This window comes from Choloepus didactylus, chromosome 8, assembly GCF_015220235.1.
Source record: "Choloepus didactylus isolate mChoDid1 chromosome 8, mChoDid1.pri, whole genome shotgun sequence".
NCBI lineage: Eukaryota > Metazoa > Chordata > Mammalia > Pilosa > Megalonychidae > Choloepus > Choloepus didactylus.
Genome location: NC_051314.1, coordinates 16550843 through 16620384, shown reverse-complemented (window position 1 = coordinate 16620384; position 69542 = coordinate 16550843). Strand labels below are relative to the sequence as shown.

The 69542-nt window shown below is 51.2% G+C and overlaps 3 protein-coding genes across 7 annotated transcripts in view; all 3 read right to left on the bottom strand.

Moving 5' to 3' along the window:
• C1QTNF6 (C1q and TNF related 6) overlaps nucleotides 1-14231 on the bottom strand; it is a 20008-nt gene extending 5777 nt beyond the window's left edge. The window contains exons 1-2 of the mRNA XM_037847951.1: nucleotides 14104-14231; nucleotides 11382-11640 (exon numbers count right to left, since the gene is read on the bottom strand). Of these exons, the coding sequence (XP_037703879.1) occupies nucleotides 11382-11634 (253 nt within the window). The 5' untranslated portion in view covers nucleotides 11635-11640; nucleotides 14104-14231. The remainder of the gene's footprint in view (nucleotides 1-11381; nucleotides 11641-14103) is intronic.
• Nucleotides 14232-22750: 8519 nt separating this feature from the next.
• Nucleotides 22751-33657, bottom strand: SSTR3 (somatostatin receptor 3). 4 transcript variants are annotated; one of them, XR_005218388.1, is made up of 4 exons: nucleotides 30702-30787; nucleotides 29493-29638; nucleotides 24701-26650; nucleotides 22751-22949 (listed from the first exon to the last, which is right to left on the bottom strand). XR_005218388.1 is itself a non-coding variant. In XM_037846368.1 (3 exons), exon 3 carries the CDS (start codon nucleotides 26612-26614, stop codon nucleotides 25361-25363), a length of 1254 nt encoding a protein of 417 aa, XP_037702296.1. In that variant the 5' UTR covers nucleotides 26615-26650; nucleotides 32204-32531; nucleotides 33621-33657; the 3' UTR covers nucleotides 23087-25360. The 4 variants fall into 4 exon arrangements, 3 of the variants coding, with proteins under 3 accessions (XP_037702296.1, XP_037702295.1, XP_037702297.1); XM_037846368.1 differs by lacking the exons at nucleotides 22751-22949; nucleotides 29493-29638; nucleotides 30702-30787 and adding exons at nucleotides 32204-32531; nucleotides 33621-33657 and having other exon boundaries at nucleotides 23087-26650; XM_037846367.1 differs by lacking the exon at nucleotides 22751-22949 and having other exon boundaries at nucleotides 23087-26650.
• A 9164-nt stretch (nucleotides 33658-42821) lies between these two features.
• On the bottom strand, nucleotides 42822-58324 carry RAC2 (Rac family small GTPase 2). Of its 2 annotated transcripts, none has more exons than XM_037846370.1 (7): nucleotides 58151-58324; nucleotides 56211-56282; nucleotides 48824-48941; nucleotides 47962-48024; nucleotides 47403-47562; nucleotides 44083-44215; nucleotides 42822-43560 (listed from the first exon to the last, which is right to left on the bottom strand). In XM_037846370.1, exons 1-6 carry the CDS (start codon nucleotides 58183-58185, stop codon nucleotides 44085-44087), a joined length of 579 nt encoding a protein of 192 aa, XP_037702298.1. In that variant the 5' UTR covers nucleotides 58186-58324; the 3' UTR covers nucleotides 42822-43560; nucleotides 44083-44084. The 2 variants fall into 2 exon arrangements, with proteins under 2 accessions (XP_037702298.1, XP_037702299.1); XM_037846371.1 differs by having other exon boundaries at nucleotides 42822-43332.
• Between the last annotated feature and the right edge of the window lie 11218 nt (nucleotides 58325-69542).

Here is a 69542-nt window from a genome sequence, read left to right as displayed (position 1 = left end):
CAGACATAGTAGTGTTGATTAGATAGTAATTCTTTAATTTAGTGTTTCCATGGAGATGTGACTCACCCAACTGTGGGTGATAACTCTGACTGGATAATTTCCATGGAGGTGTGGCCCTGCCCATTCAGTGTGGGACTTGATTAGTTTACTAGAGCACTATATAAGCTCAGACAAAAGGAGCGAGCTTGCTACAGCCAAAAGGGACACTTTGAAGAATGCACAGGCGCTGAGAGAGGAGCTGCAGCTTACAGAGCAACATTTGGAGATGGCCTTTGAAAGCAGACTTTTGCTTCTGAGAAGCTAAGAGAGGATAAACACCCTAAGAGCAACTGAGAGTGACATTTTTGAGGAGCTGCAAGTGAGAGAGGAACATCCTGGAAGAAAGCACTCTGGAGCAGACAGCAGCCACATGCCTTCCCCACTAACAGTGGTTTTCCAGACACCATTGGCCATCCTCCAGTAAAGGTACCCCATTGTTGATGACTTGCTTCAGACACTTTATGGCCTTAAGACTGTAACTTTGTAACCAAATAAACCCCCTTTATAAAAGCCAATCCATTTCTGGTATTTTGTATAATGGCAGCATTAGCAAACTGGAACATGCACCATTTTATATCCCCACCAACAATGAATGAGTGTTCCTATTTTCTGCATCCTCAACAACACTAGTTAAATTCTGTTTTTGAAATAATAGTCATCCTAGTGGGTGTGAAATGGTATCTCATTAGAGTTTTGATTTGCATTTCCCTAATGGCTAATGATGCTGAGAATCTTTTCATATACTTATTGGCCATTTGTATTTCTTCTTTTGGAGAAATAGCTATACAAATCTTTTGCCCATTTTTAGTTGGGTTCTTTGTCTTTTTGTTGTTGCATTATAAAATTCCTAAATATTTTGAATGTTAAACCCTTATCAGATATATGTGTTCCAATTATTTTATCCAATTCTGTAGGCTGTCTTTTCACTATCTTGATAATATCCTTTGATGCACAAAAGTTTTTAATTTTGATGAAGCCCAATTTTTCTGTTTTTTTCTTTTGTTGCTTGTGCTATGGGTATAAAATCTGAAGAATACATAGTTTAATACAAGGTACTAAAGATATTCTATTATGTTTTCTTGTAAGACTTTTATGCTATTAGCTGTTATATTTAGGCCATTGATTCATTTCAGATATGGTGAAAGGCAGGGGTCCAAATTCAATCTTTTGCATATCAATGTTCAGTTTTACAAGTACCATTTGTTAAAAATACTTGTCTTTCCTCATTGAATGGACATGGTACCCTAATCAAAAATCAACTGGGCATGGCAAGATGGTGACATAGAAAGGTGTGGAATTTAGTTAATCCTCTAGAACAACTAGTAAATAGCCAGGAACAACTAGGAAATAGTCTGGAACAACTATTGGGGACATCCATGACCAGACAACATCATACACCAGTCAGGAATGGGTGGAATGACTGTGTTCGCAGCATTGAACTGTAAGTAAAGTTCCCCAAACTGTGGAGCTGGCACTCCTCCCCCACTAGCAAGGCAGGCTGAGTTTCAAAACTTTGTTGTGGGAAAAAGAAGCAGCCCCTGCTGGAAGCAAGGGAATGTAGCTCACCCAAGCTCCAACTGAAGTTTTAATTAACAAATCTGGACTACTGAATACATGCTCTGAGCACAAATAAACCCGGAGCAAGCAGGAAAGGAACCCGGAGGTTTATCCTGACAGAGAGGTGGCAGGGCTGACAGAAAACAAACAAACAAACAAACAAACAAACAAAAAAACCCTAATAAATAAAAACAGAGGCTTTTGGAGTCAACTGAGTTCAGAATACTGGAAAAGGGATGTGTCCCAAGAAAAGGAGCACAAAGAACCAGGTACCAACTCCAGTTTTTGCCTGGTGAACTAGAGGACTGGGGACTAGCTTTGAAAAGGGGACTTCTTGCTTTTTTCTCTTTGTTTTTTTGTCTCTCATTCTAAGTAGCTTATTAGAGAAAGCCTCAGGCAGTTTCCGTTGTCAGCACTGACTCAAGCAAGGGTGGAGTTAAGATAGTCAGAGAGTCAAAAGAAAAACTCAAGTGTAGGAGACAATTCCCTAAAGGGCTTATCTTCCCTAAGAAAAGGAGGGGGCAGGGCCCAGATCAAGTGGCAGCCCTCCCTCAGAGAACTCAGACCCCAGGGCCTGGGATGGGGGAAACAGAAACAGCCTAGGCTTGGCTTCTGACACCCTCAGTTTCCAGCCAAGACAGGGCCCAGTAAGAATTAAATATACTGCACCTCTTTACACCAGTGGGGAGCTGCGGGCTTACACATGCCACCTGCTGGGCAGGATAGGAAAAGCATGGAGTCTTGAGGCCTCTTGGGAAAGTGTGACAATCTTCTGGGTCTCACCCTTAGGGGAAACTGATACTGAAGACAGTCTCCTCCTGAGACCTGGGCACCTCTGGTCTAAGAAAATCTCTGGGTAATCAAGGAAGCCCAATGCCTAGACAACAAAAAATTACAAATCACACTAGAAAAAAATGAAGATATGGCCCAGTCAAAGGAACAAACTTACACTTCAACTGAGATACAGGAATTGAAACAACTAATTATTAATCAAACAAATCTCCTAAATCAATTCAAAAATCAAATAAATGAGTTGAGGGACAATATGGCAAAAGAGATGAAGAATATAAAGAAGACATTGGAAAAACATAAGGAAGAACTCAAAATTTGAAAAAAACAATTGGCAGAACTTATAGGAATGAAAGGCACAATAGAAGAAATGAAAAACACAATGAAGACATACAACAGCAGATTTGAGAAGGCAAAAGAAAGGATTCATGAACTGGAGGACAGAACAGCTGAAATTCTACACACAAATGAACAGATCAGGAAAAGAATGGAAAAATACGAGCAGGCTCTCAGGGAACTGAATGACAACATGAAGTGCACAAATATACATGTCATGTTATCCAAGAAGAGAAGAGGAGGGAAAACGGAGGAAATAAATACTGAAAATTTCTCAACTGTTATGGAAGACACAAAATTACAGATCCAAGAAGCTCTGCATACCCCAAACAGAATAAATTCAAGTAGACAACACCAAGACACTTAATAATCAGATTATCAAATGTCAAAGACAAAGAATTCTGAAAGCAGCAAAAGAAAAGTGATCCATCACATACAAAGGAAGCTCGATAAGACTATGTGTGGATTTATCAGTAGAAACTATGGAGGCAAGAAGGCAATGGTATGATATATTTAAGATACTGAAAGAGAAAAACTGCCAACCAAGAATTCTATGTCTGGCAAAACTGTCCTTCAAAAATGAGGAAGAGTTTAAAATATTTTCAGACAAACAGACACTGAGAGAGTTTGTGAACAAGATACTTGCTCTACAAGAAAAAACTAAAGGGAACACTATAGGCAGATAGGAAAAGACAGAAGAGAGAGGTTTGGAGACGACTGTAGAAATGAAGATTATCAGTAAGGGTAAAAAGAGAGAGAGCAGGAAAAAATAAAAATAAAATAAGATATGACATATAAAATCCAAAAGACAAAATGGTAGACCATAGACATTATGTTGAGTGAAATTAGCCAAAAACAAAAGTACGGATACTGGATGGTCTCACTAATATGGACTAACATTGATGAGCAAAATTTGATAGTTAAGAACACGGGTTATTAGGAGATAGAAGGAGGTAAGAGATCGAGCATTTGATGCTGAAGGAGTACAGAAGGTTCAACAGGATTGATTGTATAGATCCAGAAATGGAATGGATAGCATAGTAGTGTGCAATGGTAACACAATATTGTAAGTACTCTGAACAAAGATGAATGTGAGTACAGTTGAAAGAGGAAGGCTAAGGACAGCTATGACACCAGAAGGAAAGATAGAAGATAAAGACTTGGACTGTATAACAGCTAAACCTAGAGTGGTCAGTGATGGTGATTAAACATACAAATATAAGGATGTTTCTAATGAGGGAGAACAAATGAATGTTAACATTGCAAGATGTTGAAAATTAGACGGTATTGGGGAAAAAAATACAGTCAATGCAAACTAGAGTCTATAGTTAACGGTAACATTGTAAGATGCTTCCATTAATTGTAACAAAGGCAATAGGTGAAGTGTGGTATATACAATGGCATACCAAGCAGCGGCAAGAAGAAATGAAGTTGTGCGGTATGCACCTAGGTGAATGGACATTGAGGACAGTATATTGAGTGAAATAAGCCAGAATTGACAATATAAACATTATAATGCCTCACTAATATGGACACTATAATGCGCAGACTCTGAGAATTGAATTCTGAGAGCATAGGTTATCAGGGGAAGGTTTATGGTAAAGGTTCCTAGATTATAAGCTCCTACGGCAGTCACATCTATTCATGAGTTGTAATGGTTGTCTGAAAATTCTGAGATGCTGAGCTGGATGTTCCCTGTAACTTTGGGTATCTGTGTGATGTGTGAGACTCAGAGCCAGAGTTCGGCAGCTATGAATGTCTGCATTACCCCATACAACAAATGTTTAAAAAGCTGAAAAAGAGATCAGACTTCAATTAGAGACATGAATGAAATGGATTTGATTAGAACTAAGGTAAACCATACTAAAGGGAAAAGGATGATATTGACTGTGTTTTAAAACCTCAACTTCTGTGTCAGACCAAAGGAAGGGATGTTTATTTGATGGAAAATCTATGCTTTTTGTAGCATGCTATATAATTTAACTTGTATGGTCAGTTTATTCAAACACTGTAATTACATGGAACCTTGAATATTGGGTGAGATCTGGTTGGTTTGTACACATTAGCATGAAACCCTGATACATCCCAGAGTAATTTGGGCAGAGAATAAAAAACATTTGTAAGGCCCCTTTGAGGGTCTGGGGTAAAATGTGGAAATATTAAACTTTCCCACCTGGGGAATTCCTGATATTCTCGCAAGCACTGGGGACCACCATTGTAGTAGGCCAAATCACTGATCTTGGGACTTGCCCTTGTGGAGCTTGTTACTGCAAAGGAGAGGCTAAGCCTACTTATAATGGTGCCTAAGAGTCTCCCCCAGAGAACATCTTTTGTTGATCAGATGTGGTCTGTCTTTTCTAGACCCACCTGGCCGGTGAACTCACTACCCTCCTACATGGGACATGAATCCCAGGAGTGTAAATCTCTCTGACAATGAGGGACATGACTCCTGGGGATGAGCCTGGACCCGGCATCACGGGATTGAGAAAAACTTCCTGACCAAAAGTGGAGAGAGAAATTAAACAAAATAAAGTTTCAGTGGCTGAGAGATCTCAAATGGAGTTGAGAGGTCATTCTGGAGGTTATTCTTATGCATTATATAGATGTCTCTTTTTAGTTTTTAGTGTACTAGAATAGCTAGAAGGAAATACCTGAAACTGTTGAACTGCAATCCAGTATCCTTGATTCTTGGACAATCTTGTAACTATCGAGCCTACATGGTGTGACTGTGTGATTGTGAAAACCTTGTGGCTCCCACTCCCTTTATACAGTGTATGGATAAATAAGTAGAAAAAAGGGGAACAAAAAGTAAATGAATAATAGGCGGGGACGGGGGGAGTATGAGATCTTTTGGGTGTTGTTTTTTACTTTTATTTTTATTTTATTCTTATTCTTATTTTTTGGAGTAATGAAAATGTTCAAAAAAATTGATTGTGGTGATAAACACAACTATATAATGATACTGTGAACAACTAATTGTACACTTTGGATGATTGTATGGTGTGTGAATATATCTCAATAAAATTGCATTAAAAAAATCAACTGGCCATAGATGTGTGGGATTATTTCTGGACTCTCAATTCTATTCCATTGGTCTACATATCTATCCTAATCCAGTACCACACTGTTTTGATCACTGTAGCTTTGTAGTAAGTTTTGAAATCAGGAAGTGTGAACCTCCAAATTTGTTCTTTTTCAAGATTGTTTTGGCTTTGGGGATCCCCTTACAACTTCATATGAATTTGGGATTCAGTTTTTTGATTTCTGCGAAAACAACTGCTGGAATTTTGATAGGGATTACATTGAATTTGTAGATTGCTTTATGTAGTATCAGCATCTTAACAATATTAAGTCTTCCAATCTACAAACACAAGATGTCTTTCCATTTACTAGGTCTTTTTTAATTTCTTTCAGAAGTGCTGTAGTTTTCACCTCCTTGGTTAAATTCCTAGGGATTTTTTTTTCTATGCTAGTGTAAATGATATTGTTAACTTAATTTCCTTTTCAGAAAAAATTAAATAAATTACTGGTGTTTAGAAAGCAACTGATTTTTGCATGCATGTCTTGTCCCCTGTAACTTTGCTGACTGTGTTTGTTAGTTCTAGTACCTTTCTTCTGAATTCTTTGAGATTTTCAATATATAGGATCATGTCATCTCCAAATAGGGATAGTTTTACTTCTTCCTTTCCAATTTGGATGACTTTTCTTTTTCTTGTCTGATTGCTCTGACTAGAACCCCAGTACAATGTTGAATAGCAGTGTGGACAGTGGGCATCCTTGTCTTGTTCTTGATCTTAGGGGGAAAGCTTTCAGTCTTAAGCCATTTAATATGATGTTTGGTGGGGGGTTTTCACAAATGCCCTTTATCATGTTGAAAAAGTTCCCCTCTGTTCTTAGTTTTATGAGTGTTTTTATCATGAAATGATGTAGGATTTTGTCAAATGCCTTCTCTGCATCAATTGATATGATCATATGGAGTTTTCCCCCTTCAATCTATTAATGTGTTGTATTACATTTATTTATTTTCTTATGTTGAACTATCCTTGCATTCCTAGAACAACTTCCACTTGGTCATAGTGTTTAATCCTTTCAGTATACTGTTGGATTCAGTCTGCCAGTAATCGGGGGGCAGGGGGGGGGGAATCTATACTCATTAGGGATAATTATCTGTAATTTTCTTTTCTTGTGCTGCCTTTATCTGGCTTTGGTGTCAGAGTAATGCTAGCCTCATAGGATAAGTTAGGAAGTGTTCCTTCCTCTTATATTTTTTGGAAGAGTCTGAGAAGGACTGGTTTTAATTCTTCTTTAAGTGTTTGCTAGAATTCAGTAGTGAAACTATCTGGTCCTGGATTTTTCTTTGTTGGGAAGTTTTAGATTATTGATTCAATCTCTTTACTTGTTATAAGTCTATGAGATTTTCTATTTCATCTTGTGTAGCATAGGTAATTTGCATGTGTCTACATGTTTGTCCATTTCATCTAGGTTTTCTAATTTGCTATGTAATTATTCATAATACCCTTTTATAATCCTCTTTATTTTAGTAGTAATGCCCCCACTTTTACATCTGTTAGTTATTTGTGTTCCCTCTATTTTTTTCTTTGTTATTCTGGCTAAAGGCTTGTCAGTTTTGTTGATCTTTTTTTAAAAACCAACTTTTGGTTTTGTCGACTCCCTCTGTGTTTCTATTCTCTATTTCATTTATCTTTGCTGTAACCTTTACTATTTCCTTCTTTCTGCTAACTGTGGATTTAGTTTGCTCTCTTATAATAGTTCCTTTGAGTGTGAAGTTAAGTTACTGATTTGTGGTCTTTCTTCTTTTTTTAATGCAGGCATTTAGTGATATAAATTTCCCTCTGAGCATGCCTTCACTGCATATGAGTTTTGCTATGTTGTGTTTTTGTTTTCATTCATCCTTAAGTATTTTCTAATTTCCCCCTGATTCTTTCGTTTGTTTGTTTGATCCACTGGTTATTTAATTGTGTGTTGTTTAATTTCCACATTTTAGTAAATTTTCCAGGTTTCTTTCAATTATTGATATCTAACCTCATTCCATTGTGGTCAAAGAAGTTACTTTATATGATATCAATATTTATAAATTTATAAAGACTTGATTTGTGGCCTAATATATGGTATATCCTGGAGAATAATTCATGTGCACTTGAGAAGAATGTGTATTTTGCTGTTGCTGGGTAGAGTTCTATATATGTCCATCAAGTCTAATTGGTTTATGGTATTATTCAAGTCCTCTGTTTCCTTATTGATCTTCTGTTTAGATACTCTACCAATTATTGAGAGTGTTGCATTGAAGTATCCAACTAATATTGTAGAAATATCAATTTCTCCCTTCAATTCTGCCAATTTTTCCTCCATATATTTTGCATATGTGTTTATATTTGCTATATCTTATTGTTGCATTGACCCTTTCATTGATATATAATGTCCTCCTTCGAATCTTGTAACCTACTTTGCTTAAAGTCTATTTTGTCTCACAATAATATAGTTGCTCTAGCTCTCTTTTTATTACTATTTGCAGGGAATATCTTCATCTGTCCCTTTACCTTCAACCTCTTTGGTCTTTAGATCTGAAGTGATAATGGATAACACAGAGAAGAATGATATTTTTTCATTCAATCTGTCAATCTCTGCCTTTTAATAGGAGAGTTTAATCCATTTACATTTAAGGTAATAACTGATAAGGAAAGACTTACTTCTGCCATTTAGCTATTGTTTTCTATATGGCTCGCATGTGTTTTTTTTTCCCTCAACTACTGTATTAATGCCTTTTTTGTAGTATACCATTCTGATACCCTTCTCTCCTTTTCTCTATGTTTTAAAGTTATTTTCTTAGTGGTTGCCTTTGTAATTACAATTAATATCTCAGATTACCTCTCTATACATTGCATGCCCTTTAACATAATTTTAATTATTATCTTACACATTTACCTTTTAAGTTATATGGGAGTGGGGGGAAGCAGTTGCAAACCAAAAGTACAACAATACAGAATTTTATGTTTACCTATGTAGTTAACTTTACTAATATTCTTCATTTCTTCTTATGGCTGCAAGTTACTGTCTAGTGTCCTTTTATTTCAGCCTGAAGGACTACCTTTAGCATTTTTTATAGGGCAGATCTTCTAGTAACAAACTCCTTCAGCTTTATGTTATCTGTAAAAGTCTTAATTTCTCCTTCATTTCTGAGGGATAATTGTGCTGGATATAAGAATTCTTGGTTGACAGATTTTTCTCTTTAAGAACAATATGTGATCCTACTGTCATGGCCCCTGTGGTTTCTGATGAGAAACCCACTGCTAGTCCTATTGAGGATCCCTTGTACGTGACATGACAAGGTGCTTCTCTCTTTCTGCTTTCAAAATTCTCTCTCTGTCTTTGGATTTTGACATTTTCACTATAATGTGTCCTGGTTTAGATCTCTTTGAGTCTGTCCTTCTTGAAAGTTACGGAGATTCCTGAATGTGTATTTCATATCTTTCAACAGACTTGGGAAGTTTTTGGGTTATTATTTCCTCAAATATTTTTTCCTTCCTCTTTCTCTCCGTCTTGTCCTTCTGGGTCTTCAATGATGTATAGGTGGTATGCTTGATGATGTCCCATAGGCCTTTCAGGTTCTGTTCATTTTTCTTTATTCCTTTGTCTTTCTCCTCCTCACACTGGTTTATTTTAATGGTCTTTTCTCAAGTTCACTGATCCCTTCTGCTGCCTGCTCAAATCTGTCACTGAATCTCTGCAGTAAGTTTTTTGTTTCAATTATTTCAATTATTCAATTATTGTTGCTCTTTATTTTGTTTAGAAAATGTTTTGCTTATTTCCTGTAGTTCTTTGTCTATGGATTCCTTGAACTCATTGGACATATTTAAGATTATAGATTTAATGTCTTTGACTAATAATTCCAATGTTTGTGCTTAGGAGTAGTTTCTGTCAAGTTCTTTTTATTTCTGTGAATGGGCCATACTTTCCTGTTTCTTAGTGTGTTTTGTAACTATTTGTTGATAACTGGGCATTCTTAGTATTATGTTGTTGCAATTCTGAAAATCTCATTCTTCCACTCCTCTGGGATTGCTGGGGTTTTTCTGGCTGAGGGCTGGAGTCATCAGTTTGTGACTATTCTAATTTGCTAGAGCTGCCATTATGCAAAGTGCTAGAAATGGATTGGCTTTTATAAAGGGGATTTATTAGGTCACAAATTTATAGTTCCAGGGCCATAAAAGTGTCCCAAACTAAGGCATCAACATGAGGATATCTTCAATGAAAGAAGGCCAATGGTGTCCAGAACACCTCTGTCAGCTGGGAAGGCACATGGCTGATGTCTGCTGGTCCTTATGCTCCTGGGTTGTGTTTCAAAATGGCTTTCTCCAAAATGTCTCTGGGCAGCTTTCTTACCTCCTCTCTCTCAGCTCCTGTGTGCTCTTGCTTTTTTCTCCCAGGGCATTTCTCTCTGAGCATCTGGGGGTTCCCTTTTAGCTTCTCTGGAGCAAACCCTGGGCTTCATCTCTTAGCATTTCCAAACTTCTTCTATCTGCATCTCTAAGTATCTCCAAGTGTCAGCATCTGTGTCAGCTCTTAGCTCTCTTAAATACTCCAGTGAACTAATCAAGCCCCACCCTGAATGGGCAGAGTCCACATCTCCATGGAAATAACATAATCAGAGTTCTCACCCACAGTTGAGTGGGTCACATCTCCATGGAAACATTCAGTCAAACATTTCTACCCAAGAAGATTGGGTTAAAAGATCATGGCTTTTCTAGGGGACGTAAGATATCCAAACCAACACAGTGACTTTTCCAAATTATTTTTGCTCTCAGATGGGGAATGAAAAAACAACAAAGAAAGAAAAAAGATGTACTGCCTCTTTTAGGACGCCTCTACCACTTTTGCCTGAGGGGGTTGAAACAATGGCTGCCTTTCCTGCTATTCCCCACCCCCAATTTAAAATAATGGATCAAAAGCAGTGATGAGAAGTCAGAGCACGTACACCCAGATTTTGGAGGACTAGGACCTTAAAGCTCACCCTGGTATCAGCAAGCTGCACCAGGAACCCAGGTTGCAGTTTCAACTGTTGTCTGTCATGGGGCAATAGGGAATGGTTGCTGCTACAGGAAGGTGAAATTCATTGAAATTTACTGCAGTTTACGAGCCTCTTCATCCAGCTCTTCCCTGGATTCTGCAAGTGTCCACTAGACCCCAGAGTTCCAAAATGGTTGATTCAGACAGTTCCTATCAGTTCAATATTTTTTTGGTGAAGGGACTGATTCGGAGTTTCTTACTCTATCTTCCCACAGACCTCCATGCTGTACCTTTTCATTTTCCATAGCATTTATCACCATCTAATATTCTATTTTATTAACTTATTTAATATACTTATTGTTCATTTCTGCCTCCGCAACTAGAATGGAAGCTCTACAGTGGGAATCTTTGTCTGGTTTGCTTACTGTTTTATTCGAGTGTTTAGAACAGCTCTGGCACATAGTAGGTGCTCATTAAATGTGTGCCTGCAAAAAAGGGTCTGAGACAGTTTTCTGTAGTGTTTTCTCCTGCTCCCTCCACCTCATCTACCCCAGCCCATGCAGAGCCCCCATGGCCACCCTGCTCTGACCAGGCCAGTCCAGTGCAGGCCCTAGGCTGGGCCGTGTGTAGGTACTTACCCTTCAGGATGGTGATGTTAATGTAGGGCCTGACCTCAGGCAGGATGTATGGGAGGGCAGACGGAGAGGCCACAACCTCATCTGCAGCATCAGCTGGGGCCAAGGAGTCCTCGGAATCACAGCACTGTCGGCAACCCCCAGGGGAGCTGGAGGCCACAGCTCCCCCAGTGGTGGGCTCCTCAGTGGGGACCCCAAACACCAAGAGAGGGAACAGGAGCACTGCCCAGTGGGGACCCAGGGCAACTGTCCCCATGGTGACCTGGAACATGGAAGAAGGGAGAGAAACTATACTTAAACTAACATCTATAACGTGCTAACGCCCAGTGTGGGTGCTGTCACCCATAGCAAGTCCACTCCTGACATAACTTGGTGAAGAATTACTGCCTCCATTTAACTTGAGAAGACCAAGTCCTTTTCAGGGAATCAAGTTCCAAAGGTTACAAAGCAGACATGTGGCAGGGCAGGGCCTGGAGGCTGAGTCCTCCAGCAGCTAGGCCTTGGAGGTTTCTGCCACACATGGGCCTGGAAAGGAAGAAGCTCTCTAAAGACAGCCACAACCAAGAGGACAGGGGTCCCAGGAGGCCTTCGCTGAGGAGGGTGAGGAAGATGCTGGAGTTGCAAACAGTGAGACTAAACTGCTTTCCTACCCTCCCACCGCCCTTTGGTTTGTTTTCTTGCCATTGCCTCTGCCATCTACAGCAAGCACGGGCCACTAGGACAGCATGAGGTAGGTTTGTGGACACTTAGGACAAAGACCAAGGATTCTCTAGGGGAGGGGACACATGGCTGAGCCCATGCATGTGAGCAACCTGTTCCTGAAAAGGAGATAGGATGTTTCATTTTTTCTAGCAGACAGGAAGCAGCATCCATGAAAAAAAACATACGGGGATACTGCATGATGATGACACTATTTTATCATTAAGAAGTCAAATGTGATTGCGTTGAGTTGTGGCTGCAAGCCCTGCTAGCCTATATAGGGCCTCTGTGCATAGTGACGAAGGCACACCTCTAGATAGACAAGTTAGAAAAAAGAGAACAGTCTCTCTGGAGGAAGGCACTTAAGGCTGGCGTCTGCCCACTTCACCCTCTTTGCACCTTTGCGCTGTGAACAACCTACCCAACCCAAACTTATACAGAGGCCTTGCAGGGAAGGCTCCCGAGGGAGAGTTAATTCACTGGGAGGGGTTGTGTCAATCATCATAGACCTGCCAATAAGCTGCCACAGTGGGAAACTGGAATAAAGGGGCAGGACTAGGAGGTCTGGAAAATTCAAAAGTATCAGAGAAGTCCAAGGGTTTTCAAGGATGTATCTTTGGCCTTGGCCAAGAAGGCATCCAGAGTTCCAGGAGAGGGACACGGAAAAGCCTGGACACCAGCTGCAGGAGTCAGGCCTGGCGCTGGGCAGACAGGAAGCTGGGCAAGGAGCCTTTGAGGTGGTGGCAGCCTCTGGGGGCTGCACCAAGTTATCGTAGGATCAGAAACTCGACTTCTGAAACCAGACTGGTTTTTACACTTCTTGTGTTTCTTTATTTCCTCTTTGTTCTCCTTTAACATTTAGTACGATTCAAAAATATTTTTCTGTGGTTAATATGTGTAGAGAAGGTTAAAAAAAAAAAAAATGTTTAAATGCCAACCCTATCTCAGCTGGATGTCGCTGAACACTGGAGTAGGAGCTAGATTTTAAAGGGGCAGAAGGGCCCCCCTCCCCAGGGCTGGGTGGCAGCTGCAGGAGAAGGGGGGAAGCAGACAGTCTCTGGAGTCATTTGCCCCCTTCTCCTGAGATGACCCTACCCAAGTCAGGTTTACCCCTCTGTTCACCAAGGCAGGCCACGTCCCCAGAGGTCAGCATTCTCCCTGTCAAATTATCATCCTCATGTCCTCATCTTTTCTTTGTAAACTACACATTCCAGTGGCTTTGAGAAGGACAGAATTCCCCTTTTTTCCCCTAGCCATAGAAGTGACCTCATGGGAAAAGCTTAAGCCTGAGCTCCCAGAGCAGCTTACAAGCTGGGTGACCTCGGCTTCTCTAGTAGCTTGACTGCTCAGGGCTTCCTGCTCCTTGGCACTCACAAGGAGAAGTGTCTAACTGTAAAAGTCCCCTAATAAAAGTGTCTTCCTCCCTCCACCCAACACAGACCTCTCCCCCAGCCTGCCCGGGGCAGGAAGCAGCAGAACTTCTCCCAGGGGACTGGCCGGGTCTGGGGACATCTCTGTTCATTTCCCAACTGACTCTGGCCAGACAGGAGTCGAAAGCTCTGAGACACAGAACTGAGCCTTTGGGGGCAGGAGGCAGCTCGGCTAGTAGCAGCCTTTGGACATAACCACAGCTGTGATCCTTAATGGCCCCGGGGAGGAACCAGGTGTGGGGGACCATGCCGCTATCTGGGGTGACTTTTGGAGTCCCTGCTGCCTCCACTCCGGAGCTGGGACCACTGTAGGGGCCAGGGGGCCACGACGAGCCATCTCTGCCCAGGTAGGCCCAGCTGAGCTGAGCTGCTGTCGGTCCAGGCAGGGGCGGGCTCGGGCCAGGAGCCGCCCTGGGGCAGCCCTGAGTCACAACCCTGTCTCTGCCAGCAGCAGCGGTGGGGAGGGGAGAGTGTGGAGGGGCTGCCTGAGTCCAGAGTCAGGGAGAGAGAGAGCAGGGCCCGAGAGGAGACAAGGAGGAGGGGAGGGAGATGAGGAATGCCCAGCTCTGCCCACCCTGGGAGCTCCCATCACTCACCGGGTGTCCTGCAGCCTTGCCCAGTGGTTCACGGTCCCCGGGCCTCCGGGCCGCCTCTGGCTCCCAGGTCCATGTCTGCGGTAATAACTTGTTGCTGGTCCAGACCCCTGGGCCCAAGCAAGGAGGGAGGGAAGAGGGCGGAGGGAAGGCAGGAGGAGGGCGGAGGGAGCGGGCTTCCCATGTCCCCTCCTCCCTGCTCTCTCCTCTCCAGCCTGCAGAACTGGGAGATAAAGGGAGCCCTGGGCATTTCCTCTGCTTAACTCTTTGGTGGCCCAGTGGAGTCTTGTTGGATTCAAAGGCCTGATATAGTCGGACTGGAAGGGCATCTGAGGCCCTTGATGTGCAGACGGGGAAGCTGAGGCCCTGGAGGGGGAGGGGCAGGAGACCCTAAAGTTGCTCAGCAAGGAAGAGGCAGCCTGGAACTCCCTCTGGCGGGGCCCTCCTCTCCTGCTGAAGGGCTCCTTTGTTCTGAGTCACAGAGGTAGGGTCAGGAGTAGAGAGGGCTTGGGCGCGGGGTCCTACAGTCCAGGTTCAAATCCTGGCACAGCCACCCACTGTGGAGTGATGGGCAAGTCACTTCGCCTCTGGGTCCCTAGATGTCTGTAAAACTCCAGCCCGAGGTACACAGGAGGGCTCCGTAGATGTTGAGTGAATGAGCAGGTATCACTTCCTCAGGTGTCACCTGAGGGGGACAGCCGGGTCAATGCACCCACCCCCTCTCTCCCCCAAAGTCCTCCTGCTCTGCCTGGAATTCCACCGTTATGGATTCATCCTCCTAGTCTTCTCGGGCCAATCCTCTGTGGAAATGCCATCCGGAGAAGTTCACAGGAGAGCAGCATGTGTGCCCCTGGATCTGCGTAGGGTCCTGCCTCAGTTTCCCTCTGGTTAGGCCACAGCCCTGGCTCTCTGCGGTATGGCCTGGCTCCCTGGTGTCTCCGCCCACCCTCTCATTCTACATTGGGACTGGAAGATCCATTATTTTGACTAATCCTGCCCCAGCCTGGAGAAAGGGAGATGAAGTGACAGAGCCCAAGGTCACACAGCTAATGAAGGGGAGCCCATCTCTTGCAGAACAAAGGCTCTCTCTGCCCCACTGGAGTTCCCAGGATGGCACAATTGGGTGTGGGGCCAAGACTGCAGTTCAGGGTTCTGTCCCCTGGGAAGAGGGAGGTGGTGACATCACTGCCCTTGGGAAGTACAGAGACCTGGAGGGAGCCGTATATTTTAGTCTGGGGATCTGGGAACTACACCCCAACCCCCACTTCTCATGGCTGGGCAAAGTGTGGAGGATGGAGTCTACTTGGCAGTGTGTCCTGGGCTGTGTGTCCTCGGCAGGCCTTGTCTCTCGGCCTCAGTTTTCCTGTTTGTTTGGGTGATAATCAAAGAGCAGAGCATCAGGCCGGGAAGGACCCTTAGAGATAATCTAATCCGATTCCTTAATTTGACTGACAGTGTGGCCCGGGGAGAGCAAGCCTGTGGTTCAGGGTCACACAGTAGACTGGAGTCCAAGCTGGGATGACAGCCAGATTCTCTCAACTTCCAGCCTTGAGCTCTTGTTCCCCAACAACCCCCACCCCCACCCCAAGACCACTTCGAGCCCCCCAGGCCTATTCAGGGGTCCAGCAGATACCCAAAGGAAAGCAGGCTGAAGGACTCTGGCCGCTGGGAACACAGCAGGCCCACGCTGGCTGTGCCCTCTACGTGGCCTGCCCTGGGCAGTGTTCCCAGGGTGCAGAGCCAGGGCTGCAGAGATGGGGAGCCAAGGGGAACCATCATCCCCATGCTGCCACCACCCATGGAAATGGGCTGAGTCAGCAGCACTGGGGGGAGACTCCCAAGACAGGGGCTCCTGGCCGTCTCTAAGCCTCTGGCTTCAAAAGCCTGAATGTCTGAGAAAAGATTCTGCGGTAGAAGCGGTGCAGGGGGAAAGTGGGGGGATGGGGGGCATGGTGGCAGAAAGGATGGATGGGGATTGGAAAAAGTAGTGTGGGGGCGGCACAAGAGTGGTTTGTCAAGGGCCGACAGGGTGCACCATGCTGTACTCAGCAACCCCTCAGCCCACTTTACAGATGAGGAGGCTGAGGTCTGGAGGGGCATGTGGCTCACCCAGGGTCTAAGGCAAGCTTCTTTAGCTCCAAGCCATGCTGACACCCTAGAGAAGGGTCCCTGGTCCCCCTTGGTCCAGCGCAACTGGCTAGGGACAGGGCAGATGTGAGAATATTGTATTTCATTATTTTCTCTCCCACTGTCTTTCATCATGCCTGAAGTTCCTCCATTTTTCAGTCATTCCTTGGCTCGCCCACCCATTCTGAAGACCTCCCTAGCTGGCCTGGAGACAGAGCCCCAGCCCTGGGTGTGTTTCAGCTCCTCCTCCTCCTTGCTTTGTGACCTCAGGCAAGGCTCCCAACCTCTCTGAGCCTTGGCGTTCCTGGGCTGCATGGACATGAGAAGAGCAAGCCATCTGAGCAGCCTGGTGGGACACCCGATGGGCGTGCTCCACCCTGACCGCCCACCCACACGTCACCCTGGTTAACCCTGCCTATGGTGAGGGCATGTACCCATTCTGATGCACCCTGTCTGGAAGCCCTCCCTGGGACCCAGGGTGACAGCAGGGCCAGCAGGGGGAGCTGGCTGCTCCTCAGCACCCCGCAGTAACTCCCATCACTAAAGGTGTCACCCCAAAGCAGAAGGGCTGGGCTTGTGCCACCAAGGCCAGAATTTCAGGACACGAGGCATGTGTTTCCCCAGCCACCCCCTGCCCCCTCACCCTGCTGACAAATGACAGCTTTTACCCTGTACGGGCTCTGTACCCAGGGCTTAACATGCATTAACTGATCTACTCCTCCACGACCCCTCCGCGGTAGGGACTATTTTTACCCTCATTCTAGAGGAGGAAAATGGGGCAGAGACTCAATGACAAGATCGTATACTGCCTCCCCCACATGATATCCCAGGGTTGGGGGGGAGGTGTACAAATAGTGACATTTAGTCAGCGTTTAGCGCCAGGAACCATTCTATGTGCTTCACGTAGTCATTCATTTAAAGAAAGAAAATGTGTTCCTGTCAAAAAAAAAAAAAAAAAGTGTCAGAACAGATACCAATGATTCCTGGAAACAGCTAAAGGAATTGTGAATCATAAGTCGCAGAACTAATTGTTCTGTTCAAGGGCAGTAACCAATTATGAAACTAAACATAGGAAAACTTGAGCGCCACCTCCTGCCTGGGGGAAACCAGCCAGCCCAGGGGGCCTGAGATGCTCCCATCCCACCCCATCCCACCCAGGGCCTGAGATGCCCCTCAGCCACCCCACTCCATTCTTAGGGAGATACGGGGCGGGGGGCGGGGGGGGGAGGAAGATGAAGGGCCCACTGAGATCTAGGTCTGGCTGGAGCTCTCATCCCCTCAGGTCCTGCTCTAAACCACAACGCTCCCTGCAAAGCGAGCAGAGGGTCCCGTGGAACACTCCCTCTCTCAAACCAGTCCCACCGCCACCCCTCCCTCCTGCTGGGAGAACCCCGGGGCTGGTTCCACCCACTCCCTCCACCAACTAGCTGCCTGGCCCTGGCTGAACTTCACTCTCTGAGCTGTTTCTCCGAACTTGTCTGAAAAACATCTGATCCCAACCAAAGGTGTTCGTCCGAGTTGGATGAGTTTGATCCCCTTTTACAGAAGAGGAAACCGAGTCCCCAAGAGGCCCAGTGGAGGAAAGAGTCAGCACCGTTCGTTCCAGGCCCTCTGTACCCCGACAGTCCCCTGTTCTTGCAGAGGGAAAAAAAGACGCAGGGGAACTGAGGGACAGCAACCGGCTCCTGCCCCACAGCCGGCTAGCGGCAGAGCCAGGACGATGGGGTGGCCTTTGCGCGTGTGACGCCAGCGCCAACCTCTCCCCTTCCCCAAAACCTAAGGGGACCGACGCCTCCTCTCCATGACCGGGGAGCCCCCTCTACTCTTCCCCCACGCTCGCGGTACCCCCGACACAGCCCATGGTGCATCCAACCCGACCCCCGCCGCGGAGAGACAGGTCAGCGTGAGGGATGCGGGGGGGGAGGCTCAGGTCCGGCCTCCCCCGCCTCCATCAGGAAGTCGAAAGCGGGAAGGGAGGCAGGAGTCTCTAGGCGATGCGGGGGAGGGATCTTTGCGCGTCCAGAGCCGAGCGGAGCCGAGCAGAACCGAAGAAGGCCGAGCATGAACGAGCGGAGCCGAATCCGGCCAACCAGAGCCGAGACCTGCCGAGTGTAGCCGAGTATGGCCGAAAGCCGTCAATTAGGGCCGAGCCCAGACGTGTCGGGACGACCAGAGCCGAATCCGACCGAGTGTATCCGAGTTTGGCCGAATAGAGCCGAGTTCGGCTGAGCGGAGCTTGGGACGGGCGCCACGAAGCAAGGAATTGAGGCGTGAGGTCCGCGGGCGCCCCCTGCTGGAGAAAGCCTACCTCGCTGGCCTAGGCCGGAGGCCCCGTCCTCTCGTCCAGAGCCAAATGGGAGCTGCGGGTGATGATGAGGAAACTGAGGCTCCGAGAGGTTCTGCGGCTAACTCAAGGGTATGAAGAGCTAAAAAGTGGTGGAGCTGGAGTTCGATGCTTCTTGTGTGGCCGGGAACTCACCTGCCATTGCCGCCCGCGTCAGCGGGCGTGGTGTGTTTGCTTCCTTCTCCCCAGAAGAGCCGCCATTTGTTGTGGCCAGAGGGAGGAGGACGCGCCCTGTCGGACGAGCCAGCAGAAGGCCAGGGGGCCGGAGCCCATAAACACCCCTTTGTCTTACCGAAGTAGAGACTCCGTGGCCTCTGCAGCCTCTGCAATGGGGCAGCGAGCGTCAGGGCCTCGCGGTGTTGACAGAGTGCTGGGGGCCAGCTCTTCCCAAGAGCAAATATTGACAAATTTTCTGGCCATCAAAGCAGATAGCAGCGCTGGGAGGCCCCGTCCTGCTCCTAACCCCACCTGGGCCGGCCCCAACTGCCTGGCTCTGGTACACACCCTCAAGACAGGCCTCAGTTTCCCAGGCTGTAACAAGATGGTGGTGGAGGACATGGCGCCTGGCTGCCGACAGGGTATGTCCCAGGGTTGTGTGAACCAGGACCCGAGGTGTCTGAGGCCCTGGAGGATACCTAGTGTGGCGTAGGCACTTGTGAGCCTGTGAAAGGGTGAAGACAGCCTTGCCCTCTGCGCATGCGTGTACACCTGTTGTTCACCGGTGTGTGCACACCTCCCTGGAGCTGCGGGGCACGCTGGAGGGTGGCTGTCCCTCACGCCTCTCATGTCTCACTGGAGGGCATCATCTGCCATGGCCCAGACCTACCAGGGTGTCTCCCCACCCCCAGGATTGCTTCTGTCCGCCCAGGCCTCCAAGCACACTTCACGTTTTCATAGTTATTTTCTGGAACTGTGGGCACTGGAGTAGGGGCTGGGAAACCAGGGTTCTTGGTCCTGCCCCTGAAGTGGTGACCCTGGGCAAGGCGTATGACTGTGCCAGACCTCACTGTCCTCAGCTGGAAAATGGATATCAGAGCTGTTCCTTGGAGCTGGAAGTTTCTCCACCCCTCCTTCCCTGTGGACGCTCTTGGCTTCTCCCACAACAGTCAGCTGGGCTGAAACCTTTCTTGGGAAGCCTTCCACCCCATCTGATTCTGGCATCTGCCAAAGCGCTTTTCCTGTTTATTTAACACTTACTCAGCACCTACCATGAGCTGGGGGCTGTTAATAAAGGGGACATTTGCTGTCATCCTCACCTTAGAGAAGAGGAAACTGAGGCCCAGAGAGGTTAATTAACTGACTCGAAGTCAAACAGCTAGCGAGGGTATAAGCTGGGATTCAAATCCAGAAAGTCCCAGAGCCCATCTGTGTGCTTCAGAACTACCCTATCTTTGCTGTGACTTCCTTTGTTCTGGAAGACAGGCCTTGATCTTCTCTGCCCTCAGCTTTCTGAGTTAGCAGCCACCCGATAAACACTTGAGTGAATGAATGAACCGGTTAGTCCAACAGGAGACCCAGAAGGGGAGGGGCCGTTAGCTTCATTAATTCACTGGGGAGCGCCGTCTGCAGCCTCTGCCCCATCCTGACCTCTGCCTGTCTCCCCTTCAGTCCCTGCATTCCTCCAGCCTCGAGGCCTTTGCACGGGCACGTCCTTCTGCCTGCACACTCACACTCAACCTTCTGCTCTCAGTGCAGCCCCCACCTGGCTCCTGCACCCACCCACCCACTGTGCTCTCCCAGAGCACAGTGCACATTATACTTCTCCTTCCCCTCTCAGTTCTTAATTACTGTCTTAGTTTGCTGGGGCTGCTAAGGCAAGTACCACACAACAGGGGTTGGCTTGAACAGTGGGAATTTTTTTGGCTGACAGTTTCAGAGACTAGAAGCCTTCCTTCCCTCCAGGGTCAGTGGCTTTCTGGTACCAGCTGGACACAAGCCTTGGGATCCCCTGGCTTTCCTGTCACATGGCGATGTCCTTTCCTTTCTCTTCCAGGTTCCTGCTGACTTCCTGCTTCTCCCTGAGGCCTTCTCTGACCCCAGCTTCCAGTTTCTTTTCTTTATAAGGCATCTGCTAATCAGATTAAGGCCTACTGCTTCAATTGGCCATCCTTTAACTAAAAACTGACATCTCCAAATGATCTGATTTACAGTGGGTTCACACCCACAGGGACATGGATTGAGTTTAAGAGCATGCATCTTCTGGAATGCCTAACTCAATCCGCCACAGAGGCATTTCCGTAGAAGACGGCGGGAGCTCTGTCCGTTTGCCTCCACAGTGCCCCAGCCCAGTGTCAGAGCCTTGCATACAGTCGGTGTGTAGAAAATCCTTGTCACCTAATGCTCTGTGCTCAGGGAGGGCAAGGAGATACCCAAGGTCACACGGTTAATGATGACATGTGGGGCCCGGGGCCCAGGCCTACTGACTTTGGGTCCCATGACTTTTAGGGGATGATTTCCCCCACAGCCTTCTCTTGGCCTCCCTGAGAGTCTCACCAGGGCCTGCCAGTGACAGGGAGCACCCTGAGCCCCTGATGGGACTGTGGCCTTGCACAAATCCAAGGGGCGTTCTCTCATCACAGCCTGGTATAATCACCTCCTTTAGAGTGTTTCCTTCTGTTTCTGAAGTCCCATGGAGCCCAAGGGACAGTGGCCACCATCTCCCCCAACCCTTCCAGCTGAGGAGGGGCCCGTGATTATTAGGTTCATGTGTCAACTTGGCCAGATGATGTCTGGTCAAGCAAGCACTGGCCCAACTGTTACTGCAAGGACATTTGTGGCTGGTAATAAACTAGAAGCCCGGTTTATTAAATCATCGGTCAATCAATTGCATCTGTGGCTGATTACATCAGTGAAAGGAGTGTCTTCAGCAATGGAAGAATTCAATCAGCTGGATTTAACCCAGTCAGTTGAAGACTTTTAAGGGAGAAGAGAGAGAACTTTCACTTCTTCAGCTAGCCAGCCTCCCCTGGGGCGTTCATTGAAGACCTTCATTGCAGTTGCCAGCTCACTGCCTGCCCTATGGAATTTGGACTTGTGCATCCTGCTCTACAGAATTTGGACTTATGCACCCCCACAGTTGCGTGAGACTCTTATAAAATCTCGTATTTACAGATATCTCCTGTTGAGAACCCTAACTATTACAGGGCCCAAAGCCCTCGTTGATTGCCCTGCAGACTCCCAGCTTGTCTCCCCGGATGCTGACGCATGAAGACCTGGTCCAGAGCCTGGTGGCCATGGGCTGTTGCCTGGCAACTGCCTCTGAGAGACAAGTTCAAGGTAAGGCTTTGGGTCTGAGCAGCACTGATGGCTGGAGACAGGAGTCAGGCAGGGAGAGTCCTTGCTACCCTCTCTCCCTGCTCTGGCTAGAAAATCCAGAGCCTCCCCTCACCCATAGCCCCTGCAGGCTCAATAAACCGAAGGTTCCAGCCCCAAACCCCTTATAAGTACCTTCTGCACCCTTCCCCCGCCTCCCCATTGCACAACCCCAAGGGGCTAGAGTCCCAATGTGAATAGGGCCCCTCAGAGTTGTGAAATGTGACGGCCCCTATCCATTAATTTATTCAAAATACTCAGATGAAGGGCCCAAAGTGCTGCCAGGCTGTGGGAACACAGATGGGTCAGGCACAGTCCCTGCCCTGGGAGGGACGAGGCTGGTGGGCACCCACCCACACACACGTGTGAGCGTGCATGGGTACTGACACCCCCAGGGGTGGGGAAGCTTGGGGTCTGTAGGAGCCAGAGCAGGGACCCTGGCCCGGCGGCCACTCCCACGCAACTCCTAGCTCCCAGAGGTCCCTCTGCCCCCCGCACCCTGGGCACCAACTTGCCACCCACCCAGAGGGCACATTCACTCCTGGGCATAGCTGAGATGCCCTGAGCACCTACTATGAGCCCTGCACTGTGCTCACCCAAACCTACATACACACACACATGCACACACACACACACACACACATACAGAGTCACACCCAGCCTAAGCAGCTGCACACAGTGAACCTTGCACACCCACACACCCAGACAGCTGTTGCTGCTGCCTGGCCTGCCTTCCCCTGCCTTGGGTAATGGGTCCCTGCTCCACCCCTGCCCCATTGGTGGGGCCAGAGTCTCCATCTCAATGGCCCACCCTCCCCCTGGCCAATCACAGCCCCCTCTCACCTTATCCTTGGGGATTGGCCTGAGAGACAGTCACATGACCAAGCTGGAAGCCAATCAGCTTCCTTCCATGAGATTTGGTATTTGGACACGGGGAGAGAGGAAGTCTGCTTTGGGGATTCAAGATGCATCAGGATGTGGGCCAAGGGCTGCCAGAGGAGACTCCTGTCCCACGGAGGACCCAGCCTCCGGGAGGCCCCACACCCAGAGGCCAGGGTACACGGACCTGAGAGAAGGACAGAGGGGGAGCATCACACCCATGCACCCCTACGCATGCCCATGCACCCCTGACACCCCCACATTCTCCTATCCAGACACACAGAGTCCCACAGATGAGTTGTCCCAGGCCACAGCTGTGTTGCCATGTGTCACCATCTTTATTGACAGAAGCGGCAAGGATTTCTGTTCCCCGGCTCCCCTTGCAGAACATTGTTCACCTGCCACAGGGGCAGGGAAGGCAGGGGGCTGGGCCACAGGCTGGGGGCTGGGTCGTCCCCTCTCCCTGGCCCCCGCAGCTCCTCCCTGAGTAATCCAAGATCAAGTCCCATGGATGGGTTTCTCCTGCAACCTTCATACAAGGGTTGGTGTTATGAACTTCCTTTTAGCCCTGCCTCCCTGTTCCTTGACCTCTGACCCCCAACTTCTCGTTTCTCCCCGCCTGCAGTGTCCTCATGCCTGGGCACCCAAGGTACAGAAGCCCGCTTGATGAAGGAGGAGGGTGGGGATGTTGCACCTCCACTTTATAATTTGATACACCCCTCCCACCCTCTACAGAGAGCTTGGCTGCTCACCCAGCATGACTCAGTCCATTTGCACCCCCAAATTCCAGGAGGCAAGGCAGGCAAGCTGGGAAAACCCACCTCCATTTTCTCACGGGAAACTGAGGCCCAGAGGGGTCAAGGCTAGCCAAGGACCATGAGGTAGATGGAAGAGCCAGGTCTCCCAGCTTCTCGTCCCCTTGCTTTCTCTGAGGACCCTCTGCCCTCTTTGAAGGGGGCTGGGGAGTGGGGTGCAGAGGAATTTAGCCAGAAGCTCCCCCTTCCCCAGGGCTGGCCTCACAGCAGCTTCCAGGGTTTATCTCTGGGGAGCGAGGCCAGGCTGGGCCAGCAGCCTCTCCCCTGGTCCCACTCAGACCTCCTCTTGCCTTGGCTTCCTGGGCCTCCCCGGCCCGTAGCCCCCCAGCAATACAGAGGACAGAGGCTCACCACTCCTCCCACCCTCTGGACCTCTCCGGGAGCCAGGCCTGGCTTCTCAGCTCCGCCGCCCGGGCCTCCGTCGGGGCTGTGCCCTCCTCACCAGCCCTGACCAGCCCCGCCTGGGGCCCGGCCTTGCACGTTTCAGAGCATTTGCTTTTCCACCCTAGAGCACATCCTTCCCTCCAGACTAGCCTGGCCAGGCCTCGGCACCCCTGTTTCACAGACGCTGCCGCTGAGCTCAGCCCTGAGAGGCCAAGGGCAGCGCCAAGGTCACAGAGCAGATGCTGCCACCTCGTCTCCTTTTCTCTTCCTTCTCCCTCCTTCTCCTACCTCTTCTTCCTCCTCCTGCTTTTCTTGCTCTTTCTCTTCTTCCTCCTCCCTCCTCTTCTTCTTTCTCTCCCTCTTCCTCCCTCCTCCTCACCCTCCTTCCTCCTCCTTTTCTTCCTCCTCTTCCTCCCAGTGCTGTTTAGACACTTCGGCCTCTCCAGGGTGTAGCATCCACCCTGCAGCCTGCGTGGACCGGGTTCCTGCCTTGGTCTCCAGTGGGGGCGGGGGCGGGGGTGGTCACAGAGGGTGGGGGACCTCCTATGAGGAGACTCCTAGAACCCTCAAAGACTTGGGGACCCCTGCTCCTTTCCCCAAACGAGCTTCTTTAGGGGATTGAGCAGCTGGTTTCATCAGGGCCTGAGCTAGGCTTCGTGTGGCCTGATCTTACTCAATACAGGGTCCCTCTTTAAGAAAAGGAATACAAAATTATGAGAAAAAAATTAGACGTAATTACCCATTTTCAGAGGTCCTGAGGCTCAGCTAATTAGTTTCCTGGACAATCCACCTCTGGGCGCCACGTCCAGGAGCACTGGCTCCACAGCACCAATGGTCCGGGCCGGGGACTGGGAGGTTATGGGGTGGTCCGGCAGGCCCAGAAAGGGGCAGAGCTGGCACGAGGCCACATAGAGAGTTGGGCAGAGCGGTTCCATCCCCTCCTCCTCAATAGATAAGACTTCTTTCCATTTTGGCCCTTGTCCAGCCCCCAGCTCCTGACTCTGAGCCCAGGAAATCCAAGCCTTGGTTTATCCCTCTGAGGGCCAAGATTCAGGTCAATCCCCCAGGCTGCTCGAAGTCTCTGAGAGCAGGGGAGGCCAGTCTGTGCCCGTCCCCTTCACCTGGGCCCCACTCAGGAAGGTCAGCCCAGCAATGACACCACCCCACTCCCCCGTGAAGACCTCCTCTCATCAGAGCTCATCTAGGCCAGTTACCCCATCCCTGAGTCACATTGGAGGAAACAAGGCCCAGAGAGGAAAAGCAACCCATCCAAGGTCACACGGTGAGTCCCGGCAACAGTGGGATCAGAGCCCAGGCCTCTGGCCCCTCGGGTGGCCTGCCCTGGGCACCCCCACTGCTGCTGTGCCTTCCTGGGGCCATGCTCGCCCTCCCCAGGCCCCTACAGATAGCTGATGTGCAGCGTGCTGGATTTCTCCCCTGCCGAGGGCTCCTGGGGCAGGAACTGCTGCTCCTTCCCCGCCGCACTGCTGAGCGGCTGCTCCTGCCCACTGGTGCCAGGATGTGTGATCTGACTGACCCGGCCATTCATCTTCTTGCCCTCCTCCCCAGCCTCCTCCCCATCCTCCTCCTCGTCCTCCTCCTCCTCCGTCTTCTCTGCAGGCCCCACCGTGGGCTCCTGGCTGCACACGCGGCGGGAAGGCCTCAGCAGGACCCTGCGGAAGCCCTGCTTGAAGCGGTAGGAGAGGAAGCCATAGAGGATGGGGTTGGCGCAGCTGTTGGCATAGGGCAGTGCCACCACCAGGAAGTAGAGGCCAAAGAAGGCAGGCTCCTCAGGCAGCGGGCACACCACATTGACAATGTTGAGCACATAGAAGGGCATCCAGCAGAGGACAAAGAGCGCCACCACGGCCACCACCATGCGCGTGACCCTGCGCTCAGAACGCCGCCGCCGCTGGCACGAGGGTGCCCGCACCCGCCGCCCGGCTGAGCGCACCTTGACCAGGATGAGCAGGTAGCACAGGCAGATGACGAGCAGGGGCCCAAAGAAACCCAAGGCAGCCGTGTAGATGATGAAGCCGGCCCGCCAGGCCGCCGCCGGCTCGGGCCACTGCATGTGGCAGGTACTCATGCCACGGGGCACCCCTGAGAAAACCACCACGGGAAGCACCACCACGGCCGAGGCCACCCAGACGGCCGCGCTGACCGTGCGGGCGACGGGCGCCGTGCGCCAGCGGGCCGAGCGGGTGGGGTGCACCACCGCCAGGTAGCGGTCCACACTCATGACGGTGAGGCAGAAGATGCTGGTGAACTGGTTGATGCCGTCCACAGCCATGACCAGGCGGCACATGAGGGAGCCGAAGGGCCAGTAGGACAGGGCGTTCTGGGCAGCCAGGAAGGGCAGCCCCAGCATGAAGAGCTCGTCGGCCAGCGCCAGGTTGAGGATGTAGACGTTGGTGACCGACGGGCTGCCCGCATGCCGCAGGACCACATAGATGACCAGCGAGTTGCCCAGCAGGCCCACCACGCACACCACCAGGTAGACCAGCGGGATCAGCACGCCGCTGACCACCAGCCCGGCTGGGCTTGGGCCGGCCGTCGCGTTCCCCAGGGCGGCAGCTGGGGGCCAGGCCGAGGAGGTGTTCCCGGGTCCCGAGGTCGTGGGAGCCAGTGCAGGGTCGCCGGGAATGTCCATGGCTGAGCGGAGGGCGGCCAGCCGTCAGCTATCGGCCTGGGGAAGGGAAGACAGGGCCGGTCATGGCAGAGGATGTCCCCCAGCCCTCTGCTGCCCCCACCCCCGTGCACTGAACTTGGAGAGCCTGACATGCACTGTGTCAATCACTCTGCCCAGCCCAGACAGGCGGCTAGCGATCTCCCCATTTCCCAGATGAGGAAACCGAGTCTCTGAGAGGTGATGTGACCCCCCCTCTATGGCACAGCATGGGTGTGGAGCGGAATGCAGGCCTGCCTGGCTCCAAGAGGCGGGCACCAGCACTGCCTCGTCACCCCTGTGTCCTCTAGCCTGGAAATGAGCAAGGTGTGCAACCAATCAATGATGACTTATGCCCTTTTCTCTGCACCAGTGTTTTTCAGATCTCTTTTTTTACCCCAATGCCCAATGTAAGAAATGCATTTTATGTTGCAGTCTGATGAAGTCAGATTGTTTCAAAAAACAATACTTGTCCCTTTTACATATGATGCCCCAGCTGGCAATGACCCGTGACACAACTGCATTACCCACCAACAGGTCTCAACCCTCAAATTTGGAAAACATGGCTTCATATCACAGATCCTTAACCTTGAAGCAGGACCCTAGATGAACGTCAGAGGATCCACAAATCCCTGAAATTATTGGGAACAGTTAACATGCCTGTGTTTTCCAGGCAGAGTCCCAAACTTTCAACAGACTCCTTAGATTCCCAGTGGAGTTAAGAATCACAAGCTCCGGGATGTTGCTTCTCCTGGGAGTCAGAGCCCTTGGGCAGCCCCTCACCCCAGCCCATGCCACCATCCCCCCTTCCATCGGAGGCAAAGGTCCTGCTGAGGTCGCTATGAATCTATTGGGGTGTGGCTCAGGCCCCCTCTCCCACAGAAGCTGACTTGTGATGGAGGGATTTCTAGTACACTTGACAGGCTGCAGTGAAAGCAAACCCAAGGATAGCTGCCACCCTTTGGGCCCAGGGGGAAGGTTTCCCAGAGAAGAGGACATTTCAGATGGGTCTTGACCCATGAGTAAGAGCTCACCCTTTGGATACAGTGGAAACCAGCATTTCCATTTACTCTGTTAGCCTCTCTCTCATCACAGCTGTCCTGAATTATAAGTAACTGGGACTCTTCCTGGCTTCCCTGCTAAACTCTAAGCTCCTTAAGTATGGAGACCCTCTCTTTTTCAGTTTTGAACCTTTTCCCCATCTCCCACCCATTACTTCACACACAGCACAAACTCTGTGTAGGTGGGTTTGTGGCATCCACTGAAACAAAGAGGAACTAGAGAGGACACTGCTTAACCCAAAGGAGGACTGAATTGCTACTAGTGGAACTTCAGTCACCTCTGAAAAAGGCCACATCCTGGAGTATTTGCTAAGCTCCTTCAACAGGACTTTGGAGTCCCAATCAGAGGCCAAGGCTGAGAGCTGCAGCCTCCTCTGGGTCCACGACCTTCTCCTCCAGCCCTTCGTCCTAATGACCCCACCACCACCACCAGAGCCCCCTCTTGAGCAAGAATCTTTGAGGGAGAAAAAACCCAGAGAAGCCCCTGCTCCAGTATCCTCCCTGTGCTCCAGCTGGGCCTGCACATCCTCCAGCAGGATTTGGAGGTCACATCACCCACTCAGGGCTCTGCTCTTACAGTGCCGAGCTCCTGGGAAGGTGAGGAGCACCAACTCCCAGCAGATGCCTCGGGGTGGGTGAGCTCACAGGGAACTGGGGCTGCCGAGGGCTCGAGGGCCTGGCCTGGTGAGGCTGAGGAGGCTGATGGGTCCTCCTGATGACATCCCAGCTGGCAGGACCCAGTGCACCCCTCCCTGCTCTGGGGCTGGGAGAGGAGATGAGGCTGCATGCCCAGGGAGGCCCCTAACTTCACCCCAGTCCCTCGCGATCTATCCTGAGCCTGGGGCAGCAGCATAAGGCAGGGGATATCTGGCCAGCAGGCTCAGAGGCGCCTAATAAAAGCCAAAAGCTCCTCTTTGCTGAGCCCCGGAGCAAGGCTAAGCCAGAGACGTGCAGTGTCCTATGAGGAGGGCAGGCAGGGAACGACAGTAAGGCCATGGGCTCTGGGCACCCAGCTAGGAAGGGGCAGAGCTAGGGGGACCCTTGGCATCCATCCCATGGCCTCCCACTGACCACCTCCATTTCACAGACCGGCAGACTGAGGCCAGGCCTGGGGAGGACACTGGCCTAGGTGTCAGAGCTGCCAGCTTTTCCCTGCTCTCCTCACTGCCCTTTGGGGTCCTGAACTGTTAGAATTGTGGCCTCAAACCCCTAGACCCTCAGAGGCCTGGAAATAGACATCAGAGTCTCAGAAGAGTTGTGGAAACTTAGAGACCTAGGTTTTTGGACTCAGTGACGTTGTATCAGGGAACGTCAGAATTCCAGAATGCCGGACTCGGACAGGCGTCCTCAGCTGGGAGGGCCTTACATCACCCATCCCTCTGGCCACCTTGTACCCCCACCCTTGTTACAGCACCCCTGAGGGGCGGCTGTGGCAACCCAGGACTGGGGGAGGGGAGCACCAGGCTCTGGAGAGGAGCAGTGAGCTGGGAAATCTCCCAGCTTCAGGGCCGATGCTCCTGGGGAAGCCAGCTCCCCCTGCCCCCCACTCCTGCCGGGCACACATTTTTGGCCCCACGTGCAAAAGTACACACACTAGCACACGCACAGCCTGGCCTGGCCGGCACACATTGTGCCCAGCCAGACCCTCCCTCTGCACCAGGAGGTGAAATGCCCTCCTCCCCCCAAACCCCGGGCCCCCTCAGAGACTCCCTGCCTCCACCCTCTTCTCTGTCAAAGTGGAACAGGTCAGCCCCCGAAGCAGGGAAATCACAGGTTTCCACACACACACACGTAAGCCAGACCTGCAATTTAGGTGCCGCCTCTTCTTTAAGGAGCTGGAATCCTGTGCCTGATCCAGTTTCTTCCCGGGGAGGAGGGATCTGCCTCTGTGTCTGGTTTATCTTTGGCACCAGCTTGCCAGAGAGCTGGGGGCGGACTCCAGTGAGGACTGTTCCGGGGGAGACGGGAGCCCAGAGAGGGTGAGAGGCGGCCCCAAGCCCCACAGCAATTCCGGATGGCCCCCCAGGGTGGCCAGATGCCCCAGGCCATCTCCATTTGAGTCTGATCACTTCACTGCCACCCTCCTAGACTGCAGGCTCTTGGGTGCAGGGACCCCGAATGATTTATTTACTTAACCCAAACACCTAGCACAGCATCTAGCACATCTGCAAACGCAGAGACAAGAGGTTCAGCAAGTGGAGCTCTGAGGTGGGACGGGGTTCCTGGGCAGAGACCTCAAACTCACATCAAGAAATCCCCACGGAGCCAGGAGGGAGATTTTTAGGAGGAAGTCGAGGCTTGGAAAAGTGAAGTGAGGCTTGCACAAGGTTACCCAGCTAGAGAGTGGGAAGCCAGAATTCGAGCCCTAGTCTGTCTGTTCCTCAGCCCTCAGTACCTCCTGGCCATGCTAGCACCTCTGATGGCCTCAGGCTGAGAGAATCGAGGACTGCGACAGCCCCAGACAGTGCCTGGCAGTCCCCGCAGTATGCTTGCCCTCTGCACCCCTGGGCCTTCCCCAGTCAGTGCCAATGGGCTGACTCCCACCCCAGGCCTGGGATCAGACCCCTACGAACACACCCGACAGGCTCCAGGCTAGGGGCTTGGGCTCTGCCACACATATTGCTGTGTGACCTTGGGCAAGTCACTTCCCCTCTCTGGACCTCCGTTGTCTATTAACCTGAGGACAACCCGCCTCCCAGGATTGTTGTAAGGATTAAATGGGAGTGTGCTGAGGACAGTGCCCAGCAGGGCTGGGGGACAAACAACATGTTGGGTCTGGTTTCTTCCAGCTCTGACATTCTGCTGTTATGGAATTCCAAGATTCTAGAGTTGTGGCACGAGATCCTCAGATTAATGTCCCCATCCTTGCAACTCACCGAGAGTCATAGGAAGGCCTCCCTCCTTCCTCCCTGGGCCTCCCCACCCTCTAGCGTCCCCCAGCTCCATCTTGGGCAGAGGACAGCTCCAGCACCCCACCCTCCAGGCCTCCTCCCGGGCCCCAGCCTCCTTACCTGCCCATGGGGTGAGGGCTGCCCTCCTTGCCGCCAGGCTGGTTCTCATTCTGCTGCCCCCCTCCCTGCCCAGGCCCCGGGTGCGCCCACAGCTCCCCTTAGCCGTGGTCGCCCCACAGCTCCCACTCCTAGATCACTTGTGGGCCTGGCCCCCTCCTAGGCCAGCAGCGGCCACATCTGCCCACAGAGCCTCTCCCATCTGTCTCTGGCCTGACTTCCCACCGGTGCCCAGTGCGTCATCCCACCATCTCCAGGACACATCCTGAGGGGGGCAGGGGCACAGATGGGGGGAAAGCAGGCAAGAGTCAGGGTGGGGGTGGAGGGAGACGCTTCCTAAGGTGAAGAAGAGAAAAGGGGAGCAGGAGACTGTCAGAAATATACGGAAAGGGGGAGGGTCAGCTGGCGGTGGAGGGAGAGAGAGGGAGAGAGCCAGTGAGGAGGTGGAAAGCCAGAATGAGGGGGAGCGATGAGGGAATAGGAAAGGAGGAGGAAAGAGGAGAGCAAGAGAAGGGGCGAGAGGGAGCAATGCAGAGAGGCAGGGATAGAGAGTGAGGAAGGAGGAAGGAGAATGAGGGGGTGGCAGGGAGAGCGACAGAGAGGGATGGTGCCACAGATGGTGACATGGAGCGCCCGCGAAGGAGGGAGCAGGAGTGGGGGGTCGGGAGGGGCCGGGAGGAGGGGCCGAGGGGCTGCAGAGCAGGTGCCGGGGGAGGAGGGACAGCAGGTTAGGGGAGGAGGCCGGAAGAGGGAGGAGGAGGGGGGCAGACCCTGTTACCGGGGAGATTTCAGCCACCCACGCTGGCCTTGGCTCCCGCAAGGAGTCCAGAGGAGAGTGGGGCTCAGGGTGGGGGCCGAGAGCTGCGGAGGGCTCCCCCCAGGCCATGGTGGCTGCTGGCACAGGTCCCCTGGGGCGACAGCTGTGTCCTGAGGCAAGGCCCGGAGTGGGGTCGACTGGCACTGGGCCGGGTGCCTGCAGCATGTGGCCCGGCCAGGCTGGGGGAGGGGGGTGGGGGGGTGGATGGGGTTGGGGGTTCATTAGTCCCAGGATTTCAAGCCCAGAGGAGGCTGAATCTGGGGAGCCCTGGGCAGGGTGAGGAGTGGAAGGACAAGGTCAAAAAGAAATATTTTAGGCTTTGAGAGTCAAGAAGCTAAATCAAGGATATCATGTAGAGAGAAAACAAACCCCTGCAGTTTTTTAACTGTTGAAATTCAAAATATAGTAATAATAATGAGAACAATTTTTTAGAACACAGATCTACTAAAAAGAGTGGAAGTCTTTGGGTTGGGGGAGAGAATACTTTGCTTAATTGGGGTTTGAAATCAGTGTCTCTTATCAAGTGCATCACAAATGTTCACTGTAAAAGCCACTCCTACTCACAGGCCCTGCAGAAGCAGGCAGTGGGCAGTATCCGGCCCGCAGGCCCTAGTTTGCCGACCCCTGGTCTACGATTCTCTGCCCTGGGGCCTGAGCCTCTGTGTGCACTGTCCCAGCTTGCACTGACCAGCAGAGTGACCATGGAAGAGTCGTCCTCAGTTTCCTCATCTGAAGGGTGGGGAGGTTGGACTAGATCATCTCTAAGCTCCTCTTTCCACACAAGCGTGAACGAGCGCCCGAGGTTCAGTTCATCACGAATGACAGCCATCTCCTGTGACGCCCTCCCCATGGGCCGGTTTCTTTGCACCCATCAGCTTCTGAGATCCCAGGCCCAGAGAGGGAAGCTGTTTACTCAGATGGCACAGCCAGCAAGTGGAGAAGCTGCACAACCTCTGTTCAAAGACGGGCTCTCACCTGCACTATGAGAGGGCTGCCCCCGCCTGGGGAGGGCAATGCTAGTAAAGAGAAGAAAGGGAGGGAAAGAAGAAGGAAATGAGTCTCGATTGAGCACCTACTATGTGCCTGGTACATCCAGGCCTCTTTCCATAGTGGCCTATTCTTGGACCAGGGCTGGGCCTACTTCATCCCTGGGTCCCTGGGACTGGCACACAGTAGGCCCACAGAGATCCAGGTTCAGATGCTTTCAGAGGTGCAGTTCTGGCTGCTGCAGCACACAGTAGGACCAAGGACACATCCACTTCCTCCTGGAGCCGCATGGCCTCTTGATGCTGTCCCTCCACTTGCCACGTGCCCCGGGCAGGCCCTTCCTCCAGGCCTCAGTCTCGGCACACGTACGTGGCAGGACGTCTAGGTGGGCTCCGAGGCAGCTCCAATATGCTGGGCTCTGGGAGCTGGTCCTCAGGGTTGGGGGAGGGGCTTATGGCACTGTCCCCCCACTCCCACCCCTCCCCCAGGGCCCTTCCATGGCTTTTCATCATGCTCAGCCCCAGCAGGCTTTGCACCATTTGAGTCCTGCCTCTTGCCCCAGCTGATTTCCCCCACTTACCCATGCTCCAGGCACACCCAGGCTCATTCAGTCACCCATTCACCCACCCACCCATCCATCCATCCATCCATCCATCCACTCATCCATCCACTCATCCATTAATTTGTGCTAGTCTAGGCTCTGGGAATAAAGTGGTGAACTGCTTCTTGGGACTCATACTGGGGGAGACAGGCAATAAACTAACATGCAAAAAATACATAACACAATCTCAGAGCCAGGAAAGGAGGTAAAAACAGGGAAAGAGAGAGGGATGGGAGCCATTTTAGATGGGCAATCAAGGAAAGCCTCTCTAAGGAGATGAGAGAACCATGCAAATACGTCACCCCATGTGTGTGACAAAGTCCTCCTTCAGGTCTCTGCCAAGCAGCTGACTCCTCCTGGAAGCCTTCCTGGCCCTGAATCAGGTAGGTCCCTTCCCGAGAATTCCCAGAGCCCCCCACCCTGGCCTCCAGTCCCAGCACTCATCAAGACTCGGCTCAGGAGCAGTGTTTGTCTTCAGTGAGCTCCAAAGGGCAGACGCTGCCCCAGGTCCACTCACCACGGGGTCCCCAGGCCTGGCACACAGTAGGTGCTTGATGCACGTTTGAGGATAAGAGGATAGATGGGTGGTTAGCAGCCGGGTGGTGGCAGGAGGCAGGAGGTGCAGTCTGTTGAACATCAGCTGTGTCACCTGAGACAGAGACTCACCCACCAGGGCCTTTCCCCAAGCAGAAGTGACTCTGGGGCCCCTGTCTGGCCCCTCCCCATGGGGGTGGCAGTGCAGAGAGAAGAAGCGCAACTCCACACCTGGGCGATCTGGGGAGGGGGGATGCTGGTCTCAGGGGTGTCTGGGAGCTGTGGGGCGGCCCCCTCCCACCTGGCATCGATGATCCTCAAAGCCTCTGATTCGGAGCACCAGAGCCCTTGACCTCAGGCGTGAACTTGGCACCTCATTGCTGTCATATTTGCTTGTTATTCTGGAGGGGGCTGCCCAGTCCACCTCCCTGCTAGACAGGGCAATGCTGTGAATGTCCCCATAGACCCGGCCACCTCAAGACTAGGGCCCTGTCTCCACTCTCATACTGGAGGGTTCACGGAGACCAATGGCTTTCCAAGAGCAGGGATCCGGGCTCCTGCTACAAGACCAATAGCCGGGACAGAGCCCCCTCCTCTCGCCTCTTCTACAACGCCTAATCCAGAGACGGTGCAGGGTGGGGTGGGGACCCCAGTGACTGATGCTGGAGTCTGCCCTCTAAAATAAGATGAGCTGAGCTGAGCCAAAATGTTTTCCTAGCCTAGCACCTGGGGCTTTGTCACTGGAGTCCCCATCAAGGACTTGCCCTTGGTTCATCAGCCTCTGCTGGCTCCTGCTGTGTTTGAATCTCCACTTTGCTACGTGCTGGCTGTGTGACCTTGGGTAAATGAATTAACATCTCTGAGCCTCAATCTCTCATCTCCAGCATCTACTTCTTAGGGATGCTGTGATGATGGAATGAGTTAAAGCATTTACACAGCAGCAGTTCCCAGAGACACAGAGGCGCTATATGTAAGCATGATCCTCGCCACACCTCAGCTTCTGCAGGTGAGAGGAAATGGGTTGGGAGACGAGGCATCTGAGTTAGAACCCCAGCTCTGCACTAATAAAGCAGTGTGGCCTCTTGAAGCCCCTCTGCCACTCTGAACTTCAGTTTCTTCCTCCACAGAACATGTTCCACTTTCCAATCTAGAGCACCTCCAGCACCAAGGCTTATTGCCCCAGCTCTGAACTCTCCTCTCTCTAGCCCAGCCACTGCTCTCCAACCCCACAGTCTCCCTCCTGGGCATTCTGCTTCTGTCCTCATCCCCTGCTCAGCATCAGGAGTGAGACTGTTAAAAATATGTCATGCTTGAAACCCTCCAATGACCACCTTGTTCACAGAATGAAATCCATGGTCCCTACCATGGCCTAAGGGCCCCATGTAATTTGCCTTCTACCTGCTTCTCCTCCCATTCACCCCTCCTCTCGTTCTAATGCATCGCAGCCTTCACTCTGAACCTTACACACCGCCTCAGGCCCTTTGCACAGGCTGCTCCCGTGGTCCCTGTGTTCACCTTTCAACAGGTTTAGGCAACACCTGCTCTGGAAAGCCTTCCCTGATGCTCTCCCATTCCCAGGAGCTCCCTCCTTTGGGCTTCCCTTTTATTTGCAATGCAACTATTTTACATTTTCTTTTATTTTTATAAAAGCACTGTTTGCAAACAAATTGAAAATTCTAAAAAAGACTCATAACAGGAAAAAAAAAAATAAAAGTCAGTCCCTGGCCCATCCCTTGTCCCAGAGGCAATTCGACCCTCTTAGTTCTTTCTCCTTATATCCACCTTCATCTTTCTAAATACCATGTTTATCTTTCTATCTCCGGATTCCCTAATTTGCACATTATCTACTGACTTCCTGTTATGGTAGATGAGGGAGATGAGGGTTTTAGATTTCATACATACCCTCATCCCTTCTCCCCATCCTCTCAACAGAATGTAATTTTCTGTTAAATGCATTTTCAGTGTTTTCATTATGAGGCAATGCAAATATTATTTCCTGCTCAGCCAGGAATTAATAATTGCCTCATGTTTTCTTTTGCTTAGTTTTCTTTGAATATCTTAGTTTGCTTGTGTGCCTCTCACACATCCTACAGCTTCACAAAAACCTCACAGTGGGATTTCCAGAGTCCAGCTGTGGTGACAATTTTTTCTTGGAGACTCCTGAAATCCTCCCCCAATCTGGACCGGCTGCTCGCTAGCTCTGAGCACAGCTGACATTTGGGATGCTCTGTTCACCACTGTACCTGGGATTCCCTTCAGTTTTTTCTTGTGTTAGATTGTTTCTTGGATCCCATGTCTTGCCCTTTGATGGTTTACTCTCTAATTTTGTGTGGAGTGCATGCTCCAGGAGCTTCCCAAGAAACCATGAACATTTAAAAGTAAGTCTTCTCACACTGTTGATAGCCTGGCTGGGTATAGAATTCTAGGTTGAGAATCCCTTTGACTCAGTTTCCAGGCTTCTGCTAGGAGGTCCAATGTTATTTTTATTCCCAATCCATTGTGAGTAACTTTTCTTAATTTTTGAAGCTTCTAGGATATTTAGTTTACCCCTGAATTTCTGATGTTTCACAACGATGTGCTTTGGTTGGGTCTTTTTTCATTTGTTGTTTTGGGCACTCAGTGGACTGTTTTAAACTGGAGATTTCTTTTCATCCATTCTGGAAAAGATTTTTCTATTATTTCCTCCTGGAACGCCTATTAGTTGAATGTCAGGCCTCCTGGATTCATCCTTAAATTTTCTTGTTGTTCACCTTTATTGTTCTATCTCCTGGGAACTTAATGTTTCATTTTTTGTTTGTTTGTTTATTTTTTACTTTATTTTTATCTTCCACACACCCCCCTTAAGTATTTTTAAAAATTTTGGTCAACCTATTTTTAAATTCCAAGACCTCATTTCTGTTTTCTAATGTGCTCCTTTGCTATGAAATGCTGTACTCATTTGGGGATAGGATATATTTCCTTCTCTCTCATAGGATAGCAATGATGGTTTCCTTAAAGTTTTCTTCTGTTCACTGTTTGTCTCTATTTCTTGGTAGTTCCTTTTTTCTATTCGATGTGTCTCCTTTATGTTAGAGCTTTCCTTGACTGTCTACTCATCCTCTGTTACATATTTCAGAATGAGGCATTAAAAATCTCACCTGCAGCTCCATGTAGGAGGGCAGGGACATGCACAACAGTGAGCATCTCTGCAGGGACAGCTAGATCTTTTGTCAAGGACATCCAGATGTCAGCATCTGTAAGATGTTTCTCTGGGGTGGTCAGATCCTCCAGTTTCTTGTCTGGGCTGAGTGACCACCTGGGTGTCAGGACTCTTGAACTGGGCCAGGGGAACGGGGCTGGGGTCTCCCTGTTTAGTATTCAGACTTTCACTTGATCCCCTGTATCAGTCAGATATTGCTGTGTAACAAACAAACACAAAAAATTCTCTGTGGCACACAACAATACATTTATTTCATGCCCGTGCCTTTGGGTCAGCTAGGAAGGGTTGATCTGGCCAGGCATGGGCGGACAGATCTGCTTTAAGCTGAAGATCTGCTCTGTGTCTCTTATACTCCTGGAACCAGCAGGCTCCCTAGGGCATGTTCTTATTTTGGTGGCACAAGAGAGCATGCCCAACGGTGCAAGCACATTCATGTCTGTCCTTGTGGCTAAGACCAGCATCAGGGGAGGAGGAGCAAAATCAAATCTACCCCCACCCCCAATCAGTCTAGTGTCTCATTCCCACCTAATTCTGTACCTGGCGTTCTTGGGTCCAGAGCTCTCTGGTTGAATTTCTCCTGCCCAAGTTAGGGGGGCGTGGTTGCCCAGCCATACAGTGCAGGGGAGAGGATCTGGGGGCCTAATTGCTCCTTAAATAGACCTCTAAACCATCCCCCTGTTTTCAGCCTCCAGCCTCACCATCTGTGGTGTCTGGGTCCCTTAATTCTGAGCCTCTCTGGGGTTTTGCAAAGCCATTTGCATCGCCAACCCCCCCACCCCTACCCCACCATGCCGTTTGACAGCAGGCACTTCAGTTTGCCTACCCCGGACTCCATTTAATCATTTACCACCCCTCCATCTGCTCTCGGTCCTGGTCCTCCGGCAGTGTGGTTTGGGGTTACAGGTGTCTCCTGGTTTCTTTGAAGATGCGAGTTTGTGTTTCTGTTTCTTGTTCTCCTTATTGTGGGCTGCTTCTCACTCTGGGGCAGGGAGCGGAAACTTCTCTCCCCTGGCGCCTTGGGGCCGGAAGTCTCTACCTTTCTGTACCAAACACGCTTTTGCAATATGTGGATCGAACCACAGGGCAGCTGTTTATTTACATGTCTGTCTCTCCCACTACCTGTAAGGCCCTGGTGAGCGCAGGGCTAGACCTCACCTCTCTGCACCTCTGGCTCCTGTTGCAGGTCAGCGTGGAGCACATGGTTCATGGATGGAGCTGAATTAAACCGAACTTTGGGTCATTTGGATAATTGCTCGTTTCACCTTTCCCGAGGTCCTCTTCAGAAGCCTCCTGGAGCCACCCCAGATCTGCATCTCCTTCCCCAGGGCCTGCAGAACCTTGACTCCCATGTCCCATGGGGCCTGGATGGAGTCAGATTTCCCTAGAGGTGAATGTTTCTTTGGGAGTGTGGAGGGTAGAGAGGAGAGGTAAAAGATCAAAGGAGCAGATGGCAGGGACCCCAGACCCAGAACTCATTGTTTCAGGATCCATGGCTGTCTAATAAACCACCCCAAAACACAGTGGCTTAGACAACAGCCATTTTATTCTCTCTCGATGCGGTGCGTCTTCTGTCCCATGTGACATTGCCGGGGCTGCTGCCCCCCGCAGGCAGAGGGGTGGCTGGACGGTTGGAGCTCTCTCTCTCCATCAGTCTAGTCTTTCAGCTGCTAAGTCACTTGTACAAATGGCAAGCATTTATTCAGCACCTGCTAGGTGCCAGGCACCCGCTGGGGTCTTGGTGTGAAACTGTGGAACAAGCCCCCTGCTCTTGGGGGCTTACCGTCTAGACAGGAAGCGCTTGGGAAACAAAAAACCCATAAAAGAAATGCTTAATTACAGACACCGATAAGGACTGTTCCTTGCTAGAAGCACAGAGAGACACAGAAGGAGACACAGGACAGGGGCTTTTGTTCCAAGTGGAGGGGACAGTTTGAGAAAATGTCCTGAGGTGGAAAAGGGCTTGAGATTTCATGAAGATGCTGGAAGCAGCTCTTGTCGCAGGAGCTTTGCAAAGAAAGGGGAAAATGGCACAAAATGAGCTCAGCAGGTAGGCCGTGGCAAGGCCATGCAGGGCCTGCAAGTAAGGTTGGGGTTTCCTTCTAAATGTCCTGCAATGCCATTGGAGGGTGTTAAACATGGGAGTGGTTTAATGTGATTTGTGTTTTAGCTTGATCACTCTGGCTGCTCCGTGGAGAGGGCAGAGGGCAAGAGCAGAAGTGAGGAGGCCAGTCAGGAAGGGCCAGAGCTTGGATTATTGTTCAGCAAATATCCCTCTCCCCGTGCCATGGGTGGTGCTGACTTCTCTGTCCCAGCTATTTAGAATGTGAGCAGGGGCCTTCCATTGCTTGCATGTGTGGCTGGGCCTCCTGTGTTCCTGTGATCCTCCTGAGAAGAACATGCTGGTCTAAGGAGGCAAAAAAACATGTGGAGCAAACCTGGTCATAGCCTGTAGCGAGGAGCAAGCCTGCCTGCCCTCCAGCCTGCAGTCACCCAGCCAAACCCTTCCTCAATCATCTGAACCACTATCAACCTGCAGCTCCATGAGCATGAGAATAAAGGCTTGCTGCTATTTGCCTAGGAATGTTGGGGTGATTTGTTACACAGCATTATCGTGGCAATAGCTAGCTGTGACAGGAGGCCATTGCAGTAATCCAGGAAAGAAACAATGAAGGTACGGACAAGGCTGGGAGTGGGGGCAGTGGAGAGGAGGGGAGAGTTAGGGAGATGTATTTGGTTTTGAGTTGGAAGTAGAAGACGAGGGCAGAGAATATCAAGAATGACTCTCAAATTCTTGGTTTGAGAGACAGGGTGCATTTCCTGAGAGATTAAGGCTGGCCAGGCCCTGTGAGTTTGAGACACTCAGGAGACATCTGGGCAGACAGGTCCTATTTCCTTGGGCTCTCTCTGCTGAGGCAGCAACCTCTGCACTGGGCTGTGGGCTCCCTTAGAGCAGGCCCATGCCTGATGTCCCCCTCCAACACTGCGTTGGCACACAGTCTGAATCACCGTTTGTTGAAATGATTCAATGACTAAATGAACCAAGGGTTGCATCAGCGTTCTTGAATTCAACAGGAGTAGGCCATGGCATCTGAGCCGCACGACTGTGTTTGTAGCTGAGAAAGCTCCCCCAGCTGCCCGGTGGAGGATGGACCATCAGCAGAGGCAGTGGCGGCAGGGAGACTGGGGAGGAGGCTGCAGCTGCTGTCCAGGGAGGGAGGCCAAGGCTGAGGCCAGGGGCTGCAGTGGCTAGATAAGGGGAAGATTTAACAGATCCTGGGAGACTGAATTGTCCAGGCTTACTGACAAGTTGAATGCTGGGGCTAAGGGGATGGGAGAAGCCTGGGGGGTTCCTGGGTCTCTGGCACAGAGGAAGGAAAAAAGAGCAGTCATGTCCGAGATGGAGAGCCCCGAATGAAGTGGTCTGGTCTGGCAGGTGCTTTCCTTGCTCACCAGGAGGTGATTTCATCGCAAGAAGGGGCTGAGTCTGACGCATCACAGCCCTGATGCCCAGCCCCAGCCTGGTACTAGGTGGGCACTGGAGAGCGGTTGTTGTAGAATGAGTGAGCATCACCAAGCTGTTGGCTCCTGCCCACAACCAACACTTCCTACCTGTTTCAAAATAGTCTCCCTCACAGACTTCTCTCAAGGTTTCACTTTCCTATCTGAGGGGCCTCTAGTTCTCAGCTGATGTGCAGAAATCAGTGACTCACCCCATATTCAGTGACTGCCGGGCACAATGATGTGGTAGAAAGAACACTGGTCCAGGACCCCCAAGGCCTCAATTACAAACACTGTCAGCTCAGAGGAACAGAAAGCTTAATCAACTGGGGTATAAATAAATAGGGGATCACATTTTTGTTTTGTTCCCATAACAAGGCAGCCCTTGGCACTGGCTCAGCTGCCAGCCAATGCTGGTAGGGACCCAGGCTTTTTCTATCTTTCTGCTCCCCCGTTCTTAGCACGTTAGCTTGTATCTTCATGCTTGGGGCTTCAGGGTCTCAAGATGGCTGCTGCAGCTCCAGACATCACATCAGTATTCATAGCAAGGGAGGGGACAGGACAAAGGGCAGGGTCAGTTGGATCTGACATTTTTCATGGGAAGAAAACAAAAACTTCCACAGAAGCCACCTCTCCAGTTGACTTTCACTTATGTCTTGTTGGCAGAACTGCCCAACCTGGGAACCCCAGCCACAAAACAGGCTGGGCAAAGGAGTATTTCATTGGGATTCTGTTAACAAGGAGGATGGGAGTAGTGGTAAGGGCTGAGCAAGGGCAGTGTCTGCCTGATCGGTTTGAGCACAAATTCGTGTGCCCTCCTATACCTCCATTTCCTTCTCTGCAAAACAGGGGCTGTTAGTCTCGACCTTAGAAAGGTGGTGTGAGAATTCAATGAGATAATATGTGCAAAGTAAGACATAACATTGAATGAGAATTTATCTGCTGAGGTTACTAATGGTGTAGAAAAGCAAGAACTGTCTCCACTGGGATAGGCTCAGTGGGTGGAATACCCACAGAAAGAGCCAGCTCACCTGTGGCAGGCAGCAAGTTCAAGGAGGGGCAGAGGAAAGAGCAGTGAGGGTTTGAGGGACCGGCAGGCACAAAGGCCTTGGGGTGAAAGAAGCATGAGGGAAGGCTCTGGAATTTCTCCTGAAGCCCCTGTGAGAGCCGGGAGCAGGGTTGGAATGCGTGGAGCAGGCACTGGCAGACTAGAAGGGGCGCCAAACTTATTTGAGGATACAGGTTGAATCCCCCAGGTCTGTTTGTGTTATGTATGTAGGTTTTAATGTTTTCTTTTTGTTTCAGAGAAGTAATTTGAAAGACGCAACGACTTTTGAGCTGAAGCTAAGAAAAGCAAAGGAACCCCCACCCACGCCCACACCCAGTCCCTCTCAGGAGGGTGGGGCTCTGGGGGGTGCGAGTGGGCTGGGGGCCCTGCCTTGGAACTTCAGGACGTATGGGGTGGTTGGGCAGTGGGGTGGCCAGGGGCCCTGAGGAATCAGAAAGTGGAAACCCAGAGCATTGCCTTAGCTGGGAATTGGAGGTCTGCTGTATCTCCAGGATGGGCCCTTGTATTCTTTTTTATTCCTTTATTTGGGCTGTTCTAGAATGTCAGTCCCTGAGGGCAGGCACTCTCATGCACCCCTGGACCCCTGGCACCTTGAACAGTGCCGAGCACAGAGTAGGTGCTCAATAAATATGTGTAGGGTGAATGAATGAAAAGCGCAGGTAGAGAGGAGCAATTTCCAGAGCGGCCAGCCTGGCATTTGGTGACGCCAACTCTGTGCCTGGCACTGTGGCTTTACATGTCAGTTTCTTTTATTCTTACCAATCCCTGACTCTATAGATAGGGAAACTGAGGCCCCAGGAGGTTAAAGGTCACACAGAAGCAGAGAGAAGACTCAAATCTGGACAGCCTGGCTGCATTGTCCACCCTCTGACCACAGGTCCCACCACTTAGAAAACCACTCACCTCCCTTCTAAAGAAACTCGGCTTTGCTTAGTGCCTGGCAGGACCGACGCTCCTTACATCTTCAGAACATCTTCCATAAGCTCCAACAATGGAGGATGAGGTTTCTGGCTATCCAACACCCATATTCCCAACTTCCAGCAAGGTTCTCAGTTTCAATCAACCTCTCCACCCTAGTGAAATCCGAGTTGCCTCCACTCCTTGTTCTAGAGTGGCATGTGGCCTGGCCAATCAGAGCACTGCATCCCGCTGGCAAACGGGACTGGTGGGTGGGTACGTTCAAGACCTAGGCTTGTCCAATCAGAGTAAACCTTAATTCGAACTTTGCAGTGGCAAAGACAGTTGCTCCTTTATGCTGAACTCAAACCTGGGTGGATGAAGCCTCGAGAGTCACTTGCCTGCCTGAGAATGAAACCAGCTGGCCAAAGGGAGAGCCAAAGGGTACAGGAAAGTGGGCCTTGACAACATCATTTGAGCCCCTTGATCAAGCTGTGCCTGAAGTCATGATATTTCCAAACTCGAATCAATACATTTATTTTCTGCTTAAGCAGATTGAATTGGGTTTTGTATCTGTGATAGCAAAAGTCCTGATTGGCAGGGTATGAAAATTTTAGGCTTTCACAGGAAAATGCAGCCCAGGTCCTGTGAGCAGAGCAGAATGACTCAAGAGATAGCAGGGTCAGTTGGACCCACAGAGATTTGGAGAATTTAATTTGTTTAATATTGACCAAAAAGGAGACTTAAGACCAGGAGAGCAAACTTCTGAGGCACTCATTTTAACTCAGTAGAAGAGAACTTTCAGACAAGCAGGTTCATCGATATTGGAGCAGACAGCTTCAGGAAGGAGCGAGAGCCCTGTCCCTGGAGGTATACAAGTGGCAGCTGGCAGCCACCTGGCATGGTTTCCAGAGGGGATTCAGATGTTGGACGGGACTGGAGCAAATGGGCAGATGCTGACTTGTGCGACAGCCGGCACTGAATCCAGGAACACAGCGGGGGCTTATTGGGTCCTGGGGGTCCCGTCTGTCCCTGGGAAAGCAGAAGTACGAGGAAATGGAGATGCAGCACCTGCAAATTCACACCCTCCTGGCCCCAGAGGGCCTCTAGCACAGAGAAGACAATGAACCAAGCTCTGCCACCGTCTGCTAAAAATAACACCACAGGGAGGGGACAACATGGCCAGCAGGGGCACCACTGGACTTTGGGCGGGGTCCCTGGAGGGTCAGAGCCGTCTGGCTGGGAGGGCTGGAGCGCAGCCTGGAAGGGAAACAGGCAGGGGCAGAGAATTAGGGCACAATTAGAGCCACAGCTCGCTCCTGGCTTTGCTCAAGTTTGCCCTCCCACGGGGTTACTACCCTCCCTGCTCCGCCCACCACACCAAGTAGCCTCCATCCGTCCAGCTTCTCCGCTGCCTCCAACCCACACCCTCCTCTCCCCGGAGGGCAGGGGCTGAGGCATCTGTTTGGTCGCTTGTCCTCCTCACCCTTTCTCGCAGGGATGGGCAGAGTGGGTGCTCTGTGACACCCGCTGGCTCAGCTCTGCCCACCCACCCAACGCCTTGGGCCCCCCTTCTGGGAAATGGGCCCCACGGGTGCGAATGATGCAGGCAAGCGACCAGAAGGTTGGGGAAACTGAGCCTCGGTCGGCTCCCTTCTGTCCTGGACTAAATGCCATTTGCAGCAAGTGTGGGCCACTGTTCAGTGGCTTGGCAGCCCCCCTCCCCGCCACAGCCTACTGGGGGTGCAGCGGGGCACGGAGCAGTGGGGGGTGGGCTCTTACCCCTAGAGGAGGCTGCAGGGGCGTTTCTGCGGCCGCGTGGGCTGGGGGCACAGGACGGCCCGGATCGCCTCATCAAAGACGGTTTTGAGGCCTCGCTGGGTGAGGGCCGAGCACTCCAGGTATTTCACCGAATCTGGACAGGGCACCGGGAGAGCAGAGGGCTCCGTCAGGGGCAGGGGCAGGGTCTGGCCGAGCCGACACCCCTCCCAAGCCACACAACCGAGTGCCTGGCTGTGGGGACGGTGGGCCTGGCTCCAGTCCCAGCGGTGCCATTGGGGAGCTCAGGCACCCCTGATGGGCCCCTGCCTCTCCGAGCCTCAGTTTCCTCATGTCAGAAGGAGCCTGAATTCACTGGAAGAGGTTAGGACCCACGGGGGCAGGTCTGTGTCTTTTGTGGACACACCAGCCCTTGGTTTGTGGAAGGCAGGCAGGAAGTTTGACACTTTCCTACGAAGAAAAAGGGCTCAGGCACAGTGGCCGAATCTCTCGGATTTTTTCGTCTGGAAAACAGCCACGTGCCTGACTCCACGCTTCCCCCAGAGAGGCAAATGCTCTCTGGAGGCCCAAGACTTGCGTGGCCCATGCGCCAAGACCCTCCCCAGGTCACATCAGCTCAGTCTCAGCATCCTCCTCATCTTACAGACAAGGGAACTGAGGCTCAGAGGCTCAGTCACTTCCAAAGTCACACGCTGGTTGTTTCCTGTATGTCTGGGGGCAGCCCTCGGTGAGGGGACAGGGAACTAAAGACCACCCAGGGATGGAGCCCGGGGCACAGGCAGTGGGGAAGGCAGGCTCTGCCCACTCCCAGGGACAGCATTCTGCAGCCTTCCGGAAGGAACCTGTGTGAATTCCCGTGTCCGCTACAACCCAGTTTCCCTGAAGTGAGGAGCTGCAAATCCCCTGCCGCAGGCCTGAGGGCCTGTTTTGGAAACAAGAGGAAGGAGAGGGGAGAGAAGGGGGAACTTGGCATCCTCCGCCGCAGCCCATGCCTCTGTACTGACCCATGTTAGCACCTGCTCCGTGCCGGGCACAGAGCTGGGAGCTTCCAGGAACCCTATGAAGAAATAGTGTGATTCCCCCCCTTACCAAGGAGGAAACAGGCCCAGAGAGGGGATGTCACAGGCCCAAAAGCACACAGCTGGCAAGAGGGGAGTCGGAGCCAGGCCTGGAAGGGCAGGACCCAGGGAACACAGGGCAGTGGGTGCCAAGACTTGGCTGGCAGCACGGACACCCTGAGTTCGGCCCAGCATCGCCCAGCCATCCTCTGTGCTTGCAGCAGGGCTCCCTGGGCACCTGGCCACTGTCTCCTTAGAGGGGACCCTTAGCCAGTGCCCACTTCTTCCACACCCTCCAACTGCCTCCTCCCTGGCACCCGCCCATCCTCTCACCCCTCATCCGAGAGGGTGGGTCCTGGGCTGGGGGACCTAGGCTCGCTTCGGCTGTGCCTCTGACCTGCTCTGGGACTCTAGCTGGTGCCCCCCTCTCTGGGCCTCAATCTCCGCAGCTGTCGAGGACACACTGCTATGATCCAACTGGGGCTGGGGACGGAGGGGAGAGGTGGAGAGAGGGTGTGGGATAGGCCAGGGGACAGCAGATGGCCCTGATCTGACAGACTGAGAGGATGGGAGGCCAAGTTCAAGTCTGGGCTATGATGCATCCTGTCTGGCAGGCCTTGAGCCCGTGACTTTTCATCCCTGGGCCTCAGTTTCCTCATCCATGAAGTGGGGTTGATAGAGAATCTCCCTCAGAGCTGCTGCAAGAATGAAGCAGGAGAATGCATGGGGCTTGGCAGCCAGGAAGGGCTCAATCCATGCCAGCTGAGATGACCAGCTGGGGCAGGAGCTGCCCCCCACCCAAGTCATCCTCCAAGGCTGGGGACAGAATGGTGGAGGGGGGAGGGGAGGGTGCAAAGGCAGGCCCTGCCCTCCTCAGCAGCCCTGCAGGTTCCTGTGGCTTTCTCCATGGCCTGGCAGGTCTGAGGCCAGGTCAAGGTCACTGCCCAGGGTCAGGTCCAAGAGGGACTGGCAAGATGCCAAGGCAGGCCTCCGAGTCATCTTACAAGAGGAAGGGCCTTTGGGGATTACAGGCCAGCTGTGTCGATGGGGAGACTTAGGTCCAGAGAGGGGGAGCAACTGGCCCAAGGACATACAGCCAGTCAGTGCTAGAGTCAAGCCTAGAATCCAGGCTCCAGGGCCCTGCTCTGCACCCCAAAGCATGTGCTTTGAGAGGGAAGGGGCAGGCGGCAGCGAGCACGCAGGCTGGGGGGCCGCCGTCTTGCAGGGAAGGAGTGCCTTGGGGAATGGGCCGGTTGGAATGAAGAGATGACAGGGGTGCAGTCCCAGATGTCATGTGAGGAGAGAGCAATGAGCCTGGGAGCCGGAGCCCCAGGGTGGAGAGGCCCCTGGGGAAGACGGCGTGTCCCCAGCTAGTCACAGGGAGGGAGGTGGTGGCTGCGGTTTCTCTTCCTGTGAAGAGATGCAGTCCCCAGGGCCCTCCCAGTTCCGGCAGGAGGAAGAGAGGCTAGGAGGGGGCGGGGAGGCTCCAGGCCCACGGAGGCAGAACCCAGCGGCAACCCAGGCTCTCGGGCAACATCACCATCCCGGGGCTGTGGGCCCAGATGCCTGGGAAAGGTCGGTCCCGCTGGTCATCATCTCCCAGGTACTAGCAGCCCTGAGACACTACCTGAGCCCCACAGCCAGCAATTCCGTGTCCTGCGTTCAAATCTCAGCTCTGCCACCTACCCACTGTGTGACCCTGGGGAGTCACTTGACTTCTCTGGCCCAGTGATCTGGAGGCAAAGAGAAGTTGAGCCGAGAAGCCAGGGAAGTGGGAAGGGGGTGGTGTGTGTCAGGCAGAGGCAGAAGGGCATGTGTTCTTTTTCAAATCCAACACAAGGACACCTCCTCCAGGAAGCCTCCCCAGGGGACCCCAGCTTGATTCGGCTGCTCATCCTCCTAGCAACCTCAGCACACCATCCTCCGTCCCTACTTTTGTCTGCTCAAATGCAGAGCAGTGTTCATTTACAGATATTAATAATAATAGCTAATAATAACACTAAAGCAGAGTGCTCCCTGTGTGCAGACCCTGCTCTAGAAGCTTCACCTGTTTTAACTCACTTTTTTCTCCCAACCACTCTAGGAGGTAGGAACTTTGTTGATGAGGAAATAAAGGCACAGAGAGGCTATGTGACTGGCCCAGGGTCAACCAGCGCATACACGGCCAGCCAGGGCCTGAGCTGCACAGCCTGGCCTGCAGCCGGGGTTTGTCATCGCCTCGAGGCCAAGGTGCCCTCCCCGCCCCCCCAGCGCCCAGCCTCCTACCGATCTCCTTGGCCAGCGCCAGGCCCTGTGGGTAGGTGATGGGTGCCAGCTTCTTCTCCTTCAGCTTTTCAATGGTGTCCTTGTCATCCCGCAGGTCCAGCTTGGTGCCCACCAGGATGATGGGGGTGCTGGGGCAGTGGTGCCGCACTTCGGGGAACCACTGGGCAGGCGGGGCAGGGGGCACATGGGCGGGAGTCAGGAAATTGTGTACAGGAGAGGGGCACATGGTCATTAGGGAAAGGAGGCAAGATTTCGTGTAGAGATAAGAGGCAAGCAGGAGGTCACGTGGGAGAGAGGGGAGTCCGAGGTTGTGCGGGAAGGGGAGGGGACATGAGGTTTGGAAGGAACAGAAACAGCAAAACTATCCCAAGACCCTCCGAGACCCCTCCAAGTCCCCTGCCCCCAAATCCCTCCCAGCCCTGGTTGGCACTGGGGTCCCTCCCTGCCTGCTTCCTCCGCTGCCCCAGGGGCAGGACTGAAGTCCCAGATCTGTCCTCCCTTCGGGACCACCTGCCCCCAGGCCCCCCAGGCCCCCCAGGCCCCACTGTGCCCTGCTCACCTTGGCGCGGACATTCTCGTAGGAGGCAGGGCTGACGAGGGAGAAGCAGATGAGGAAGACGTCCTGGGGGCAGAGCGCACAGGCATGGCTGTGAGGGGCGGTAGCTGGGTCCCCCCAGGCCCCTCCTACCCCAGCCACCACTCCCTGAGGGGCCACCGGGGGCTTAGGGTGTAGGCAGAGCAGGGATGCCCTTGCCCACCTCTGGACCCAGGACGCCGTTTGCTCATTTTTTGATCTAACACTTAGCCAAAGAACAGGCCCAGCTGTAAGAGCTTCATCCCAGGAAAACACTCAGCAATAAGTCCTGCTGCTGCCCCATTCTACAGATGAGGAAAGCGAGGTTTGCAAAGGTTGGAGGTGCACCCTGGTAGGGGAGGATCTGGGATTCCACAACTCACACTCCCAGCCACTGTCTGGCTGCCAGCCCAGCCTTCCCCTCATCCACCTTGAAGCAGACTCAAGAGCCACCTGCCAGCCTGCACCCCAACCTCTCCTTCCTCAACACCCCCAGGGGTCACTGTCTTTGGCTCCCTGTCAGGCTCTGCCCAGGATCTGCCTCTCCCCACCCCCTATGGTGAGCTGGGTGGTGGCAGAGCCCAAGAGGCAGAGGGGCTGGGAAGACGGGGTGCAGTGGTTAACAGGTTACTGATGGAGGCCTGGGGAGCACAAAGGGAGGAGTCTCTGACTCTACCTAGGGAGGAGTAAGACCTCAGGGGCTCAGCATAAGAGCTGGGCCTTAAAGGGACAGTCAGTCTTCACCAGGCTCAGCTGGCTGGAAGGGAAATTCAAGCAGAGGGAACAGAGAGCGCAAAGCCCAGGGGCCTGACTCCCAGGACCCAAGGAGGGGGTAGGGGCTGCACACCGTCTGGGGGTAGGAGAGTGGCCGGAGGCGGTCGTAGTCCTCCTGCCCGGCAGTATCCCACAGCCCCAGGTTCACCGGCTTGCTGTCCACCATCACGTTGGCCGAATAGTTGTCAAACCTAAGGGAACAGACAAGACAGAAGGTACCGTCAGTCTCGGACTCCAGAGACCAGGGACTTCTGGTCCAGCCCCGCGTGCTCTGATAGCAGAAACGCCGACCCAGGGAGGGGCAGCAGCTGGACTGAAGTCTGCAAGGGAGTTTTTTGTTTGTTTGTTTTTACTTTTTCATTACTGATTCATTATATTAAAAACCTAAAATGCAGGTAAGCAAAAGGAGAGAAACATTAGCTCTTGATAATTTTCTGCCCTTACCTATTCTTCAGAAAGGTGGTTTTTCAAGGTAATATTCCTTCCAAGGCTTGATCAGAATCAGTGTCACTAACCTCTTATGCTGGATACTTAGGTTGACCACCCAGAAGTTGTTGAGTGAATGTTGATCCCTGTCTTAGGTTGGGTCTCCCCAAAGCAAACTCTGAGTCAAGGAGGTTGTGCACATGGTTTATTTGGGGGGTGATCCCAAGCAGCAGCGGGGGAAGTGGGGAAGGGACAGGGAAGGGACAGCAGCCAATAGAGGACGTGTTACTGAGCTTTACTGCTGTGGGCAATTGGGGCTCACTCCTGCTGGGGACACCTGGAGAACAGCACAGACCACGCCTTGGGGTTCCCCTACGGGGGAAAGAGCACTAGCTTATGTGTCTACCGCCCCCAGCTCTCGCTGGCAGAGGGCTGAGCCCAGGGCTTGGACTTCCTGACCATCCAGCCCACCCCGCAGCCCACACTGGATGCCCTGAGTAACAGGAGCTCTCGGGAAATGCTGCTGGCACACATTGGAAAAGCAAGTGCCAGGGGGGGACACCGCAGGGTGGGGGGCAACCCACAGCAACTGCTAAAATCTCTCTGCCAGCAGAGATGCATTTGATTGTTGTTAATTCCACGTGACGAGTATTTGTTGGGCACCTACGTGTGTTGGCACGGTGCCAGGTGTTGGGGATCCCGAGGAGCACAAGCCTGACCCAGACCTTCACTGTCTGGAGAAGACCCTGGACAAGTCACAAGGAGCCTAACAAATGACAGGAAGGGGAAGTCCAGGGGTCTCTGGGAGGGCCGAACCTGGGGCTCTAACCTCTGCAGGGGAAGGTGGGGGGAGAAACGGGAGACGTAGAAAGCAGTTTCTCACTACACACATCCCTGAGAGGAAGGTGTTAGTTCATGCTGCAGAAGAGAAAACTAGGGACAGAGATGTACAGCAACTTGCCCAAGGCCACATAGCCAGTGCGTGTCAGCTCTGCCTGACTCCACATCCAGTGCTCACCGCCCCGTGCCACAGCTGTGTCTCCAGGGATGCCACTACTCCCTCCCCCTGAGGGTTAGGAACCACTCCCTTCTCAGACCCTGCTTCTCATCCCCTAACCTGGTCCACTGAGACCTAAGGCTCTTCCAGCTTCTCTTCCCGTGTTTGTTCACGCTGAGTCCCTGGTCCAAAGGTCCTTCTCCACCTCTGCTTGTCCAAATATTCCCCACCCATCCTGACCACATGGTTCCCTACACTCTCCAGGCCTTTGTTCCTGTCTGTGCCTCTTTTATAGAATACCCTTCTATCCCATTTCCACTCTTGCTTTCTGTTCATGCTTCACAATTCTGCCCAAGCAGCTACTCCTTTGTGGGGAAACCTTCGTGGCCACCCTTTCCCTGTCTTCCACCCAGAAAGAGCTCTCCGTCTCAAGCCTAGAGCCCAGCAAAGGCAGGAAGAATGGATTTAACCCAAACAGAACCAAAACCCTTCAGATGCCACCTCCTCCATGAAGCCCTCCTAGAATGCTGTTCAGCATCAGGCTGCAGAAGAAAGCCCTAGTGCTTCAGACTAACTCTGACTGGGCCTCTCCTGAGAAAGATACCCCCTTACCCCCAAAAGTGGGCAGACTGATGTTTTTAGGCCCTGGGCTTGCTCAGCCCTGGAAAGTCTTACTGGTCACCTCTCAGTTCCTCAAACAGCTCTGCTCTCTCCTGCCTGGAAAGCTCCTGCAAATACCCAGTTCGGACTTTCCACTCTCCCCCTCCCTCCCTTCTTCCCTCCTCCCCCATGCCTGGCTGATTCTTACTCATCCCTCCGTTCCCCCCTCCAGGAAGCCTTTTCTGACCCCTGGAGCCAGGTTAGGGCCCCATCCCACCCTGGCACCCTTGGTGAACCCTGCACCCCAGACTGCAGCTCCTGAGGACAGGCACGAGGGCAGACACGCCCCTCCTGCACCTGGAAGCCAGCGCAGGGCCTGGCTTGTAGGAGAGCTCAACACCACGGTGGCGTTTCAGGAAGGGGGTGCGGTTCTGGGAGTTATGGGCTGGGCCTGATTGGAAAAGACCACCTGTGTGGTCTTTGGCTTCATCCAGAAAACACTCCCTTTGGGACAAGCATAGGATATCAGGACATTCTCTCCTAAAATGTCCAACCTGAAATTCCAGCGTCCAAAAGCCTCCCAGGATTCCATGAGCCAAAGGCATCAGTCCCTCTGGGTCACCCCCGGGGTCTCGGGGCCAGGCAGAGGGCTAGTGGCCTTTGTACAGCAGGTCCTTAAGTCTCACATGTCCCTAGACCAAAGGGCCCCAAGTTATTCCCATTAGACACATGAGGAAACTGAGGCCCCACCAGGTCAGGTGACTTCAAGGTCACCCAGCTCATAAGCAGAGGAGCCGAGATTTGAGCTCTGCTCCCCTTCTGGCACCCATTAGTGACTGAACAAGCAGACAGATTAACTGCAGGAGGTTGGTGCACCCCAGGTCAGCCGCCCAGGGTAGGGAGGAGGGAAAAGAGCCCCTCGTTGGGCCCCATCCGGGTTGGGTGGCTCTGGGCAAGTAGCCTAGCTTCTCTGAGTCTCAGTCTTCTCTGTGAAAAGAGCCCTGCCTCTTGGGGCCATTGGGAGGATCTAAAGAGACACAGAACTTTGAAGACACCCTTTTGGGAGGTGCCGAGAAGCCCAGCGGTCTCATTTCTGATGCCCACCTCACGCTGGGCCCCTCCCCAGAGAACCAGCTGCCAGAGCCAGACGGCACCGCAGGGCTCCCCCTTCCATTGTGCCCAGCCCTCACCCCCACTTTCCAGGCAAGGAAACTGAGGCTAACAGGCAGGAAAGGACCTAATCTCACAATCAGTTGGTGGCATCGCTGCTGTTTCCGGGCTGAGCCGTGGCATGGGAGCTGGTCCCGAGCCAGGAGAGCGCAGGGAGCTCGCAGTTTCTGAGCATCCCAGGGTGGAAGCCCTGCTCCAGGCCCTTCATATTTCGATAGTTTTAATGGCCCCAGGAAGGAGAGTCTAGCATTGTTCCCACTTTCCACACAAGGAAACCGAGTCTCAGAGACTTGGAGTGACCCGCCCAGAGCCACCCAGCTGGGGCGTTTTCACCCAGGGTCTGTGTGTCTCTGAGGCCCGGCCTCTTTATGCTCCCCAGGGCTGTGCACCAGGGGCTGCCCGGACCCTTCCCACCAGGACAGCCGGACCTGGAATGCAGTGGAGAAGGGGCAGGGGGTCAGGAGGAAGGGACTGGGCCCCAGGGACCCACCTGACCACAGCCCCAGCCCACCCCTCAGGACAGCGCATTCAAAGAACTGGAAAGTGACCCAGAAACCATTGAGTGGGTGGGGACCAGGGAGGGTTGAGCAGGTCAGGCGGGGGCGGGGACCACAAGCAGGGCCTTGGGCCACAGAGAGGGTTTGGGGCTCAGCGACGGGAACCCCCGAGGGGGAGGGGTTTACCCAGGCAGGCAGGTGATATGATGAGATTTGCATTTAGAAAGGCCCCTCTGGGTTGCTGGGTTAGAAGTTTTTGGAGAAGGTCACGAGGGAAGTTGGGAGCCCAGTGGAGTGGCTCTTAGAGTGGTGTCAGGTGACAGATGAGGGTGGCTGGAGAGGGGCAGGAGGTGGGTGCGGGCAGGAAGAGAACACGATCAGAAGGAAGGGCATGAGAAAGGCACAGAGGCCTGGAACAGCTCAGCCCAGCTAGGGAGTGACCCACCCAGAGGCAGGAGTGTGGGCTGAGGGGCAGAGCAGGAAAGCTTGTCAGGGTCCCCCAGGAACCTCCAGCTAGAGAGGCTGGACTTCATCTCAGGCATGGGAATTTCAGGCTTGATTTACCAGTTCAGTGAAGAGAGGGTCACAAAAGTACCAATCCAACCCAAGTTAACAGCATGTGCCCTTCCTGCCCAGTGACCCACACAGCAGGGCTCCGGTACCTTCTCGGGATAGCCCAGACTGAGCCCTGCCTGCCTGCCCGGATGGGCCGACCGTTACTGCGCACCACGAGGCACCCAGCACTGTTCTAGAAACTTCTCAGGGAGCTTCCAGCCCAGCAGGGGAGTGGCAGTAAAGGAGCAGCAGGATAAAGTCGGATCACGGTGGAGCTGGGGTGATAGAGAGGGTGAGGAGGAGGCAGGACCAGCCACAGGACAGGCCTCAGTCTCCATCTGTGAAATGGAGGTTGGCTCGAAGATCTCACAGAGCCAAAGCGGCTCCGCACGCGGGTCCAGGATATAGACCGCCGGGCTCTCTGGAGGGTGGGATGAGCAAATCCCAGCCCTCCTGTGCTCTGGGCGCCCCCACGGATAAACCCGGGCTGATGGAAGAGAGGGGAGCCAATCAGGAGGCAGTACCATAAGGTCCCGGAGTCTGATTGGCTGGCGGGCAGCGCTGCCCACCCGGCTGGGCCTCAGGGCCGCGGGTTCTTGAGTGCTAACCCCCACGGCTGGCAGCCGGCCCAGCCCCGAGCTCCGCTGCTGGCTTATCTCATCTAGTGCCGGCAGCGCGTGCCTCCCCGGCCCCCGTAAAGCCTGCCACGCCCAGCCCCGCAAGAAGCTGTCCCGACCTCGATTTGGGGATGCTGGAGTTCTCAGCTCGCCTGTTCTCCCAATTTCCCTCTCCCCGGCTCCGCCCACCCGCCAGTTCAAGGGCGCAGCGTGACTCATTTTACCCTCCCTGTCACTGGCATGGGCAGGAGCAAGAGCTGAGCAACTCTGGGCTGGAAGGCAAAGGGGGGTTGGATGCACATTTGCAGCTACATATTTGCAAGTCCAAAGCAAAACGAAAATGCAGGCTCCTTGTTCAGAAACTATCACGGATTTCAAGACGGAGCAGCAGAACATTAAACCAAGCACGGGGCCCTTTGGAGCACCGGCACACCCACGAAGCCCACCCTAGTCAGATACTCTGACCCAGCTCCTCAGAGTCCCAGGAGGTTGGAGCTTGTCTGGTCCATCCTGTCAGCTTCTGCGAGGTTATCCAGGATTGGGGCCCCCAAGGAGCTGAGAGCAACTGGCCCTAGCCTGGCCTAGCTGTCAGCAGAGACCCTGCTTCCCACCGCCCTGCACAGGAGAGGCATGTAGGGAGTGACCTTGGGGTCTCCCAGCCCAGCCCCTTCCCCTTATAAAAAGGGAAACTGAGGTTCAGAGAGGGGAAGTGATTGGTCCCAGGTCCTTCAGCTAGGTCCTGCAGCCCAGCCACGACAGGACAGGGCTGCCAGCCGCCAGCTGGGGACCTGGAACACAGGCCCGCTTCTGCTGACTGTGGCTTTCCACGGGAGCTGTCTTACCCAGTTCTGCACCTGCCTCCCGGCCCAGTTTTACAGCCAGTTCTCTCTCCAAACACTGATGGCTCCTGTCGGCCTGGCAGGTAAAGGTTTGATGATTGATGGGGAGTGGGCAGGAATCCTCACCATCTTTTTGCAGATAAGGGCGGGTGCAGAGAGGGGAGCTGCTGAGCACGAGGCCATATGGGGAACTGGGATTGCTGGGGCCGGAATCGCTTTCCCAGGCTGCTGCCCAGCTGTCTCTGCCCTCTCTGGGCTGCCCACCTTCTACCAGCGCAGGCCAGGGTGCCTCAGGCAGCTGGAGCCTGGGTCAGTGCCCGAGGCAGGGATGTCTGCAGTGGGGCCGGTGCACCCCCAGTGGGCCAGGAACCAGGGCTGTTGGGCTGGGGGTGGGGTTTGGGGGTGGGGCTGGAGTCGCAGCCCCTGATGGCGGTGGATTCCTCTGATGCCCTCAGTTGGGACTAGCAGCCTAGCCTGGGCACTGCCTTCCCTTCTGCTTCTCCCCCTGCTTCCTGGAAAAGCCCAGCCCCTGCTTCTGAAAGGGTCCTATTAAGATCAAGAAATGAGGGCTCTGGCAAGGCTCTGCATGGACCCGGCTCTGAAGCCAGCCAGGCCTGGGTGACCCTGGGGTCAAGCCCCTTGGCTCTGTGAGCCTCGGTTTCCTCGGGGCAGCCTGGGTGTAATAATGCCCACCTCCCAGGTTCATGGGGAGGATCGAATGCGGGGCCCAGCGGACAGCAATCCCTCGATAATGGGCACCATTGTGGGCCCCCCATGGCCTCTCCCATGATGTTCAACTCCGGGCAACTCAAAACACATCGACTGAGGCCCTTTTGTATTGACACTGTGCCGAGGCAGTGGGGAGCCCCCAAATGAACTGGACGTGGTTCCTTGCCCTCCACAGGCTCATAGTCCCAGGAGATGTCGGATGGAGTCTGCAGGACTCTGGGGTGGGGACTCCTTCAGGAGTGGGAAGGAAAAGCACTGCAAGCAGAGGGAACATGCCTGGCAGTGTTCAGTGAACAGCTGGGGATGGAAGTGGACAGAATGGGAAGCAAGTGATGGGCAATGAAGCTGAAAGGGAAGGTTGAGGGAAGGCCAGAAAGGGCCTTGAATGCTGTGCTGTGGAGTTAGGAAGTTATCCTGTGAGTGATGGGGAGCCATTGAGGGTTGGTGAGTGAGGGGCTGGTGCCTCCTGGCTCGTCCTTCCCACCCGAGTCTGACTCCTACCTCCGTGTAAAATGACAGTTCTGCCTTAGCATCCAACCACAGAGAGCAGGGCCCCCGATTAGCCTCCAGATGGTTCTGCCATGCTCCTTCAACACATCTGTGCCCCCCAGGTCTCTGCTTCTTGGCTTCAAGTCCCTCGAGATTATCTCCCCTCCATCCAGCCCTCCCCTACATTCCTCCAACACAGCCGACTTCCCCTCCCCTGCTCTTGCTTAAGCCGGTCCTCTCCTCCCATCGTCCTCTTTCCTTGAGGCCCAGTGTAAGGCCACCTGTTCCCCTCCACTGCCCTCTCCCACTGCACAGTTGCTCTTCTTGCCAGGCGCCCGCAGCCCTCCCTGTCCCCGGCTCTCATCCCCAGCATCAGTTGCTGCCTCCCCAGCTGGATGATCAGGCCGCTCCGCCAGGGCAGACTGTGGCTCCAACATTACCGACTCCCTGACCCCTAGGAGCCCAGACCCAGGAAGTGCATAAAAGGGGGTGGGCGTGGGGACGCGTGCTTCCCGTCCTCTGCAGGCCCCTGGGAACTCACACGGTGGGGATGTACTCCCCGGGGAAGGCATTGGTGGTGTAGCTGATGAGAAGGCAGGTCTTGCCCACGGCTCTGAAAGACAGAAAGTGCGAGGGGACAGCGGTCACGGGCCCTGCCCGAGATATGGGTGCCCACCCCACCCCCCCGGCCCACCCCTCAGGAAGACCTCGGTGCCTGAGCCTCAATTTCCCCATCACTGTTCTCAAGCTGGGGTGCCCACAGCAGCCATTAAAGTGTGGGCTTTGGGCAGCTACCCCAGGGATTCTGATCTGGGATGTGGGCTGGGCTGGGGATCTGCATTTTCAACAAACTTTCCCAAATGGTGTTGGTGTGAGACAGGAGACCTGCTGAACTGGACAGTGCTCTGTCATCCCACTAGTGGGGTTCAAACTCTAGGGAAAGCCTCTGCCTCCTCTTTCCCTCCCACCTCTCCATGGAGCAGGGCAGTTAAAAGCACAGGGTTCTGGAGTCAGCAAGACCTGGGTTCAAATCCCACAAGGTCTTGGACAAATTACTTAACTTCTCTGAGCTTCAGTTTTCCCGGCTGTGAAAGGGCCTCATGTTAGGATTTGTGGGAAGATAAAACGGAGGCATGGCTAAGCCCAGTGCCTGGCACATAGTGAGTGCTCGGTGACGTTAGTCATGCTCTCCTCTCCCCTCAGGTCCCCGGGCTGGGGCAGTGGGGGCACAGGTAGCACAGCAGGAAGCCAAAGGGGCTGCGCTGGGCCTTCCCCGCTCTGTTTCGTCACTTCCTGTTCCGAGGAGGGCTGCGTCCCTCCATGGGCCTTGCCCCCAAGGTAACTTTGAATGGCTGGAACGTTGCCCTTGGCTTCCGCCCTCCCGCCTTCGGATCAGACACAAAGCAGAAGTGATCAGGGGCTGGGCAGGCCCAGCGAGGAGGCAGATAAGGGCCATGCCTCAGAACCAGCTGAGAGCTGCCTGCTAAATGGGCCTGTCAGAGTCAAAGTAGGGGCCGCTGCCTCTCATCTGGGAGGGTGAACCAGAAGGGCCCTGCCTGGCTGGAACGTGCAGGGACGGACTTACAGAAAATGCCACGAGGAACCTGGGACATGTTGCTAATGGGTACTTGAGATTGATGCGTGGGGCCTGCTGTTTTACAGATGAGGAAACTGAGGCCCAGAGAGGGGCATGACAACCTGAGGCCATTGGCATCTGTCAACTGTGAGGGGCCCTGAGCCCAGCCCCCTGCCTCCAACAGTCACCTTCCCATTCCTTCTTCTCTCCTCCTTCCCTGTCTCTCAGGGTTCAGTCACTGTCAACTCTCCCTTCTCTCACCCACACACTCCCCCCCCCACCCACATCCTCCCCAACCAGGGGGAGGGAAGGCGAGGTGGGGGCAGGAAGGGTTATGTCGGCCAACGTTCACTGAACGCCCACGGGCAGCTACTCGAAATACCCCAAGTGATACTGCATCCACCCAGGGGGCGTGGACTGCCTCTTCCTAGATGAGCAAGGCGAGGCCCAGAGAGGTTCAGAGAGGTGGTACGACTTGCCCCAGGCCACACAGCAGCACTAAGCCTCTGTGACTAGAGCCTGGGTCAGCCTGGGGGAAAAGCCCCAATTTCTGGCTCCCCATCCCCTCTTGCACCCACAGAGTTGAAGACCCAGGTTGACCTCCACGGGAGACCTGTCCCCAGCTCTCACTCCAGGCCAGGGGCCCCAGGCACCCCAGCCCCCAGTCCTTTACCCTCCACCCAGGCAGCTTCCAGGGCGGGGTGAGCCAGCGGAGAGTGAAGCTGCCCACAGCCCCCCTCAGGGTGTTCTCTCTGGGCCCTGGGAGAAGGAAGTGGCTCCTCCCAGCTGCTTCCCAGGGACTCCTCCATCTGCAGGGCAGGGGGGCCTTCCCCAGGGACCCCAGGGCAGGAGGGTCTCAGGAGGATCCCTGTAGGGGCCAGTGCGGAAACCAGCCAGGTACCTACCCATCTCCCACCACCACACACTTGATGGCCTGCATGGTGTCCGGGGGCTGGGGGACAGCGGCAGGTGACAGCTCAAGTCACCAGCGTCTCTGCGGGCACCGGGGGTGTGGAGAGGCTGGTGAGGCGCCCCGGCCGAGCAGCAGCAGCAGCAACGGGACCGGACGCAGGAGGAAGCGGAAGGGGAACTTACCCAATCTGCTGCCACCGCGGCCGTTTGCAGAAGGCGGGGCATGCGGTCTGGCAGATCAGCGGGGCCCCCTCAGGTGCTAGGCTGGGCCCTGGTAGCCCCCACCAGCTCCCCTGCACTGGGGCACCAGAGGAGACATGGGACGTTCTTGGCTGGAGGCTTCCTTCCCACCCCGGGCCAGGGCCAGAGATTGTGCTCCAAGAACTAGCGGTTTCCAAGAATTCAGATCACCTCAATTCTAAACACTAAGCTTTAGTGAGCACCTACTGTGTGCCAGGTGTGGTTTGGGGGACTGGCGATCCCAGGATGCAGGAGGGTCAGCCCGTCCCTGGAGTTTACAGTCTTCACAGAGGGATCACATTGTGGATGTCTGTAAACCAGACAAGAAGTCATCAGGGCCACGGGGGAGCTATAGGAAGGGGACCTCAGTTACAAGGAGGGAAAACTGGGGACCCGCAAGGTGGCGTTCGAGCTGGCACTTGAAACTGTGGTGGTGGAGCGAGGGCACTGCAGGTTGAGGGGAGTGACGTGAGCAAAGGCATGGAGGCCCCCCAAGCAAAGGCCTGTGTGCGGTTTCCTGAGTGTGGAAGGCTGGAGGGTGTGGAGGGGACAAGAGCAGTGAGGCTGGGAGGGGAGGTGGGGGTCCGCTGGTGGAGGGCTTGACAGAGAAGGGGAAATGGAAGGGAAGTGCTGGGCAGAGACCCCCATGAGCCAGGAGCCAGTGCTCCTTTCAGCCTCACAGCAGCCGGCAAATCCAGACCCCATGGCCCCATTTTACAGATGCAGTAACTGTGGTTCTGAGAAGTCCATGGACTAGCCCAGCCTGAAATCAAATCCGGGGCCAGGTGACTCCAAGACCTTCCGGCACCCTGTTTGGAGGGACAGAGCCCAAGTTCTGCAGCTGGTGGTCGTGGGAGGGTGGGTGCTCCCCATAGACACAAGGGCTCCCTGGGTGGGTTCAGGAGCAACACTGGGCGCCCCCATTCAGCCCCCAATTCACTGAGCTCTTCACTGTCTACTGCCACCGCTTCCCACCCCCACAGCACCTTTCCAGCTCAGAGCGGGGGAGGGGATGGACAGAGTCCTAGACTTGTCACTCTGGACAAGCTAGGGGACCCAACCTGCAGGAGGGTGTGGAGCGCCAGGGGCTGCTGTGCATGCGCAGGGGGTGGGCAGACCCTGATTCCCACCTTCCCTCCGTTCGCACCTGGCACCTGGAGGCTTGTCTTGGCCTCTGGCGGCCTCTGGAGTGGGTGCAGGGGGTGCAGGGGCGGGTGGGGGAGGTCCGTGCCTGAGAATTAAGTCCTGCCTGGAGGCTGAACCTTTCCAAAGCCACCTCATCAGTTGCAGGCTTCCTAAGAAGGGCTTTTGCAGGAGGGAAACGCAACTTCCCCAAGGGTCTGCTTCTACACTGCGCAAGTCGATTATGAAAAGCAACCAACAAGCTTTGGTGGCTCTCCTTCTGTGCTTTGCCAGGCTGAGATGGACAGCGAACAGCATGTCAGGGCACCCAGCCCAGGGTCAGGAAGTCAGATGCCCCCTCTTATTCTGGACCCTGTCCTATATCCACTTTCTCCTCATGCTTCCAGCGTGGCAGCCGCTGCTCTCAGCTCTCACTGTTAGCTCAGTGAGCCCACCTGATGACCCTCTTAGATGATCCCTAGGATTCACCCATTTTACAGATGAGAAACTGAGGCTCACCCCAGGAGAGGCCACCTTGTCCAGGTCGAAAGGCTTGTAGCCAGGACCCTGGGAGTCAAATGCAGGTCTCCTTGACCAATACCCTAGTTCACCGGATGGGGAAACCGAGGCCCCAGTCCCGGTGACAGAGGCAATGACAGGGTCCACTCCTCTTTTTCCTTTTCTTTCTTCTTTTTTTAAGTATCCGAATTGAGGTATAATTTACACAGAATAAATTGTATCCATTTAAAGTGTACAATTCCATTCATTTTGACAGATAACACCCATGAATCACTCCACCCCCTGCCACAATCAAGATACAGAAGATACAGAACATTTCCACCAGCGCTGAAAGTTTTCTCGTCTCTGCCAGCCGCAGGCTCTGATCTGCTTTCTGTCACTATAGATTAGTTTGCTTCTGCTAGAATTTTTCATATAAATGAAATCACACCATGTGTGGCTTCTTGTGTGAGGCTTCTTTCACACCGCAAGTTTTTGAGATTCATCCATGTGGTTGCATGTGCCCTGGCTCATCCCTTTTTATTGGTGGGCCGTGCTCCATCGTGTGGATGCATCACAAACAGTTTATTTCTTCAGTTCCATCCTCTTTTGACCACACTTTGCAAACTCACAGAATTATAGGACCACAAGGCCTCTGGGTGTGTGTCTCTAAAGGGGTCATAAAAGTGATCTTTATCTATTGCCTACCCTAGCACTTCACACCACCTACAAAGCAGCTACCTAGTCCCTGCTTGCATACCTCCAGTGATGGGGAGCTCATTCCCTCTGGGGACTGCCTCTACTGGCCTTGGCCAGTCTGGCCTGTTAGAAAGTCCTTCTTTATTCTCAGCCCAAACCCACCTCCCTGGATTACCCTCTCCCTGGTCCTAGTTCTCATCCTGGGGTCCTTGGGGCCTGTCTGCTCCCTCCTCCCACCTCGGCCTGAGGATTTGAGAGATGCAATCCCCACCCCAGCCATGTGCTGGCAAATGTTTTACAACATTGGTCCAAAAAAAAAAAGTATTTGCATATATAGTTACCTAAGCTTATTTTAAATTTCACCGATGTAATAGATTGTAATACACAATTTATAAATAATAAAATTTACAAAAACCTCTTTATGTACATTCCATGTAGCCAATTGATTCTCACAGAATATCTTTTTAATAAGTTGTGACTTTTAATGAACAGAATTTTTTGTTTGAATGCAGCCAAATTTAAATTTTCTTCCCTAATGACTTGAGCTCTTTGACTCTTGCTTAAGGAGTCCTTCTCTACCCCCAGTTTCATAAAGATATTCTCCTACATTTTCTGCTAGAACTTTTAAAGTTTTGCATTATGTATTTAGGTCTTTACACACTTGGAATGGATTTTAAAGTGTGGTGAGATCTGGACTTTTTCTGTTTTTTGATATATGGATGTAATTTCATTTTCTCCATTCCAGCCGCTCCAGTACACTTTACTGTAGAGCCTATTTTTCCCCCAGGGAGTGGCAGTCATCTCTCGCCTTGAGATATGTCTGCACATGAGAAAGTCCATTCCTAGATTCTCTGACTATGGTCCAATCTCGATCCAGCATATTACTGCACTTTTTTTTGTTTTTTTTAAATGCAATTTTATTGAGATATATTTACATACCATAAAATCATCCAAAGTGTACAGTTGTTCACAGTATCATATACTTGTGCATTCATCACAACAATCAATTTTTTGAACATTTTCATTACCCCAAGAAATAAAAATAAATATAAATATAAATATAAAAGTGAAAAAGAACACCCAAACATCTCATACTACCCCCCCCCCCATTATTCATTTACTTTTTTCTCCCTTTTCCTACTCATCTGTCCATACATCAGATAAAGGGAATGTGGACCATAAGGTTTTCACAATCACACAGTCATCCTGGATAACCTATATAATTGTATGATCGTCTTCAAGAATCAAGGATACTGGATTGCAGTTCAACAGTTTCAGGTATTTCCTTCTAGCTATTCTAATACACTAAAAACTAAAAAGGGATATCTATATAGTGCATAAGAATAACCTCCAGAATAACCTCTCTACTCTATTTGAAATCTCTCAGCCACTGAAACTTTATCTTGTTTAATTTGTCTTCCTCATTTTGGTCCAGAAGGCTTTCTCAATCCCACGATACCCAGTCCAGTCTAATCCCTGGGAATCATGTCCCACGTTGCCAGGGAGATTTACACCCCTGGGAGTCATGTCCCATGTAGCGGGGAGGGCAGTCAGTTTACCTGCTGAGTTGGCTTAGATAGAGAGGCCACATCTGAGCAATAAAAGAGGTTCTCCTGAGGTGAATCTTAGGCACAATTATAAGTAGGCTTAGCCTTTCCTTGGCAGTAACAAGCTTCATAAGGGCAAGCCCCAAGATCGAGGGATTGGCATACTATAATAGTAGTCCCCAATGCTTGCAAGAATATCAGGAATTCCCCAGGTGGGAAAGTTTAATATCTCCCATTTTTCCCCAGCCCCTCAAGAGGGATCTGCAAATACTTTTTATTCTTTGCCCAAATTACTCTGGGATGTATCAGGGTTTCATGCTAACCTGTACAAACCAACCGGATCTCACTCCCTATTCAAGCTTCCATGTAATTACAGTGTTTGAATAAACTGACCATACAAGTTACACTATATAGCCTGCTACAGAAAATATAGATTTTCCACCAAATAAACATCTCTTCCTTTGGTATCACACAGAAGTTGAAATTTTAAAACACAGTCAAAATCATCCTTTTCCCTTTAGTCTAGTTTACCTTAGTCTTAACCAAGTCCATTTTGTTAATATCTCTAATTAAAGTCTGATCTCTTTTTCAGCTTCTTAAAAATTTGCTGTATGGGGTAATGCTGACATTCATAGCTACCAAATTCTATCTCTGAGTATCAGTTGTTACACAAATACCTGAAATTCCAGGGATCAACAATGTTATACACAAAATGCTCATCATCTCAGAGTTAGGAATAACTGTTACAACTCAAGAGTAGATGTGACTGCTGTAAGAGCTTATAATCTAGGAATGTTTACCATAAGCCTTCTCCTGATAACCCATGCTCTCAGATTCAGTTCTCAGAGTCTGCACATTATAGTTAGTCCACATTAGTGAGGCATCATAAAGTTTGTCTTTTCATTCTGTTTTATTTCACTCAATATACTGTCCTCAAGGTTCATTCACCTAATTGCATACCTGACAACTTCATTTCTTCTTGCTGCCTCTCGGTATTCCATTGTATGTACACACCGCAGTCCGCCATTCCATTTATTGGTTGATGTACCCTTAGTTCACCTCCATCCATTGCGAATCATGACTACGGCCACCATAATCACCAGTGTGCAATGTCCATTCATGTCCCTGCTCTCAGTTCTTCCAACTATTTCCCAGTAACGTGGTTGCAGGACCATATGGCAACTCCATAGTTAGCTTCCCGTGGAACCACCACACTGCCCTCCAGATGAGCTGTGCCATTCTACTTCCCCACCAACAGTGAATAGGTACATCCCTCTCTCCACATTTTCTCCAGCACTTATATCCCTCTGTTTATTTTTTAACAGTTTTATTCACATACCACACAATCCATTCTAAGTAAACAATCAATAATTCCCAGTATAATCACATAATTATGCATTCACTACAACAATGTATATGAGGACATTTCCATCCCTTCCTCAAAGAAAGAGAAAAAGGAGAAAAAATGAAAAAAAATATGAAAAAATAAAAATAAAAATAAAATAAAATACAATGAAAAGGTCAAACAACAACAATACCAAGAATCCCATATCACTCCCTTATATCCCCTTCTTATAGACATTTAGTTTTGGTATATTGCCTTTGTTTGGAAGCATCTTACAGTGTTACCATTAACTACAGACTCTAGTTTGCATTGATTATATTTTTTCCCCATACCATTTGTTCTGGTTTGCTAATGCTGCGGGAATGCAAAACACCAGAAATGGATTGGCTTTTATAAAAGGGGGTTTATTCGGTTACACAGTTACAGTCTTAAGGCCATAAAGTGTCCAAGGTAATGCATCAACAATCGGGTACCTTCCCTGGAGGATGGCCAATGGCATCCAGAAAACCTCTGTTAGCTGGGAAGGCACGTGGCTGGCGTCTGCTCCAAAGTTCTGGTTTCAAAATGGCTTTCTCCCAGGACGTTCCTCTCTAGGCTGCAGCTCCTCAAAAATGTCACTCTTAGTTGCTCTTGGGGCATCTGTCCTCTCTTAGCTTCTCTGGAGCAAAAGTCTGCTTTCAAAGGCTGTCTCCAAAATGTCTCTGTAAGTGGCAGCTCCTCTCTCAGCTCCTGTGCATTCCTTAAAGTGTCCCTCTTGGCTGTAGCAAGCTTGCTCCTTCTGTCTGAGCTTATATAGTGCTCTAGTAAACTAATCAAGGCCCATGCTGAATTGGCAGGGTCACAGCTCCACAGAAATTATCTAATCAGAGTTATTACCTACAGTTGGGTGGGTCACATCTCCATGGAAACACTCAAAGAATTACAATCTAATCAACACTAATATGTCTGCCCATACAAGAGTGCATCAAAGATAATGGCATTTTGGGGGACATAATACATTCAAACTGGCACATCATTCAATTTTTAAACCTTGCAATTTTGACATTCTTTTGTTCTCCCTCTTTTAAAAACATTCTTGTATATGTACATTTAATCACCATCATTGATCACTCTAGCTTTTGCTAAGTTATACAGTCCCAGTCTTTATCTTATATCTTTCCTTCTGGTGTCACACATGCCCTTAGCCTTCCACTTTCAACTGTACTTACACTCATCTTTGTTCAGAGTACTTAAAATATTGTGCTGCCATCACACAGTATTATGCTATCCATTTCTGGATCTATACAATCAATCCTTTTGAACCGTCTGTACTCCCTCCTTCAGCATCAAATGCCCATTTCTAACTTCTTTCTATCTCCTGACAACCTGTGCTCTCAACTTTAACTCTCAAATTTCACTCATCAATGTCAGTTCATATTAGTGAGTCCATAGAGTGTCCATCCTTTTCTTTCTGGCTAATTTCACTCAATGTAGCGTCTACTGTCTACCATTTTGTCTTTTGGATTTTATATGTCATATCTTATTTCTCTCTCTCTCTCTCTCTCTCTCTCTCTCTCTCTCTCTCTCTCTCTCTCTCTCTCTCCCTCTCTCTCTCTCCCTCTCTCTCTCCCTCTCTCTCTCTCCCTCTCTCCCTCTCTCCCTCTCTCCCTCTCTCCCTCTCTCCTCTCTCCTCTCTCCTCTCTCCTCACTTACTGATAGTCTTCATTTCTACTCTCTTCTCCAAACTTCTCTCTCCTGTCTTTTCCTATCTGCCTGTAGTGCTCCCTTTAGTATTTCTTGTAGAGCAGGTATCTTGTTCACAAACTCTCTCAGTGTCTGTTTGTCTGAAAATATTTTAAACTTTCCCTTATTTTTGAAGGACAGTTTGCCGGATGTAGAATTCTTGATTGGCAGTTTTTCTCTTTCAGTATCTTAAATATATCATGCCACTGCCTTCTCACCTCCATGGTTTCTACTGAGAAATCCATACATAGTCCTATCAAGCTTCCCCTGTATGTGATGGATCTGTTTTCTCTTGCTGCTTTCAGAATTCTCTCTTTGTCCTTGACATGTGATAATCTGATTATTAAGTGTTCTGGGGTAGACCTATTCAGATCTACTCTGTTTGGGGCATACTGCACTTCTTGGGTCTGCAACTTTATGTCTTTCATAAGAGATGTGAAATTTTCAGTGATTATTTCCTCCATTGTTCTTTCTGCCCCTTTTCCCTTTTCTTCTCCTGCTGGGACATCCATGACATATATATTCATTCACTTCTTGCTGTTACTTAATTCCCTGAGATCCTGCTCATATTTTTCCACTGTTCTCCGTATCTCTTCTTTTTTGAGTAAGATTTCAGATGATCTGTCTTCTAGTTCCTGAATCCTTTCTTCTGTCTCTTCAAATCTGCTGTTGTATGTCTCCATTGTATTTTATCTCTTCTGTTGTGCCTTTCATTCCCGTAAGTTCTGTGAATTGTTTTTCAAACTGTAAAGTTCTTCCTTATGTTCACCCAATGTCTTAAGTCCTTCATCTGTTTTGCCATATCTTCCCTCAACTCATTGATTCAATTTTTGAATTGATTTAATATATTTGTTTGAAAATCTTTAATTGGTTGTTTCAATTCCTCTATCTTATTTGAAGTGTAAGTTCTTTCCTTTGACTGGGCCAAAACTTCGTGTTTTCTAGTGTGATTTGTAATTTTTTGTTGTCTAAGCAACTGTTTTCCTTGATTACCACAATCAGATTTTCCCAGACCAGATGGGCCCAGGTGTCAGGAAGAGACTGTATTCAGTATCAGGTTTCCCCGAGGATGAGACCAGAAGATTGTCAGAATTTCCTGTGGCCTCTAGACACTGTGCTTTTCCTAGCCTGATAAGCAAGTGGCACTTGTCAGCCCGCAGCTCCCCACCAGTGTAAAGAGGTGCATTGCCTTTAATTCTCAGCAGACCCTGTCCCTGCTGGGGGCTCAGAGTGTCACACGCCAAGCTTAAGCTGTTTTTGTCCACCCCTCCCTCCCCCAGGCCCTAGGGTCTGAGTTATTTGAGGGAGGACAGCCAATTGAGCTGGCTCTGCTTCCTCCTTTTCTTAAGGAACATAAGTCCTTTAGGGATTTATCCCCTACACTGACTTTTTCCTTTGACTCTCTATCTTAACTCCACCCTTGACTGGGTCAGCACTGACAACTGACAATGCCTGAGGCTTTTTTTCTAATGAGCTACTTAGACTGAGAGAAAAAAAAAGGAAAAAAGAAAGAAATGCCCTTTTCCAGAGCCAGTCCCCAGCCACCCAGTTATCAGTCAAGAACCAGAGTTGGTGCCCAGTTCTATGTACCCCTTTTCTTGGGACACAGCCCTTTTCTAGTATTCTGAGTTCAGCCAATTCCAAAAGCCTCTGTTTTTATTTATTTATGTATTTTTTTTCCATCAGCCCCACCTCCTGTCTTCTGGGAGAAATCTCCTAGTTCCTTTCCTGCTTGCTCTGGGTTTATCTGGGCTTGTAGCTTTTATTCAGTGGTACAAATTCATTAATTAAAACTGCAATTGGAGCTTGGTTGAGCTAACTTCCCTTCCTTTTAATAGACTGCTTCTTTTTCCCACAGGGAAGTCTTCCAACTCCACCTGCCATGCAGTGGGGAAGGGGCACCAGCTCCACAGTTTGGGGAGCTTTACCCACAGTTCTTATGCTGCAATCTCAGCTGTTGCACCCATTCCAGACTGGTGTACATTGTGTATCCAGTCACAGATGTCCCCCAACAGTTGTTCCTGACTATTGATGAGTTGTTCCTGGCTATTTGCTAGTTGTTCCAGAGGACTAACTAAATTCCACACCTCCCCATGCTGCCATCTTGTCCTGCCTCTCCATTACTGCACTTTTATATCAGGGCTTTCTATCTGTCCAGGAAAATTCTCCTATCTTGAACTTTTTCAAAATTATTTACAGTTATTACTGACTCCTTTGCTCTTCCATGTGCATTGTAGAATAAGCTTGCCAAAGTCTAGGAAAAATAGTGTCTGGATTCTGATTAGAATTGTGTATAATTCATAGAGGAATTTGGGGAGATTTGACATCTTTATAATATTGAGTCTTCCTATCCATTAACATGTTATATTTCTCTTAATATCTTTCAATAAGGTTTTATAATTTTCCCCAGAAAAGTCATGCACATTTTTCATAAAATTTATTCCTTGGTATCTTATTACTTTCAGTGCCACTATAACTAATAGGTTTTTTAAATTGCATTTTCTGTTTGTGGCTTATATGTAGAAAAAATGTCAAATTTTGAAAATTGGATTTATATATATGGCAACCTGGATGGAAATTCTTATTTATCTATAGATTTTGCTACTAACAGATCCAAGATTGTCTTTGTAGACTGTCTTCTTGATGAAAAATGACAGTTTTATTTCTTCCTTCCCAATTTTTATAACATTAATTCTTTGGTTTGTCTAGAACCTTTAGCTCAGTGTTGGATAGAATCAGTGACAACAGGCATCCTTTTCTGTTTTCTGTTTTAAAAAGAATACTTCCAGTGTTTCACTGTTAACGTGATGTTTACTGTAGGCTTTTGTTGTTATCAGTCACAGAAGTTTCCCTACCATTCTTCATATCAGCAGTTTTTGTTTTGTTTTGTTTTATCAGAAGAGTGTTTAATTTTACTAAATGTTTTTTCTGTATCCATGGAGATATGATGAATTAATACATTTTCTAATGTTCAATCACCTCTGCGTTCCTGTAGAAACCTGACAGCAACTTGGGGGTGCTGCTGACTGCCCCTCAGCCTCCATTCTCTGTATCTTCTTTTAATAACAGAGTTCCAAGAACTGAGCCAGCCACATGGTCACCCAGTGAAGACTACTGTTGTCAGTCTCCCTTGCAGCCAGCTGTGACCCTCCGAGAAAATCTGGGGGAAAGGGGTCTGAGTGGAAGTAACATACGCAATCTCTGAGCCATCTCCTTGGAAACTAAACCATTTGTCCTGTGCATCTTCCCCTCTTCCCACTGGCTAGGAGATGGAAATTGCTTCTAGCAACCCTGGAAGCCATTTTTTGAGGATGGAAGAGGTGGGCCACTCACCTCCAAATGTGACACTTTTGTCTTCTTTAAGCCACTGTGATTCGGGATTTTTTGTTACAGCAGCTTCACCTATACTCTAACATGTCGTGATATCTTTTTAAATCCTGTTGGCTTCAAATTGCCATTATCTTCTTTGGATTTTTTCCCCATGTTCATCAATGAGATTGGCCAGTAATTTTCCTTTCTCATATTGTCCTTGTCTTTTTTTTTTTTTTTTTTTTTTTTTTGATCAAGGTTATACTAGCTTCATTAAATGAGTCAGGAATATTGACTCTTTTTCTATTTTTGAAAAAGTTTGAAAATATTGAATTTTCTATTCCTCGAATATCTTATAAAATTTGTAAAGTCTTCAGGTCTGGTTTGGGGACCATGGAGGTGGTGAATTAATAAACTAATTCAATTTCTTTAATGGACGAAGGACTATTCAGAATTTCTGTTACTTCTTGAGTCATTTTGACATGTTTTTCTAGCAAGTTGCCTATTTTGCCTAGGTTTTCAAATTCATTGATATAAAGCTATTCATAGCATTATTTTACATCTTTTTGATCTCTCCTTTTTAATTTCTATGTCCCTCCTTTTCATCCAATATTGTTTATTTGTGCCTCGGCCTCCATTCTTCTTATTCAGGTGCCCCAGGGGTTTGCTAATTTTATTAATCTTTGCAAAGAACCAACATTAGGCCTTTTTAATCCTCTCTACTATGTATTTTCCCATTTAATTAATTTCTGTTCTTATCTTTATTATTTCTTTTCTTTTCCTTCTCTTTGGGTTTATTCTATTATCATTTTACATCTTAGTTTAGATTGCTTAATTCATGAATTTCTAGCCTTGTTTTATTCCTACCGTAAGCTCTTTAAGGTTATAAATTTTTCTTAAATA

What these genes read in the sequence shown, in the direction of transcription:
- RAC2 (XM_037846370.1), bottom strand. Translation starts at nt 58,185, where the DNA reads ATGCAGGCCATCAAGTGTGTGGTGGTGGGAGATGG. An exon ending in CACTCTCCTACCCCCAGACG is followed by an intron (nt 48,025 to 48,823) that starts GTGTGCAGCCCC and finishes CTCTGCCCCCAG; the next exon opens with GACGTCTTCCTCATCTGCTT. An exon ending in ACGAGAATGTCCGCGCCAAG is followed by an intron (nt 47,563 to 47,961) that starts GTGAGCAGGGCA and finishes CCGCCTGCCCAG; the next exon opens with TGGTTCCCCGAAGTGCGGCA.
- SSTR3 (XM_037846368.1), bottom strand. Translation starts at nt 26,614, where the DNA reads ATGGACATTCCCGGCGACCCTGCACTGGCTCCCACGACCTCGGGACCC.